At 44.7% G+C, this 71,065-nt stretch overlaps 1 protein-coding gene across 2 annotated transcripts; it reads left to right on the top strand.

Annotated features, from left to right (window-relative positions):
* Positions 1-31,840: 31,840 nt before the first annotated feature.
* CPEB4 (cytoplasmic polyadenylation element binding protein 4) lies at positions 31,841-68,412 on the top strand. 2 transcript variants are annotated; one of them, XM_038149827.1, is made up of 9 exons: positions 31,841-32,962; positions 41,708-41,789; positions 56,249-56,272; positions 58,135-58,308; positions 59,338-59,427; positions 59,927-60,045; positions 60,868-60,982; positions 61,169-61,350; positions 64,023-68,412. In XM_038149827.1, exons 1-9 carry the CDS (start codon positions 31,841-31,843, stop codon positions 64,248-64,250), a joined length of 2,136 nt encoding a protein of 711 aa, XP_038005755.1. In that variant the 3' UTR covers positions 64,251-68,412. The 2 variants fall into 2 exon arrangements, with proteins under 2 accessions (XP_038005755.1, XP_038005756.1); XM_038149828.1 differs by lacking the exon at positions 56,249-56,272 and having other exon boundaries at positions 64,023-64,250.
* Positions 68,413-71,065: the final 2,653 nt, after the last annotated feature.

Genomic DNA, 71,065 nt, shown 5'->3' with positions numbered 1-71,065 from the left:
GCTGAAATGCTGGTTTAATGCAGAGTTTCAAAACCAAGTGACAACCGTTGGAGTGAGGCAGGCTTTCACCCCAATTTGATTTCACTTAGGAGACGCAAGGGATGCTCATTTTTTAAGATTTTTTTTTTTAATTTTACAAATTATCTGCTTGTAGCAGAGTCCAAAAATGCCTCACAAGTGCGGTGAGCTCCTGACCTTATCAGGCTCCAGGCAATAATAACCATCATTACATGGTAATGCCAGGCTAATCGATGTCAGGAACTGTGGCTGGGCTTTATCTCTGCTTCCCCGGGCAGGGGACACAGGGCACTGGTGCAGTGTGTCACATGAAGCTGGATCAGGCATTTCCTCAGGAGTGTGGCTCTGTAACCGTGGCTCTGTCCCCTAGGATGTGACCTCGGGCACGTCAGTGTGCTTGGAGAGAAGAGACATTCATCCCTCTTTGTGAAGAGAAGAGCCTTGAGAGTCTCACAGCCATTATTGAAGAGGGGGTCCCTGTCCTGACCTCCTCGTCTGGTGCCGTCCCCACAGGCGCCAGGAGTGAAAAGCAGCCCTAGAGCCAAGCACTGAAAATCATCAGCCTGTCCTCTGTTCTTTACACTGCTGAAAACCTGAGCCTGCCCTGGGATCCCAGCTTTGTTGATTTGCTGGGATTCCGGGGCCAGCTCCATTTTACTGACTGCACAGAGCCTCTCCCCTCATTCACTCTCTCCCAGATTTTCAGATGGCATGATGAGGAAATGTCTGGTTATCCATTTCTTTGTCAGAGTCAGAAACCTCTTCCAAACACAGCATTAGCTGACCAGGCAGACGGGGAGCTAGACAAACACTGGGCTGTGTGTTGGGTTCGAGTAAATACCTGCATTTGATTCCAAAGGGCTCCATTGATGAGAGACAATCGTCACAATGGCACGCTGAGCCACCCAACGCTGCTCCACAAAAATGCTGCTGCACCCTTTCATGTTTGCTGCTGTTCTTATTATTGTTGAGATCTGGAAAATTACCCATCAATCACTCCTTAAGCTGCTCGTGGAAGTTTTGCTGAACGCGGGGTCTGGCTTTGCTGCTGAATTCGTTAATCCTTGCTCCTGAAAAAGAAATAAAAGCCATGGGAAGCACATTGCACTTCCATTAGGTTGCCTCAATAGCTGGTTTTTCCAGCCTGGCTTGCAAATGCACTGATACTGTCATGTGAGATAAGGCACACGATTTGGGATTATTTATTGTAACATTTCCTACAGATGTCATTTTTTTTTCAGCACTTTGGGTAGGGTTCCATGCTGTCCACGTTGGTTGGTTTTCCAGCTTTTTGTTGCTATGGCAGAGAGCAAAATCCTGAGAGCAGAGTGCAGTTTGGATCAGGCCGGGTGTTCACCCAGCCCAGTTTCTTCTCCTCAGCAGTGCTTCCAAAGTGGATGGAACATGCAGAGAAAAGTACATGAGTGGGCTGAACAGGCAGTGAGATCTCCTTAGTGTCTTCTTTTAGCCTCAAGCAAATTGTGGCTGAAGTATAAATCCCCTGCAGTTGGTTTTGGTCTATAAATTTGAAAAAAACAGAGTAAAGTGGAAAGACATCAATCCTTGGAGTAACAAGCTATTAAATCTTTTATTTATCCTGCAGCATGCATAGCTTATAACACAGAACTCAGCAGGAAAGGAGTCAGGGACCCTACCTGGCAAACAAAATGCCTTTGGGATAAGGTGGGTAACTTGGGGGATGGATCTGAGGCACTGGGGTGTTGATTTTTTAGGACTCAGTCTTGCAGTAGGTGGCAGGGAAGGTAATTATTGGGATTGACAGGTAATACCAGAGGAGGCTTCAGCCTCAGAGGGACTGGGACTGCAGTGCAGAACCCAGAGAGGGTTATCTATTTATTATCTCTTTGTCTATCTATCTATCCATCCATCCATCCATCCATCCATCCATCCATCCATCCATCCATCCATCCATCCATCCATCCATCCATCTCCTGTCTCTCACAGCCAGGGAAGGAGGGTTTGGCCACACAAGGACAGTCCTGCTCTGGAGTGGGTAAAGGAAAGCGCTCACAGAGCTGTGGGAAGCTGGCCTGAAGAAACTGGAAGGGAAAAGGGAGCGAGGAGAACGGGGCAGGAGAGCAGCAGACATTCTCCTCTTCCACCTCCAGCACTCCCAGCGAGCTGTGAGCTGCAGAAGGGATGAACTGGAGATGGAGAAAACCCTGCAGCTGTTGGAGTTGGGGTCAAAGGGAGACATTTTCTACAGAGTCTTGAGATGTGATTTTCTCACTCCAATCCCAAAGCAGAAGCTGCTTATTTCCTTGTCTGGATGTGGCCAAATCCTCGAGACAACAGCCACTTCTGCAAGGTTTCACAGACGACATTGTGGGACTCACAGGAGTGACTGGTGAGATTTCCATCGTTTTTTGGAAGGATCTCTCAGATCAACTCTTATGATAATAACAGCTCTGAAGATGAACTTGAATTTGAGGCTGGGTTTGGTTCCAGATCTTTCAGTCACTCTAAAATTAACTCCCCCTTTCAGCTCGCATGTTGGTACAGGGAGGAAAGCGGGGGAACACAAAGCCTTCCTGAAATGTTTGTTAATCAGGGAACGAAGCACCTGTGATCTCCCATGTATTATTTCTATTTTCAAAGGCGAATGCAAAGTCCACTGGGTGGAATTTAAACCGCTGTCACCGAGCTAACTGCAGGAACACGGCGTTACTATGGAAAATTCCTGATTAAAGTCTGCAAAGAATTTCCTATGCAGAGGCTGTTTATTAATAGGTACCTCAGCCTCGCATCTGACATTGACAATTCTGCCCTTTAAACGCATCATTTTGCAAGCAGCGTGATAAAATGCTGCGCTACTTTTTTCTTCTTTTTTTTCCCCTTTTTTTTTTTTTTTTTTGTAGGAAGAGGGAGCCTGTCCCAGCCCTCCCCCTCAGGCCTCTGACTGCTACAGTTTGCTTTGCTAAGCACAGGAACAAAAACTGCAACCATGAAATTATTTTAACAAGACCATGAATCAGAGGGGAAAAAAAATAAAAGAAAAAAGGACGGCGACAACAACAACAATTTGCCCAAGTGATGCTTGGAAAAAAAGTAAATTCCTCTCTCTAAACTAATTAAACTGTACTATGTGTCCTTGCGCAGTTCCTGGTGTTTTTCTGGTTCACTCAGTTTCAATAGATGCACAAGGAGCGGAGCCAGAGCTCCTGAGTGACTAGCTCAGAACAAAAGCAGCTCTCCTGAGTATTCCTGAGCAGCCAGCAAATTGAGGGAAAGTTATTTTGGGTTAATCAATGTACTTCAGTTGCAATCACATTTAGCTTCGTACAGAGGAGCCTGCAAACAAGGAATTACTGTTCTGGGCTCAGCTATGGATGGCACTGGAAAGTGTTCCTGGCTAGACTGTGCTCTTCTCAATGCCCCCCCTTTTTGGTTTGTTTTTTTTTTTTCCTTCCTCCTTTTTTCATTAGTGTCCTGAATTTGGTTTGGCAGTTTTATGTGTCCTCTCCATTTGCATGTCCCGTCCCCCCGTTTGTTTATTTATTTATTTATTTATTTTATTTTATTTATTTTATTGCTGGCACCAGGAGCCTGGGAAATTACTGGCACTTGCTTAAAAGTCCCTGCAGGGGAGAATTCTTGCCGTGCTCCAGTCAGGCCTGCTGTGTGGAGCTAGAGCAGTCGTGCTCAGCTTCCCAGCAGTGAATCCCTGATTCCTGCAGGTGGATGGGAATCCCTGAGGGCTGGGGAGGCAGTGGGAAGGTGCCTCCAGCATCCCCAGGGACAGGCAGGGTGGAGCAGGCTCCCAGGTGAGCCTAACAGCCCGTGCTGAGCTGTGCAATTGTGGGATGGCTTCAAACTGACAGAGAGCAGGCTTGATTGGATATGGGGAGAAAATCCTTCCCTGGGAGGGTGGGCAGGCCCTGGCACAGGGTGCCCAGAGCAGCTGTGGCTGCCCCTGGATCCCTGGCAGTGCCCAAGCCAGGCTGGATGGGCTTGGAGCCACCTGGGACAGTGGAAAGTGTCCCTGCCATGGCAGGGGGTGGCACGGGGTGATCTTCAAGTTCCCTTCCAACCCAAACCATGAAAAGTATTTCTTGTGACAATCACTTCTCCTCTGGAACATCCTGAATATTGGAAATTGTATTTCCCTTCCCCCAGGGCCTTTTGCTGATCTGAGGTGTAAAGAGCTCACAGGGGTGAGCTGGGTGAGGGTCCCTGATGTGACTCTGGGTGCTCAGCCTTGTCTGCCTCCTGCAGCCCTTTTGGGGCAGCTGCTGCTGCAGGGCCTGGCCCAGCCCCACCGAGGCTTTCTGGCCCCATGACCAGCAGTTTTGTAGGTATTTACAGCCCTGAAAGCCATCATGTGTTAAATGGGCTCCTAAACGATTGCTCCTGCTGCAGCGTTTCATTCATCCAGCCACTCCTTGTCACTCAGGGCTGTGCTGCTCCACACAGAAATGCCAGCTGTCAGGGCACTCAGGCTGGGCTGGAAGAACCAGTTCAATAGATCTGTATCTGCCAGTTCCTGCTCTCCCTGCAATCCCCAAATCCAGCTCCTCCATCCCCCAGGAATCCAGATTTTTCCTACCCCCAGCGAGGCTCCTGCCTGCTCACACCCCAGCCCTGATGTTTCATTCACCTGCTTGGGACTTGGCTGGTTACAAGGTTGAGATGCCCAGAGCTGACTGAATTCATGCAGGATTTTGGGGTTTCCAAATCACAGGTCTGCATGTTACCTAATCTCTTGCAATTAAATTATATGGAAAGATAAAAATCCAGGCAGATTCCCAGAGAAGTTTGGATGTTTGACATCCCATCTGCCCTCCCAGGAAGATACATAACACTGGTTTATATCACCTGTAAGTTTTCACTTCACAAGGTTGCTCTCCAGGTCAACAGAAGCATGTTGATGGGGAGCCTTTTTGAATGAAACACATGTTTTCATTCAAAAAGAGCCCCAGAGCAACATCATGGTGCAGCAGTGTTCAGAACCTGGCTGTGCCTCCCTCCCAAACTGGGCTGCACAGCAATGGCCCAGCTCTCTCAGTGGTTTAAAGTGTGATTTCAGCTCCAGACATCAATGAATATTGGCTCTAAACCCCTCCTTTGCAGCTTTATGTGCCAGGATGATTGAAGCTCAGCTGGCAGTGTCCCTCTGCCCCCGTCCTGGGCAGGGCAGGGCCCCCCCTTGGGTCCTACAGAACACCTTGACCTGACCCCCAGGCTGAAGGGACGCTGTGCCACAGGCAGCCTGAGGGACACTCTGTGCCACAGGCAGCCTGGCAGCGCTCAGCCCGGGTGTCCAACCCCACACTGTGTGCCGAGGCTCTGAGCCTCAGAGAGGCAGGGGAACACGAGCACATCCAGATCCACAAACGCTGCTTTTGTTGTCGCTCGTACTCCAAGGAAGGGTAAAACTTCTGTGGGTGAGACCTTCTGTTTCAGAGACTTACAGTCCATCTGCTCTGGAGTACATGTGAGCGTTTTCTAGTTCAGCTCCTTCTGTTAATTTTTGTTTAGAGGGGCTGTTTGAAAATGTCTTTATCTGGGTTTGCTTGTGCCATGCTTGTAGGATTCTTGGGTGGAAGCCACGTCTTGGAATCCCATAACTTTCTCAGGCATGTTTTTCACTGCTTACCATGCTCTGCTGCCATTATTTTCTTGGCTTTGAAATAAGTATTTTTATCCTTCTTTCCCATCCTTTAGCATCAAAAAGCAGCTTTCCTCTAGCTCCCTTGATGAAATGTAGAGTTGGACATTCTGATTTCTGGAGCTGCATCTGAACCAGGAGTGCAGACCTGAGTGCTGAGCAGCAGGCTGAGACAAAACTCTGCTTTGTCCTTGGCACTCACATTTTCTGAGACTGTTTTGTTGAGACCACATCAAAATGCAAAACAGAGATCTGGACCTGTAAGTGTGAAAACTTGCTTACTTAATTGCAGGTGGTTTTGAAGGGCTGTTTATAAACACTTGAAAACTGAGTGTTACAAGAGTCGCCGTGCCAAGGAACAGTTAAAACTTTGAAAAGTCTCAGTGATTGAGAGAAACGAAAGGTTTTGGCATGGAGACCAAGCTTTAGTACCTCTAGGCAATTGTATAAGACCAAATCAGTTTGGCCTCGAGTTCACCCCCTGGTTTTGGGGTTTTTTACTCTGAAATACTTGGCCTGCCAGGGCCGTGTCAAGGCTTAAACACTCCAAGCCCTTCACAGGGTGTTAACCACACCTTTAAGGCAGCAGGAAATGTGCACAACCAAGCCCAAAGACTACACAGCGAGCTGAAAGCAGGAAAAGTTGAGTTTAATTTGCACTGGGAGAGGAGAGGATTTGACTTCTGAGAGCTTGTGCTCCCACACTGCCCCCAAAGCCAGCAGGAGTCAGCTGGAGCAAAGAGGTGCCAGGTCAGGAGGGTTCTGCTCCAAGGGCTCCCCAGTGACCAAATGACCCCTTTGAGCTGCAGCTTCTCCATCCAAACTCTGCTGGCCTGAGCCTCGATCAATGCCAGCAGAGCTCTCCGTGGAGAATGCTCCCCAAGCCTGGGGTGCTCCTGCAGCTGCTGGGCCTGGCCCCAAAGCAGGAATAGCAAACAGAGATGTCTGTCCTGCCTCTGACCCTGCAGCTTCTCACTTGTGGGTCAGACCCCTCTTTCCCTCCCCTTCACCTTCCCCTCCCAGAGCTGCCTGCAGTCCCACTACAGCGAGCATCCATTTGACTCCAACCAGGAGCTCTAATTAAATTAAGCTGCTTCTATGACCAGCAGGTCAAATTTCTCAACTACAATTGACATTTCCATTCTTATTGTGTCTTCCTTATTGGATTAAGGCTTGATCAAGGAAGATCATTTACTGGGGCAGCATCCAGAGGGACGCAGCCACGTCCTGGAGCCTGCTCCCTGCTCGTGTGGTGTGAGAGGATCTCAGGCTGGGGGGTCACACAGGGCTGTTTTCCACAGCCCTTTGCTGGCCAGTGGTCAACTTCAATTTTTCTTGACTGAAAGCCGTTAGCATTCAGGTAGGTTTATTTATAGGCTTGTTTGTGCTGGCTGTGTCATGGATGTTTATGATTTTAGCTCCTCTGCTCTCTGCAAGAATGTCCCATTCTGCTGGCAGTGTTCACAAAGGCCAAGGGGAGACCGTGTCTTGACAATAAATTCTCTGTCAGGAGCCCTTGCAAGGTCAGACCTGAAATATCTGTTATGTAGATTGCATTATGTTTATTTTTGTGTGTGACACGTATATATGAATGTTGAAACACCAACACTTAGCTCTGCAGCCCCCAGCTTCTCCTGCAAAAAATGAAAACCTTCTGGTTAAAAAATGCCATGAGCTTTAGCTTCTCTCTTTCTCTTTTTTTTTTTTTTTTTTTAATTTTCCTTAATAGGGATGTTTGGGCTGAGTTTAAAAAAGAAAATTATTTAACTTCTGATTTATGAGGCTTAAGGGTCATGTTTTTAAGCTTTTCTTTGCAGTCATGATATCTAGGAAAAAATGAAAGCTAAGACTTTTAGTTAATGAGAAGAGTCCAGCAGTTTAGACTTCATGAAAAAGACCAAATTCCACGAGGCTTGCAGGAAAACTGCTGGGGGTGTGAGCCCAGCCATCCCCTGGGGAGGGCTGTGAGGAAACCCTGCCTGGGCTTCTACTCCTGTGAAGTGAGGGGGAACAAAGGGAAAGGGTTTGTACCTCCAGGGCAGTGGTGCTGCCCAAACCTTGGTGTAAGGGAGGATGAATTATTGATGCAGCCCATCCTAGCAGAGCTTCCCAGCTGCATCACAGGCTGGTAAATCCCCAGGCAAACCTTCAAGGCCAGGCTGGATGGGGCTTGGAGCAACCTGGGACAGTGTCCCTGCCCATGGCACGAGATGAGCTTTAAGGTCCCTCCCAACCCAAACCACTCCGTGACCCCAATTCATGGCACCACCTCCCCTCCTCCACCTGCAGCGAGTGATCCTGTGCTCCAAGGCAGGAATTCTCAGCTCTCAGCCCCGCTCTGCTCAGGTGTTCAGCTGTTGGTTTCCATCCTCCTCCATCCCCAGCACCTCAACCCTGTTTCCTGGACGGCCCCAGAGCCAATCTGCTCCCTCCCCAAGCTCCCAGGCCATTCCCAGAGCTCAGTGCCAGCTCCCCCAGGTGCCCCAGGGAGCAGCTGGAGCCCTGCACACCCCGAGGCCGCCCAGCCTGGCCAGAGCCCGGCTGAGGCAGGGATGCTGCTGTGACAAACGAGGGCTGTGCAGGCAGCTCCTCATTTCTATGGTAACGCTGCTCCTGCTCCTGATCCTCCCTGAGCACGCACAGCCCCATCCACCATCCCCAGTCCTTGTGATTGCACCACTCCCAGTCCTTCACCCCTCGGGCCAGGACTCAGAGATGTCCCTTCTTCTCAATCCGTGTAGCAAAGGGGAAACAGGAACGCTCAGGGTATGGGGTTTCTCTGCATTATTAATTATCAAAGGGTTTCTGGCCAGGAGTAAGGCAAGCAGAGCATGGCTTCTCCTTGGGACTTTGCAGGAGGAAAGAAGGTGATGGCTCTGCTGCACATGGACTGGTTTAGCCAGCTTTTGATTGTTTTGGATACACTCAGGGATGCTGCAATGACTCAGAGAAAATTGCTGCTTTGTCTGAGAGACACGTTTACTTCTCAGGGTAATGAGTTGATCTCCTCTCTGATTAGATTTCTCTGCAGTGCTCCTCACCAGTGGGTGTTGGCAGCCATGGGAGTGGTGGAAGGTTTAACTCAAAGGGGAGAGCAGAGAGGAGCCTGCTCTGCAAAGGGATATTAAAATAATAATAATTTTTAATTTTTTTTTAAAAGAGCTTTAATTGCAGAATAAGCTGATCATACATAACAGCCACCTCTTCCCACCTTGGTCAGCTTCTTCAGCTTGAAGCAGCCTGATCTCTGTCAGCTCTGAGGTGATTTACAGCCCTACCAACACTTCCCTCAGCTGGCAGACTCCTGGGTCCCACCAGGGCAGCTCAATTCCAACACGGAGGGTGCAGAGAGGCTCATCCCTGGCAAGGTGGGGTGGGAGCTGCCTCTGAGCAGGGAAGGAGCTCAGGAATGGCTCAAACCAAAGCACATCCAGCCCTGTGGAGCTCATCCCAAGCTCCAGCTGCTGGGGAATGTCACTGCTGAGTATTCATCTTCAATATTATGATTCATTCCAGAGCACGGGAGAACTTTGTTTCAGGCAAACATGACATAAGAGTACAGCTGGCTGAATAATAGCAGTGACATTTTCTACAGCAATTAATTAGAACTGAAATTCCAGTCGGATCTGCCCCTCTTCAAAGGCCTTCTCCAGGCATTCCCACACAGCCACGGAGTGCTTGCACAGGTGGAAACACTGAGCTCACGTAGGCAAGGCCTTGCAGAGGAACAAACTTGATTTGGGGAGTTTTCCCTCTGTGAAAGTTTTATTTCTCACGTTACAGAGCAGGAATGAATTCCAGCTGACACCTGAATATCAAATAATAATAATTAGAGGGTGAAAAGTAAATAGCCTGTGAAATGGTTTTGAATAATAGACAAAAGCATTGCTTATGTAGGGGTTGCTTCAAATGGAGGGAGAAAAGGGCTTCTCTTGCCCAGGTCTCACAGCCCATGTGTGAGAGGCCAGCAGGGTGCTTGTACTTTCAAGGCTTCCCTCTCCCTTTCTACATTCTTCCTCAAAATCCTCCTCAGCCCAGCAGTGGTTTGGCAGCTGCCATGTCACCTAGACAGCAAGGCTTGTTTCCATGTGATCTTCGCAGGGAGTGGGATAAGATGCTTTGCCTCCAGCCCAGTTGTTTCTTCTTGCAAGAAAATAAAATTTGGAAGGACGGGATTTTCCATAATACCATTTTGGCTTAATTTTGAAAAAGGCACAGAAATGTCCAGACCATTTCAATTGACATTTCAAACACTTTTTTTTTTTTTCATTTGTTTTTTAATCCTTGTTTTGATTCAAGCTGACTCTTCCTTTAAAAATGTTCTGGAGTTTGGTTATTACGAAGTCCAGCGGGAAACATTTTTTTTTGCCCAGTGCCAAGCTGCCTCTTTATAACTTCTAAAATATCAAACAAAATTACTCATTTGTGTTTACAGAATTGTCAGCCATCTCAAAACTCCCATGCTCCCCTGTCTGTACCCACTCCTCTCATCCATCCTGCCACATTTTGGCCACATTTTGGTTGGGCAGTGCTGATGCACCACAGCTCCTTCATTCCCAAGGCTCATTGGGCTCTGTTAATAATAATAATAAAAAAAAATAAAATTTGATCTACTTCCCTGGGAAGCCAGGAGATGTCCAGCATTGTGTCTCTTCCCAGTTCAAGCCACACCATTAAAGGACTGAGGAATTCTCCTTTTCCTGCAGTTTTGCCCCCTGTGCTGCCCAGTGCTCCTCAGCTGTTGCCCCAGAGCTGGGTCCTGGCTGGGCAGAGGCTCAGTGCCAGCCTGTCAGATGGAAATGCTTTCCAGTCATTCTCCAGAGGGTTTTTCTGGGAGCAGGCAGAAATTTCAGTCTTATTTCAGTCTCTATCTGGTACATTACAATCCCAAATCCTGTTACTGGCTCCTCTGCACCAGGAGAAATTGCCTCTTCAGCATTTCAGAACACAACTAGTGAGTTCTAGCTCTGAGGAAGAAAACAAGAAGTTTTATCAGGGTTTTGCTTTTATTTTATTTATCAGAGATGTCACGAAATACATCCAAGTCAGGATGTTCCCCCAAGCTCATCCTGCTGGGATGAGAACTGTGCCTTCAGCTGAGGGAATGTTCCTCGTGGTAGGAAAAATGTTTTCCTCCCTCTCCTCTTCTCTCTGCACATTCTCCCTGTGCACTGACAAACCCAACAGCAGCGAGCTGTGTGTGAGCACAGGGGATGTGTTTGCTCTCCTGCAGGGGAACAAATCAGAGATTAATCAGGCTTCTGCTTCTTTCATTGCCCAAGGAAACCTGCAAACCTTAAACAGCTTTTGTGGTCTTGTTCTCTACGTTCTGGAGGGGATTTTTACAAATTGCTGGGCGCTTTGCTTTGGTGGGCAGGTTAGCTCATGTTGCAGCATCGCTGGCTAGTGCTGGCAGGGCAAAGGATCAATAGCATTTTCCACTGGGAATGTGCCTCCCCTCCTTCTCCTCCAGGCCCCTCCAGCCTTTCTGACTTTGTGGATTCTGGCTTCAAGGCAAGCAGCTCCCTTTGCTTTGGGAAGCAGCATCTTCTCCCACATAAAACAATCAGTTTAGCTTGGGATTTTCAGTGCAGCCCAAGATGTGTAGGTGCCCAAACCCCCAAATTAGATTAATCTAAATCCCAAAGCAGCTCTGAAGCATCTCTGTCAAGGTTCCTTTTATCACTAAGGGTCTGAAAAGCAGAATAAGTTGATGATGACTCGGGGTGCCTGATTTAATGCCTAGAATATGTTAGTTCCTTGTTTTTTGTGTATTTCAGTGGGATGGATGGATGCCTCAGCAGCAAGTGGGTTCAGCACTTGCTCTGCAGGGCTCAGACCTTCTCCGGTGCTTGGGCAACAGTGTGAGAGTTTGGGGCCATTAAGGTGACGTGGAAAAGAAACAAAGCTGCTGGAGAGCAGGCCAAGTGGAGCTGCTTCTCTGTGGCATTGCCACGTCCACAGATGACACAGAGGGGTCAGAAGTGGGCACAGACCCGAGTGGGGCAGAGCCGGGTGCCCTGCCCAGAGGTGCAAAGCAGCAGGAGAGGTTTCAGGCGAGGACAAGGCATGAAAGCCACGTGGGCAGGGCCAGAGGCAGGTGGGGGAGAGCGCTGCTTTCCCTGCAGGAGTGTTTTGACAGCTGTGGGAGCTGGGAACTGGCAGAGCAGGGAGAGCTCAGGGTGTGCAGGAGCCGTGGTGCCTTGGCAGGGCTGAGGCAGCCCCTGCAGCCGGCAGGGCTGTGTTTCACTGCCCAAAGCTTCCTCTGCAACCCCCTCTCCTCACCCTGCACCTTCCACCTGCTTTTCCATCAGCACTGCATGCAAAATGCCTGGATGGGAGGGTGGCAGCAGTGGGAGGCTGTGGAGCAACAGGAGGAACGGGGGGGGGGTGGCTTTGAACAGGTAATTCTGGTGGAGTTGGGGCACAAAGGAGGGGTTGGCTGCAGGCAAGCCACCAGGCAGTTTGTGTTGGGGTTACTGCTGGCAGTGTGGGAATAGAGGAGAGGCTGAAATGGAACATGTGGCAGGAGAAATGACGTGGATTCCACGTAAGGGTGAGTCAAAGACTGAGACAAGGAGGAAGCTGAGGCTGAGGCTGGTAAAAAAAGGACATTAGTGCCTTCTGCAAAATAAAAACACACCAGGAGAGAACATGTGGGGGGAAGGATTGAGCACATCCTTAGTTCTTGGCCTCTGAGGACAGTTGTCCTGTGCTGTCACCCAGTGAAGTGAGCCCTGGCTATCTCAGGGTAGGAGTTACCTGTATTGAGGTGAGCAAAACCCACCTCTATCCTAATAAAAGACAGAGAGACAAACCCAGAACCTCCCCCCTGAGCATCTCCTAAGGCAGTCACTCGCAGAACACTTTGTGAAGAGCTCAGAAAGTTATTCCCAGAGGCAATATTGCTCATGGGACTGCCACAACACCCTCCCTCGTGAATTCTGTGCACGTAATACCAGGTGAGGAATGCACAGAATAAAGCTTTCTCTACAGACAGCTGAGAAAAGCTGAGTTGTTTCAATGTGGATCTGCAGCTTTTTCACTCAAATCAGCAAAGGCAACAACAGGGCCTGAATCAGGACCATCCTGTTTGGAAAGCAGGGCCCTGGGAATGGGAACAGGAACAGGTACATAAGCAAAGTGGAAATCATTACACTGCAGGCTTGCATGTGCATGGTTTAAAGAAGGCATTCAGGTCAGTCTCCACCCAGGAGGGATCCAAGCACACTCTGTACTGGGAAGGGAAAAGTCTGAGCCAACTATGTAATCATTCTCCACCTTATCATTGCCCCAACATGACTAATGAGCCAGGGACAGACTGCAGGGAACGAGGAACGTGGAAGCAGCAGCAAAAACAAAGTAGGTGTTTGCAACACCTCTTGCTCTGAACAAGTGCACTGAAATCATTGCCACGCAGCAATCCTTCCTGCAAAGCAGGGGAAACAACCCTAAATCAGGTATTTGGGTGGTTTTTTAACTTGCCCCCCAAACTAGCAGTTGGTTTTCATCCCACTGGGGGAGGGGGGTGTGAGGTGAGAATGAAGGAGCTGTTATTCTAAACTTAACTTTTATCTGATCATCTTGTCTCGAGCCTTCATTTCAAAGCAGCAGACCCCAGAAGTGGAAATGAGATCAGACTGACAACAGGAGCTGCTGGTTCTATGCACCAGGTGCTCAGCACATCCACGTGGCCCTGCTGCTCCTGGCTTTGGAGCCAGGTCTGAGGCAGGCAGGGCTGTGAGACCCTGCAGGGCTGGGCTGTGCTGTGCCTGCCACTGCTGCTCATCTTTCTTTTCAAGCGCTGGATCCCACAGGTCAGGGGGGAGATCCTCATCTCCAGTTATTTATAAAGTGTCTTTTGACAGAGCTGTGAGTGAGGGAGGACTTGGCTGTACTGTCAGTGACCAGAGGTATAAAAAAAGCCCTGGCTTTCAGGAACACTAAATTAACTGCGAAATAAATAAATAAAATGAAGAGCTCACTCTCGTTATTGTGCTGCAGGCATCATTTATTAGATGCTGCTGTGCTGTGGAGTCCTTATCTCTCCCTCCAGATAGCGTAAATCAGAACTCCTGTTGCTGACACCCCGAGAGCATTCTCATCTGTCAGAGATTTAGCTGCCCTTTCCTCGTGTGTTTTCCTGGAGAGTGATTTTTTATTTTCACTTTAACCCTCGGCGCTCTCATCATTCATGGCTTACACTCTCAGCAAATAAAGGGCTGGGGAGGGATGCTCCAAGGTCTTTTGTTGCTGTTGATGAACGTTTCTCTCTGTCCTCAGTGAGAGCATCTCTGTCACAGGCAGATGCTTCAGCCACACTAAAAATGTGCTGCTTTATGCAGGGTAACCCACAGGTTTCTCCCTCTCTTCCCCACAGGTTTCTCCCTCTCTTCCCAACCCAGCTGCAGCCATCGAGTTTTCCCCTCCCTGCACTGTGCCTTTCAATAGTATTCCTTTAATGGGCTTAATGATTTTTCCACTCCTGAAACATGAATCAAATATACAAATTACTCTTGAAGGTACTCGGGAAAAGCTGTGGTTTTATTGAACTCTCAGTGAGAATCAGCAGCACCTCAGCCAGAGACAGGAGGAGCAGATCCCACGTGAGGGGTGATCCATCTCAGCCAGGCAGCAGATTTGGTGATTCATCACTGTTTACCACGTTTAAACACATTTTCCATTCATCCTGATGATTTACTGTGGCAATGGGGCTAAAAAATCTACTTTAAATGAGTGGCTCTCAGACTTAGCTGGACTCTAGGGAAGATGTCAACTTCTCTTCACAGTGCTAAGGGACTTTGTGCAAAGTCACAGAGCCTGGGCTTCAAGTGATAACTCTGCTTTTGCTGATATTATTTAAACACTTGTGTGTGTGCATACTTTTATGGCCTTTCTCATTTCTCTCTTGCCAGTGGGTGTCTTGGCTTTATTGAAATGTATGTATTTCTCTAAAGTCAATCCAATCTTCCCTCCTTTTGCCATCACGCTCATAACGTTCATAACTCAGCTGTAAAAGCTGTCAATAAGGAAACAATTGAGTTTTAAGGGGGGAAAAGGACAGTGCCTTCTCTCCCATAAGACTGCAGAGAAACTATTTGGGTAAAAGCCCCCAGATTTGGACTGCAGCAAAGAAGTTTGGGCTTTCCTTTCAGCAAAGGTCCTGAACAAACCAATTTGCTGGATCTATTCTCACCCATTTTTAATCTGTCTGTGAAACAGAGATGTCCTCAGGTTCTACTGTCCAACCAGAAGGACAGAAAGGGACTTTCTGAGGAACTCAGTAAAAATTAGGGTAACGTGTTGACAAACAATCTGAGCTGCGATTGAGACATTCAAAAGTGCAAATTGAGATAATTTTGGTGTCCGGGGACTGTGGAAGATTAGGTTGTGCCTGGCTCTCTCTGGAGTGTTCTGACAGCTAAACCACACACCTGAATGCAAAACCAGGTGTGTTTGTATGCTCTGTAAATACATTTAGAGACACCTGTGGCTTTAATGAAGATGGAAGTGCATATTGTGTGTGTGCTCCATACATTCCGGACTGAGATGCTCAGCTCCAATCTTGGTGCTAACAAATAGTGCCAAACCCCCTGTTTTTCATGCTTGAATCTTTCAGAGATAGATTCAAATAGTTGTTTTGTGCCCAGAAAATACTACTCTCAGGAGATGGAGGGTCACCAAATCCAATTCCCTTTTATGGTGATTCTGATCCAGCTGTATGTAGCTCCCAAAATTGCTTAAAAATCCAAGCAAAGCAACCCATCATTGGAGGAGAACTTCAGAAAGCAGCTCTGAAGCCTCCCAGCAGCAACTGCTCCATGCTCTGCAGGTTGGAGCTCCTGTTTCCAGCACAGGGAACACAATCCCTCACCAATCCCAACACCCAGTGCTGCAATTCCCTGCCCAGTTGCTGGGGCTCAGAAGGGTTTGACTGTTGCGACACATTTTGCACAAAGAGCAAGAGTTTGGCTCAGAGATCCACAGAGCCTTGGATGGATTTCAGCCCACAGCCTGCAGTAGTAGGAGAAGCCTCAGGAAAGCTGCCAGAATGAAGTCAAGGTTGCACAAGAAGCGGGTTTTTGCTGGCCCAGCAGGTCAGATGTAACACCTCTACTGTCCTGAAGAACCATTTATTAGGATCCCAAACCCTCAGTTTGTTATTTTGGGTGCCAGCAGATGACCTGGGGACACTTGAATTACTTTGCTACAGATTTATTGGGTGAACTGTGTCCAAGTCGATTGGGTCAAGGTAGTAAAAGATGTTTAGAGGCTTGAATACAGTTGATATCCAGACAGATTAAATTCCCAGTTCCTGTTGAGGTGCTCACCTAATCTCCCTCCACTCCAGCTTGTCAGATGTGTCCTGCTTCATTTCCTTGCTTGTTTTTCATTGGGTGCCAGGGCTAAAAGACCAAGAGGCACCTGCTGCAGGGGTAAACAGCCATTTAGAAGATGTGTGTACTAAAGCAGGTCTGATAGATCAGAACTGATACAGCAGGAGATGATAAAACCACAGGGCAAATTGGGCTGGCCTGTATCAGATTGGGATGTGGCTACTTTTCCTTGCTAGTGTTGTACTGTAGAATACATTTGGGGTTTTTTCTTTTTTTCCCTTTCTTTTAAAGCTGATGCTTTTAATGCTGTGATTAAAAGATTATTGTCAAAATGAAAATTAATTACATGCAGTACACTTGACCCAGGTATGGTGAGAACTTGGAAAACATCTCAGAGACAGGCATTTGGAATAGAGAGTGTTCAAAAAGCACCAGGACACCAACCCAAGGATGATGCAAGTGCCCTTCAAGAGATGACCTGCCTCCAAAATATAAAATTGTGTTGACACGGAAGCTTAGCAAGGGTATTTGCAAACCTGTCAGCATGGTCTGGCTCGGAGAATGAACTGCCAGTCAGGGTGTCCTGCTGCCACCTCGTTAAATTTACTGTTAATTGTTGATTTCCCTGTGCTTTGGATATAGCTGTATTCTGAAAAGGTGGATAAAAGTGAGGAATGAATCAGATGCAGGAAGTCAGCAGAGTCAGCTGTGGGTAACATAACCTGGAAACATAATACAGCTCAGAAATGGCTCCAAGGATATAGATAGCAGCTTTTATCTCCCTCAGATATAGGCCAGAGCAGCAAAGTTCAGATCTAGTTTTGGATCACTGAACTAGTTCAATAACATCCAGCAGGAACCTGACCCCAGCAGATTCCCTGTCAGTCTTGGGAGGGTTTTGGATCTGCTTCCCTTGCACCTCCATCAGACCTCGTTTCACCCACAGCAAGTGTAAAACTGGGTCCAGATCTGCCATCCACAGGACAGGAAACCCACAGAGAACGTCTTCTGCCTTTTCAGGAGGTGGAGTTTGGTCTGCAGCAATGGGAAACTCAGTTCTGCTGCTCAAACATTCAATGATTGCATTTCTGCTTGTTGCTAGAGGCTTTTGGGACATCAATACGTTGTGGGTTATGTACAAACACAGGGGAAGGGACGTTCTGGAGAAAGCAGTGGGGAGAGAAGGGTTAGGATGAGCTGGCAGGTCCCCCAAGGTAGAGAAGCCACCACGGTGTGTAGGATGGTTTGTGTAAGGCAGCAATGCATAAAGCTGTGGCAGAGGACACTTGAAGTTCCAAACTAGGACTGCAGATATTGGACATTTCATGTTCCTGGTAGTTGGGGATTTTTGGTCCTCTCCTTTTGCATGGCTCACCTTCCATTTATTTTTCAGAATTTCAATTGTAAGCTTCTAATTTCCCCCCTCACCCTGCCTTTCTCTTATTTACATCCCAGAGATTCTGTGCTTCTCTGAGGGCTGACATGCCCTGGCTTAAACTGGAGCTGCCCTGAGGATGATTTTATATTTAGTAGCTCCTTATGAGCTGCTCTCATTTGAAGCAGCCCAGACTGCCTGATACAATATTTACTGCAGAAATCTCTCTTGCCTCTCCTGATTGCAGTTTAGTGATAAGGCTGAGCTTGAGAAGGGGCCAGGGCCTTACCCAAAGTGTGCCAGGGCAGCAGAGCCTTGCAGGGCACAGTTCCTACCCCCTTTCAGAGTAACCCAAAAGATCCATGGTAAGGGATGAAATTCTGTCCTACAAAAACTGCTGCCAGGAGAGCACAGGTCTCAGCTTCTACCATTCAGACTGTACATCTAGGAGAGGCCTAACCAAGTGCAACCTCTGATATTTTCCTCTGATGTGCTGATATTTTTCTGCATTTATTACAGGTTGGCCTTTTTTAGAGCGCTGTATGGATTTAAAGGGTTTAAGAGAAAGATGTCTTCTGCAGCAGGGGTACAAACACAAAGTCATCTGGCTTCTCCCATCCTTGGGGTGCCAGCTTTTAACAGGGAGCTTTCTGTGCCTCAGTTTTATACAAAGCTCCTGGCTGGAGTATCCAGGTGCTCTGATCTGACTCTCACCAAATCCTGGTGATAGTGATGGGGTGGAGCTCTGACCTGCAGCTCTCCTCTTTCCAAAGTCAGCACTGCAGGTTCACAGGGCAGTGCAAGACCCTCAGTTCTCCCTCCAAAGATCCCACTGGGATCCAGGCTGCTGCAGACAGACCAATCCCTTCTAAAATAATCCCAATTTTGAGCCTGTGATGCTTTTAAGCCTGTGAGCTGGTGGGGGGAGGTGATGCATCACATGGAGCACTGCCTCAGCTCTGACATCCTGAGCCTCTGGAATAAAGGAACAGCAGAGCATTGCCTCTGTGGAGAGCTCCCTTCCTGGAACAGCTGAGTGCAGCAGCGAGGTGCTAACACAGCCTGCTCTCTCCTGATTGTGTTCCTGGAAAAGCTGCTCCATTATCAATAAAGTTTGCACCGACAGCACCAAAAGCCAACAAGGCTCTTGCTGGCCTTTAGTAATTTCTTACTCAGCAGATGTTTCACTTCCAGCTCAGCAGAGTGGGCACTGCAGGCACATCAGCTGAAATACAATCTCTGTGCTGGAAGGACAGACTGCCAGGCTGTTCCATTTGCAGACTCGAGCTGGCACCCCAGGCACTCTGCCCTGCACAGCTCGAGCTGCCATCATGCTCTTGGCACTGCCAGCTTCTCTTTCCTGCTCAGAACGTTTGGTCCTTGTTCATTGTTCACAGCTGCTCTTGGGTTCCTCCTCCCCCACTCAGCACATCTGCTGGAAAGGAGGATTTCCCAATAAAGGTGAAGAGAAGGGACTGGTACTCACGTTCCAGATCTAAATCAATTGAGCCAGCACTGCTCCAGCTACGAAATCTGCTGCAGTTTTGTGCATGGTATAGAGCTGACAGACAATGCAGGGAGGAGCATTAACCCCCTCTGCCCCTTGCAGGAAGTTTACTATTCCAAAAGACCTTTTTTCATTAAGGAGAAAGCTTTAAGCCTAAAAGTCTCTTTGAGATCTCAGACTGTCCTGGGTTTGTCCCTGTGAATGTGCCCTACAGAATCAGTAGGAAGCAGAGTGAAGTTTTGGAGGACCCTCAATTTTGGGCCAGAAGTTGAACTGTCACCTGACATAAATGCATATGAAGAGTTTCTTTTTTAACCTGTATTGTTCACAGAGTGTCCTGGTGGCTGCCGTTCACCTAATTCATGGGATCACTGGCTGCCTGTGACATAAGGAGGCTAATGACTGAGGCTCATTAGAAAATGGGAGAGACTCTTGTATCAGCAGTTCTGAATGTCAGGCAGGGCTTCCCATCACTTTCAAGACGTGAGACCTGAAACTTCCCAGGAATTCCAGGGGGTGCTGCAAAATCCAAACAGCACACCAGGGTCACACCTGGGGAAAGACCCCCCTGGCCTTGGAGGACTTTCACTGCAGCATTTCCATTTTGTCTGAGGTCTCTGCAGCCTCGGGAGCTGCAGGCACTCAAACCCCCTGCGTGCTGGCTGGTCTCCTACTTGCCCTCAGGTGTGACAGCCAGGGGTCCCTGGGTGTTGAAGGAACCTGTTTGGGGTGCCCAGGTGACGTGCCAGGTTCCAGCTCCTCACTTGCTGCTCTGTTGGAGGTAGGTGCAAACATTGGGTTGCCAGCGCTGCTGCGTCACTGATACAAACAATTTTCATCAGGGCAAAAGCCCGGATGAAACCACCATGGCAACCAATTTTAAATAGAAACAATAGCCCAGCTCCCTCACTGAAATAAAGGCACAGGACCCGGGGATCTGGTTCCATATTCCTCCAGCAGACAACGCCATTTTTTGAGCATTCATATTTTCTGGGTTTTTATTGCGTCTTTCAGAGCATCTCAACGAGCTGTTTGCAAAGTATATGCAATAAATACTGATGGAATGAAGCCATCCCTGTGGGGCCAGCAGCAGTCAGAGAGCAGCATGGTGGATAAAGCAAGTTCTTGCCAACTCCTTTATCTTTCCAGTTCCAGGATCTCTAAGTCCCACGCAGAGAAGTCAGTCCAGTTTTTCCCTTGAAGATCTGCAAAAAACAAACAACAAATCATTAAAACTGAAAAGATGAAATGCTGAATCATGCCTTCCACTCTTTAGAACCCTGTGTTCCACTGAGTCTAATTATTTCACACTTGCTACCTAAATCTTTGAGCTGTCTCTCCCAAGAATATTCACTATGAGGGTTGGAAAAGAACAAGTTCTGATGAACAGTTGAACAGTCTAATAGTTCTGGTCAAACTCCCTGGAAATTAATGTTGGCTTATCGCATAAGAATGGGATTTTATTTGGCCCAAACAACCTCAAACAAACTTGAAATTGCACTGAGGGCAGTATAGTCAATGTGCAGCTGAATGAGCAAAGAGAATGCCAGGAAATGTCAAACATAATTTTAAGCATTTAAACCAGTGTCTTTTGAGTATCTGAAATGAGGTGAAAATACATAAAAATCCAACCAGATCCCTCTCTGTCCCTTGTTGCAGCCAAAACACCCTGAACAGAGCCAGTGGGTACAGAAATAAGAAACTACATTTTGCTTTTGCTTACGTAGTGGAGGCTTACTATTTAAAAAATCAAAATAAAAAATGCCTGACCTACAGCACATTCTGGAAGGGCACATATCGAATATCCTCAGCTCTTAATCTAAGAAGGAACTTCAGTGCTCTGGCATTGTTCTCCCCTGTGCCATTCTTATCTGACACGTAGTATCAGTTGCCAGAAACGCTGTGGGTTTATTCTGTACTTTGTATTCTAATATAAATGGAGCTGAATAGTTGTCATAGTCCTCTGGGCAGGGCTCCTTGCTGCTGCAGAGTTTAATATTGAGGTTGGCAGCACGAGGGTGGCTGATGTAATCCCTTCCATTACCGATATTTACGGCACACCACGTTACAATGCAAAGGTTTGCAGACTGGGAAGATGTGACAAGCCAAAAAGCCAAGCCATTCAAAACTGAGCCTGGCTCTGCAGGGGTCAGTTCCCCTCACTGGATGTTCACTGAAATGTTTTTTAATGCCTTCAGGAGCATTTGTGATGCAAAATTCAGGCATAGAGCACCGATGGCAAAGTCCCCATTGCACACCCCACATCTGACTGCAGGTCTGACTTTAGCATGAGCCAGTGACTCAGGATCACCAGCAAGTGTTGTCCAGAGTCACTCCTGGGTTTCACCACTCTCTGGCCAAGCATCACAAGCCTTGGTGTATTGTAACCCAGGGGGAAGGGGCAGCTCAGAGGAGGGTTTGTTCCTCTTTCCAGCAAACTCCTACTCCTGCAGCAGCCCAGGAGCTGATACAGTGATCTGTACGAGTCAGAAAATTACATGCTGCTTATTTGTGCTTTCAAAGTCCAGGACAATTCCTTCCATTTCTTATTTACCTCCAAGTTTCATCAAACCTGCAACTTGCTCCTGAGGGGCAGAGCAGGGGCAGCACTTATCTCTGCTCCCTGGGACAGGACCAGGGGAAGGGCTGGAGCTGTGCCAGGGGAAGGTTGGGGTGGATTTTGGGAAAGATTCTTCCTCAGAGGGTGCTGGCACTGCCCAGGCTCCCCAGGGATGGGCACAGCCCGAGGCTGCCAGAGCTCCAGGAGGGTCCGGACAGTGCTCCAGGGATGCCCAGGGTGGGATTGTTGGGGGGTCAGTGCAGGGACAGCAGATTCCTGGGATGATCCTTGTGAATCCCTTCCAGCTCAGGATATTCTGTGCTTCCACAAAACCTCCTCAAGCAGCTCTTTCAGGTTTGAGGGTGGGACCTGAGTGACTCTCCACACGTTTAAGAGCCCATTTCTGTCCTAGAGCTCTCCTGGAGGATTTGCAGCATCTCCTCTGCAGAATCAGCACTTTTGTTGGTCTTAATGGAGCCACTTCTTGTGGAAGACACTGGAAAGGCTTCGTGTGGAAATGAGTAATTTCTATTCCAGAGAATACAGCCCACCCTGCCTGGTGCTTGTGATCTGATGTGAAAATAACCCTGCTGGTGTGCTGTGAATGCAGCGCTGTGTTTCCCACACAGATGGGCCCAACCCAAGGGCTTTTTCCCCAAATTTCTTGAAGTTCAAAGGAGATTGGAACCAAAGCGCTTCCCTGAACAGTCTAATTTTGTGTTTTAGTTGCCATGGAAGTGGCAAAATTGACTTTATCAAACAAATGCTCTTTGCCATAGCATTCAATCAGTTTCTTGCCATTTGCAATGGCTTCCTTGTGCTGTTAGTAAAAATAATGCTGCTTTTCCAGTATGCCATGTAAAGTGATTTCAGCTGTGTTTTTTCCACTCCTGACCTCTTCAATGCTTGCATTTCAGGCAGTTTTATACATTTATTGATTACCTGAGGTACGGTTCTAATTTCTAGGAAGTAAGAACATAGCCCTTAAATCATCCAGACTCTGAAATGTTTTAATTTCCTCAAGTAAATAGAGCATATTTTGCCAGGAATCTTAAATGTATGATACATGGATTTGATTCCATTTTCACATAGGTCTTGTATAACTCTCTTCACTTCAGTGAAATTACTCCTGATTAGCATTGAGAAACAGGTCCAGAATATGGGGAGGGGAGTGGGTTAATGCCATTTTTTCTGACACTGAGTGCTCTAAAAGCACTCTGAGACTGTAAACCATTACCATTTCTCAGTAAGTACCCTCTGAGAGGACTGGGGAGGATCGAGGAGTTTTTAACCAGTAAGTCACCTCGGTTCTTTCACAAAAGAGTAGAGATTTAGCCTTGTCCACCTCACGGCTGCCTGCTGATCACGTGGAGTCGGAAAACTGGCGGTCTTGTCATCCGCTGTGACCACAACTGCTACCATTGGGTTAATTCCCTTCCTGGCAGCCTGGAAGCACAGGTCTGGTCCTCTTCCCAGGCTTTGCAAGTTTTCCTGTCAACCAGGAAGGGAAGAGTTTTACAGAAGAGCCCTACAGAGGTGTACGACGTGCCTGCCGGGCTCGTCATGCCTCAGCTCCTCGACACGAAGGCTGTTATTCTCCCAACAACGCCGTCAAACTCCCACACCTCGATGACTGCTCCAAGTTATGAGCACTCCCAAAATAGGGCTGGATTTTCACAGTGATAATTGAGAGCCATAACTTTCCATCAGAGAGGCTCTGTAGGTGGGAGCAGCAGCACAGACAGCAGTATCAACAGAGTTGAGGTTTTTATCAGGATGTTATCTCATTTTATTGCAGCATTTGTCTCATAATCCTATCAAGGTAGAGCCTTTCTTTAAGAGGTGTCTCCTGTGCACAGTTTTGGACCCATCTTTGGCCTATGTGAGAAAAACCCTATGGGGAGCTAAAAAAAAAAAAGACTTTATGATGGCCCTAAGCCTTGGTTCAGGAAAATGTTCATATTCAGGAAGGGGTTTAAGCTTTTTGAACATTGTTGAATAGTGCTGGCTCCAGTGAACTGATGACTAGAAAAAAACTTTCATGCAGGGTTTTGTTTTGCTTCAAAAGAACTTCCACTGCTCAGGAAACCCACTCATTAGCTCACTTCTGATGCAAATATCAGAATATTTAAATGCAAGTTAATAGCAGAGCGATATTCTCAGTCAGTGGAAAAAATAATTGTTCTTCTTTTGGAGCTGCATGGCCAGAAAGGATGAATCAAAGAACATTTATGGGTCGCATTCTTATCTGGTGCTCTGCCACCTCCATCAAATAACACCAGAGCAGCACTGCAGCAGCGGCTGTTGAGATCAGAACCTGCATATAGATCTCGTGTCTCTCAAGTCCTAAAAGTACTGTTACATTTGAAGTCAAAGAGAAAAGAGAGAACAAATAACACAATTTACTGCTGCAGATTATTTTTATGCCTGTGTGCTCCACTTAAGAGAATACTCTGTAAATGACTTATTATCAAGAAAAGTTATTTGTTTGCACTAATCAAGCCTTAAACTTGGAGGCATAATACGGAACTAATTATTTTTAACTAACTAATCAACATGTTTCATTCATAAGATGGGATTTATCAATATAGCACATGAAAGGAGAGAACATATTATTATTTCAATTTAGATAATATGCAAAAAGCAGTGTGTTTGTAATGACCTGCTTTCACTGAATATAATCAAGCTCCAAAGCTCTATTACAGGCTGGAAATAGCAGCAGCTTACTTTAATGAGATTTCTGGCTCTGGGCCCCAGCTGTTCTACGCAAGGCTCTCCCTTTGCTCTATGACCTACCAATATGTGCTGTCACCAGTAATGAGACAGGACCTATTTCCTAACATGGGGAAAAACTGGAAAGCACGAGTTCATTCTATTCTGAGGAAACACACCCTGTTCCCCCTGCAAGGCACGAGGAGGGCAACACTGAATATGCGACATGCCCCTCTTCCCTCGCCAGCAGAAATAGGACAGGAAACCCATCAGGTAAGGAACTCCAAGGGAAAACTGGAAGTCTCTCCTGAACTGCTTCCCTCAGCACACAGAAACCCAGTATTCATTAAACTCATCCAGAATATCTTTGTCCTCTTCAAGGACCCCAGCAAAGGACCTCCCATTACCTGCAAGGCACGGGAACGGGGAACAGTGGCAGCCACGGGCTCTGAGTCTTATGGATTTTGTGGAATTATGCTCATCTCAGGGCCGCGTTGGGAATGTGCCAGGAGCCAAAGAGCTGCACTTAATTTGCCTAAAATGGAGCAGATTACCACTGCTCTCCTGTTTAATAATGGAGATGCAGCCTGGAGACTACAAATTCCAGCAAGCAATGCTCCAAAAGGAGAAAGGAGATCCAGGGGCTGGAGGTATTCTGGCCCCCAGGTGGAAAACAAGGCCAACCTCATTTTGATCTCTCTGAATTGGACTCCTAATATTGTTCTTTTTGCTTTTTAAAAAATTATTATATCCAAGACTAGTCAGAAATTCTGTTCTAGAAAATGTTTGATTAGCTACCATTTGGGGGGAAGGGAGGGTTATGCTATTTTTATTCTTAAGCTGCCACTTGGGTTCATTAACACTTTGCACGTGAATCTGGGTTTTTTAGGACAAGAAGCCTGTGTTTTCTTCCCTGAATAACATTGTTAAGTATTTCAGGAATCTAAAATCCACAAACTATTTCTGTGCCCTGAATATAAACCTCTTTGGAAAAAGCCAACGAACATTTTAGTCAGAAAATTGGAAGGCGTGTGCTTAATGCACTTTGAAATTAAATGATTTGATGCTTTTCAATTTGTCTTTTTGCCCTTCCCAAATACCCAAAGGCACTAGCCCACTTTGTAAATGAGCAGGCTATGAAATCTTACTTTGAGAAATGAAGGTGTCACCGAGTTGCAGTAAAAATTGTACTCGGCACCAGCGTCCTTTGCAAGCCCTGACTAATCAGCCCCTGACACAGCCCCGCATTCCTCCTTTATTAAGAGGAATTAAATAAGCAGTTATTTATTTGAGAAGTGCAGGGAAAAAACTTCCAAACCCCAAGAGATTGAGAAGCTTAGTCTCCATGGGATAAACAGCTTCTTTCCCATGGAATTCACCGGATGGTCATCGCTCTCCAGGTGCCTCTGGTGGTGTCCCTGGACAGGCTCGTCCCCTGGGTGCCTCTTTCCTTCTACAATTTCAGAAATAAGATTACAAAGTCAGTTTTCAAATTTGAAACTCTGTGCCTGTGTGGATATTTTTTTTGTCCAGCTCAAGGAAGAATTCTTAAATGAGAGAAGAAAAGCACATTTGCAAAGGTCACATCGACGGATTTTGAAGTGCAGTGGTAAGAACACCACAGCCTTTGCAACACTACCTATTTCCTCTTCTCAATTATTTATGTATTTATTGTATTTTACATGAGCCATGGAAGCTAGAGGCATTTTTGCAGTGTCAGGTCATTCTAAAGTACATGCCATACAAAGAATAGGGCTAGAAAATAGTTGTATGTAATACTGTTCATTAATATTACATAATTACTGCACACAAAATAGTTCTCTGGGCAGTGATAAGGATTTTTTTTCATAAAAACTAAAGACTCCAAGGCAATGTATTCCATTAAAGGGTTGCTTAACATATGAGTGAGGGTATAGCAATATATAGTACCTTCACCCAGCTGCAGCAAAATGACGAAGCCAGCTTAGTCAAATGAAGCCATTAGCATGTATAATGTGCTTTACACAAGAGTTAAAAGGTTTATAAAATCATACTTTGATATTGCAATGACCAAGCTGAGATAGGATCTAGCAAACAGCAGTTGCAGCTGCATCAGCACAAAAATGAACTGTTGGGTTTTCTCCGCAGTCTAGAGTACATTTTCTGCAGTCTTTGGAAATTGCTCTGGAATTAAAAAGTTTTCTGTATGTGTAGGCTAATATTAGCTACTGACAGCTTGCCTGGGGTTTTTAGTTCAGCCTTCCTGGAGCAATTGTTTAGGATAAAATGTTGATGCAGCTTTTCAGGTCTGTTGGCTGCTTTTATTACCACTGAATGTGAGCAAGTCCTGTGTCTTCTATGATACACCAGACCTAAAGGAATGTGGAGAAACATCTGAGTGACTAACAACCCCATAAATGATCCCTTTGAATTTCAATATATCCCACTGCACCCTTCCTAAAATCCCTGTGCTGTAAGTATAGGGTTAATTTTGACTTTAAATTTGATTTACTGAACTGCGTTGATATGCTGTTGGGTGGACAAGTTTCAGCAACAATGTTTAGTATCAAACTGGAGATCTGAACATCCTAATGGGTCTTTTGACATTCAAGAAAACATCAGTTGCAGTTTTTGAGACATAAGAAACAGCTGATGATTTTGCCTTTAGAAAAGAGATTCTTATCCTCTTTCTGCTCCTTTTCTTCTAAGGCAGAAGATGACTTAAATGAGACTTGAATTCTGTGTTTCCCCACCAACAGCGTGAAATAGATGCAGCAATCTGATGTTTCTGCAGCGTGAGCAGTGTCAGTGTTTGATGTTCGGGTGTTGAGTCACCGAGGGCTCACCTTTCCCTCCGGATGACACTGTGACAGCTGCAACCAGCAGATGCCTGAGAGCTGGCAGTGCTTTGATTTAAAAAAGACAGGGTTGCTGGCAAGGCATTTTCACAAGGAGTTCCTTCTCAGCTCCGCAAGTCCTTTCACTTCTTCGCTCAATGGGACCTTGATTTGATAACATTGGGAGCGTATCACAAACGGCACATCTGCTCTGCCAGGATGAGCCGTGTGACTGAGCTGGAAAGCTGCTTCCTGGGGAACCCACTTGCTTTCAGGTTCAGTTTATCTGTGAGCTTATCCTACTAAATTATCATTAGCAATTCCACCTCTTGCAAGGCACGTGGCCTTTTGAGGACACCTGACAAAACTGAAGATGTTCCCCTTTGCTGTGTTTCACTGGCTGTGGGGCGCTGAAAGGCTGAGCAAACCACAGACCTCAGGGTGACCTCACCACTCTCTGCAGCTCCTGAAAGGTGCCTGTGCTCAGCTGGGGCTGGGCTCTGTCTCCAGGCAGCACTGACACAACCAGAGCACACAGCCTCCAGCTGCACCAAGGGAAATACAGGCTGGATAGCAGGAAAAAGTTTTTTACAGAAAGGGAGATAAAGTTCTGGAATGGCTGCCCGGGGAGGTGGTGGAGTCACCATCCCTGGGTGTGTTTAACAAAGCCTGGATGTGGCTCTGGGTGCCAGGGTTCAGTTGAGGTGTTGGAGCTGGGTTGGACTGGATGATCCTGAAGGTCTCTTCCAACCCAGTGATTCTGTGATTCTGTGATTGTTTCTGACTGAGCAAAAGCAAGCACACGGATTTCTCTACACCAGCTCAGCCACGCTCAGTTTTTTTCTTGTGACCTGAGTCACAGTCAAGCATTTATTATGTGACATTCACAGCAAGAGTGGCAGAATAAAAACAGGCTAAGAAATCTAATCCTCAGAGGAGAGCAATATGTTCTTACTTGGGGTTTAGTCTCGCAGTGAAGAGGTTGTTAAGGGGTTTGTGATCCTGGAGATTGATGCTGGGGGGAGCCTGGGTAGAGCACAGGGCCTTTGGCAGTCGTCAGCTGAAGCTGCCTCACGATGGCAGCTGGAGTGGCCAGAGGAATCCTCTCCTCCAAGGAACCCAGAAGAGTTAAAGTGCTTCCAGAAATGAATCCATTAGATGCTGATGGTGATTAGCAAAAGGTACTGTGATGATTTAAAGTACTTCAAGTGTCATTCAGACTGAAACCTCTTGCAGGTGAAAAGTGTTGGATACATCTGGACTGAGCCCCAGGGACCCATTTGGGGGATGTGGCAGCAAATCTGGGCATGAATCTCACCAATGTGTGTGAGCAAATGTTACTGAGGGAACTCTCCCCTTTCCTTCCCATTTCAAAAGTCTTGAATATTTACTGTTGTGGTGAAGGTTTTCTAATTATTTGAATCTTATGTTTCAAATTTTGTCCAAAAGTTAGGTCATGGCATAAGCTACAGCAGAATCAGTGTGATAAAGGAGTTAATTTGACTCTACAGAGATTTGAGCTTACAGCTTGAGTGATTAAAAAAACTGGAGCAACCTGGTCTACTGGAAGGTGTCCCTGCCTTGGCAGGGGTTGGAACTGGATGATCTTTAAGGTCTCTTCCAACACAAACCATCCATGATTCTGTGACACTGTCATCCTCTATATTCTTTAAGACTCTCTTTACATCATCCAGCCACTAAAGTGAAAGTTTCCTCACAGGTGGTTAAATCCACTTATTTATAGACAACTCTGACTTTTTTTCAGTAATTTATTCTTCTTGGTAAATAATGCCTGCAATCCCTGCATATTGGTCAGGCATTCTTTGTCAAAGAGGCTGAATAAACAGCCACGAATCCTGCTGGGCAGCTGAACCATCCCAGCACCGGCCCCTGAGGAACCTCCCATGGTTCCAGCAAACGATGTTTGCCAGGCAAAGTGATTAAAGTCAGATTTTAGAAATTCTGCTCGTATCACTCCAGTCCATCTGCATCTACCCTAATGCACTGCAAGGGTGTGCCTGAAATTAAATTAAGGCCATAGACTCAGTCTTTTCCAAACTATTCATGGAGCAGCAATCTGCTGCTGGAGCCAGGTCCGTGGCGTCCGGACAGAAGTGCCTGTTAACCCTGAGCCATGAGATGATGATAACAACATTATGACTAGAAAAATGCAGAGGAAAATAATGCCCAGTATCAGATGAGCTCACAGAAGTTGCAAACAGTAAACAAAAGGGGAGATTATAACCCGGTCATTACATTTTCACAATGATGTTTTCACCGTATGTAAACAAGGCCGCTTTCCCACATAGAAACAAGGTGTCTGTGATTGCAAAGAAATGGTTTATTTAATAAAATTGTTGGGAAATACTTGGTTTGGTAAAAGTATCATCGAAATTACAGTCATGGGTCTGAGAAGGAGTCTTGGAGCAAGTAGAGAACAGGCCTCTACTAAGAGGAAACTAAGGGAGAGGAAATTTCTCTGCACGTTTCCTTTTAAACTTGATTTTCCTAATGGTGACCCTACATATAGTTACTTTAATGCCACTGTATTTTTATATTACATATTAGACTGTATTTTCATTTGCATGCTGTAATCAGTCAGTGCGCAAAACCAGCGCCCATCCCCAAAACGAAGTAGTGTATAAACCAGATCTGTAGTAGACAGACTTTTTGATGCTCGCCCTTGGACTACTTAGGTTGCATGTACGGAAGAAACTGCTCCCTGTGAGGGTGGGCAGGCCCTGGCACAGGCTGCCCAGAGAAGCTGTGCCGGCCCCATCCCTGGAGGCGCCCAAGGCCGGGCTGGACGGGGCTCGGAGCAACCTGGGATAGTGGAAGGTGTCCCTGCCATGGCAGGGGCTGCAATGAGAAGCTCTTTGCGGTCGCTGCCGAGCGCGGCCGCTGTGTGTGACACCGGGCTCTGACAGTGACAGGTGACGCCCTGCCCTGCACAAACATGGCGGGCGCCGCGCTCCTCACTCCAAGATGGCGGCGCCGCCGGCATCCGCCTGACCTCCCGCCCACACCTAAGATGGCGGCGGCGCCGCGGGCGGTGCGCGCCCGGCCCCGGGGCGGCCGCCCCGGCCGGGGAGTCCCTGCCCGCACCAAAGATGGCGGCGCGGCGCCGGGCGGAGCCGGAGCCGGTGCCGGGGGCGGGCCGGGGGCGCGGCCGCCACCGCCCCGGAAGCGCCGCGCGGCCCCCGCCAGCTGGTTGTCATTTGGTGCGGCCGCTCGGTCCGGGCGGCACGGGCTGGGCAGCGGCCGCGCGGGGACCAGCGAGGCACCGGCTGCGGCGGCCGCCGGGGGGGTGGGGGGCGGGGAAGGCGGCAGAGAAAACACACGGGAAAAGACGCAAAACGAGGCGGCGGCAGCGGGGGCTGCGCGCCGGGGACACGTCGCCGGCTACCGAAAGCTGTCGATCGCTTCGTCCTTCCAGCTCCCCGCAGCATCGAGCCCGCGGAGACCCCCCCGGTGCGGCCGGTACATGAGGGGCACGGCCCGGCCGCAGCCCAGCCGAGCCGCCGCAGGGCAGGGAGCGCCCCGAGCCGCCGCCGCCGGAGCCCCGAGCGCTGCGCCCCGAGACAGAGCCTGCCCCGACCCCGCCGGGCGACCCGGGAGAGCCGCCTAAACACCTTCCATGGGGGAGAGAGGAGCCCGGCCGGCCGCGCCTTCCCCTCCCTGCCGGAGGCTGCTGCGCTGCTGAGGTAAAACCCCTCCTGCCTTGCCCGGCTCGAGCGAGGGCGGGGGACGCGCGGGGCACCCACAGCCCGGCCCCGCTGGATGCCGAGCGCCTGAGGAGGGAGCGCGTTCCGGGGGCTCGCTGGGCTGCGGGAGCCGCGATTCCCGGGGAAGGAGGCGAGCCCCGCACCACAAAACACCCTCCCGGCAGCAGAGAGCGAGAAAAAAACCTCCTTCCCCTTCCTCCTGCACAACTCGCTGTCCCCTCCCTTCCCTTTCCCGAACGGTGAACGCTGATTTCTGAGATGAAAACCTTCCTCCTCGGACAGTCAGGACTCATATGAAGGACACGCAAATATTGGATCATAAATAAGAAGCGAGTCTGGCGAGCTCAGAAACCCAGCCCAGAAGGAGCAGCATCAAGAATCCACCCTTCTCCTGCACAACTCACTCCCCACCCAACACACAGAGAATACTGATTTCCTGAGATAAGATCTTACCCCTTTAAACAACCACACACGCACACACACGGTGTATATTATTGCTAAATATAATAGGTTAAACCCAGCAGCACGGGATAAAGCCTCTTTGCAACTCACTCCCCCATTTCACCCTTCTGAATGCTGAGATCCTGAGGTAAATTTTTCCCTTGTTCACAGCAAAGACTCTTTTTGAACAGGACACAAATATATATTAGATTATAGAGATGTATTAAATTATTCCAGATTTAAATCTATTTTTTGCTGCCAAGGGGTTGAGGGACCAGACGTCATTGTATTTTTTTTTTCTTCCCTCTTAACTCATTTATGGGCGAGTCAAGGCTGCTGAGGAGGAAAAAAACAGGATAGTTAGAATCTCTTTATCCTCATTTCCCAGAAGCTTATTCTCTCATTGCTGTGCATTTCCTTTAGAAAAAGGAAACCTCTTATTTTGTGAACCAAAGATTTATTTTTCCCTTCCTCCTGGCCAAAGGAAGGAAACGGACACAAATTGACACATTGAAATAGTTGAAGAGATCTATCTTTTGCAAAAAGAAAAAAAAAATAGCAAACATCTTTATCCAAATCTGAAATAAATAGCGTGGAGGGAGACACTGGAATATCTAGCGAAAACCAGGATACTTGCTAATCTTGCCTCACGAGAGGACAAGCTAAACACTAAACATCAACTTGTTCTTACGGGGAGGATTCAAACCCTAAATATAATAAATGGGGGATTACGGGTTTGGAGTGTTAGTGCAAAACAACACTGGAAATAAGTCAGCTTTTCCAGTCAGATTTCATCCACATCTGCAGCCTCCACACCATCATCAAAATGCAACCCCCAGCCCTGCTGCTTTTATAAATAATAACACAGCTGCCAATGGCAGTAGTGCTGGGTCAGCTTGGCTCTTTCCTGCTCCAGCTGCCCATAATATTCAGGATGAGATTCTGGGGTCAGAAAAATCTAAAACTCAGCAACAGGAAAAGCAAGAGTCCCTAGAAAAACAGCAGCTTTCCCCTGGTCAAAGTCAGGAAGCAGGCATGCTCTCTGAACCCGAGAAAGCCAAAACTGAAGAAAACCAGGGCGATAATTCTTCAGAGAATGGCAATGGAAAGGAGAAAATAAGAATAGAATCGCCGGTTTTAACAGGATTTGATTACCAAGAGGCTTCGGGGCTCGGTACTTCGACACAGCCCTTGACATCCACCGCATCTTCTCTGACTGGTTTTAGTAACTGGTCTGCAGCTATTGCTCCTTCTTCTTCTACAATAATCAATGAAGATGCAAGTTTTTTCCACCAGGGAGGGGTCCCTACTGCCTCAGCTAATAATGGTGCTCTGCTGTTTCAGAATTTCCCACATCACGTCAGCCCCGGCTTTGGTGGTAGCTTTTCCCCCCAGATCGGACCCCTCTCTCAGCACCACCCTCATCACCCCCATTTCCAGCATCATCACAATCAACATCAGCAACAGAGGAGGTCTCCTGCAAGTCCTCACCCACCTCCATTCACACACAGAAATGCTGCTTTTAATCAGTTGCCTCATTTGGCCAATAATCTTAACAAGCCACCTTCTCCGTGGAGCAGCTACCAAAGCCCATCGCCCACCCCGTCCTCCTGGAGCCCCGGCGGCGGCGGATACGGCGGCTGGGGAGGGTCCCAGGGCCGAGACCACCGCCGGGGACTGAACGGAGGGATCACCCCCTTGAACTCCATCTCGCCCTTAAAGAAGAATTTTGCAAGTAATCATATCCAGCTGCAGAAGTATGCACGACCCAGCTCGGCCTTCGCTCCCAAGTCCTGGATGGATGACAGCTTGAACAGAGCTGACAACATTTTTCCTTTTCAGGTGAGCGCACTCTGTTGTATCCATAAGAAAAAAAAAAAAAAAAGCAAAGCAAACCTCCCCAAAGAGCATTAAAATGCCCTGGTTGTGGGATTTCTGTGCTTGCAGCTGAAAAAAAACACATGGCTAACTCAAAATGTCATAGTGGGAATGATCCTCCAAGCTGTGATTCATGGGGTTTTTTTTTTTAACAGTGATGGTCATAAATATCTATTGCACACCAGCCATCTGTATTGGCCACTTTGCTTCAGCTTAATGCTTACACACAGCCAGAAATAGCCAATGGAGAAATTCACTGACAAGCATTTCAACAAAGAGGAAAAAGGAAAAAAAAAAGTGCCCAGTGGAGTATGAGAGATCTGAGGCCTCTGAAAGCATTCAGCAATGTACCACATCTGAGAAAAAGTATGGAGTGATTTTATTTGGTTTTACTGTATCACATGGGCTTGCAGTGCAACATAATTTTTGTAGCATTTGTGGGGGAAACTTTGCTTTCTACAAATAATGGTAATCAGTGCAGTTTGCTCTCCTCAGGAATGGCAGCAAATTTGGGTTACAGGCCATTAAATCAGCACTAAAAATAGATGTGGATGAGATCAGTTGGTGGTCTCCTATATTTTGCTGTGGCCTTCTCCTGGCAGGAGGCAGGTTGTCTGGCAGCTCAGCCTCTCCTTCTGGGCTGACTCGTTATGAATTTGAAAAGAACTGTATAATGTTGAACCTAATTTGCAGCAGGAATTAAACCAGAAGTCCCCTTCTTTTCATCTGACCACCAGTCAAACCCAGCTTTTATGTGTGTGTGTGCCTTTTGTAAACTCCTTTAGGGTGAATTAAAAGACCCAAGAGTTCTTTTACATTTCCAGGGTTGTTTTTCAAGCTCTTCAAATGAGGGCAAAAGTAAAATTCTCAACGTGATTGCAGTATTTCTTGCCATGCTGCAAGAACCGGGGTGACCTACTTAAATACAATTTCAAAGATACAAACTGTGCAATGTGTCTCACGATGGAAAGAAACAGAAATACATTTAACAGTGACTCCGTGGATGTGGGGATAGTTGGGTTCTTTGCACACTGCAGGTTTTTGGTGCTGTGCAGGCCCTGCTGACAGCACAGCAGCTGCTGGCAATAACTTTCCTTCAGAGCCTTTTTTTTCCACTGCAGTGCTACTGACCGGTTCACAATCAGGTAGAGCCCTTCCAAATTTAGAAAGCGGAGTAATAATTGATTTTAATGTCAGGATTTATAATAAATATAATGAAGCTGTGTCCAGCATACTCAGTTTATCCAGTGAAACCATTAGGAAAAGGGACCCAGCTGGAGCGGGTCTTTTTTCAGCCTCGCTGCAGCGAGCCTTGGCTCACGGTTTGATTCACTCTGTACCCTGACACGTAGCTGATGTTGAGAGTGACAGAATGAGATCAAGTGTGTCCTTGCTGCTGTGTGTAAGCCCCAAATATATAAACAGGCAGAGCAATGTGCTTGGATTGGCATCAAGGAAATTTCAGGAAACTGGCAAAGTCAACCTTGACTTCTGGATGGTGTTCCAGACACAGAATAGCAGACACACGTAGTTTGATCATGGTAGAGAAATCATTTTGGTGTAGCATGTTGGTGTCTGTTTACATAAACACTCTGATGAAGCTGTACATGTCAAGACCAAGTCTGACACTCCTTCATGCCAAGAAAAGGAAAGTGTGGAGGGAAGTGCTCTCCAGTCTGTTACCATCACTTCTGTGAGGAAGAGGGCAGGGCAGCAGAGCAGGACTTCAGCACTGCAGCCCTAGAAAGATGCTGATTAATTTTGAAGCCATCTTGGACAACTTTTTTTTTTCTTTTGAATAAAATCTTCAGCTCTTTTGGTCACTTTAGCTGAGTGTTGAAAGCACAGTGAATTTTTGAATCACTGGAAACAAATGATGTAAAATTTGACCTTTGATGTCTTTTTATTTTTTTTTTCTTGACTATGCTGATTCTATTCCTGACTCAAAGCAGAATTTTGCTTATTGCATATTTGTGTTTTATGTATCTCTCTCTCTGCCCCTGAAGTATCCTTGCTGATGCAATCATGTACTGGACAAGGCTATTTTGTTACTGGAATCTTCTTAGATTCCTGTTTAGGAAATAATTGAAAGCTGTCTTTGCTGCAGCAACATAATGGAGTAATTTGATACAACAATCCCTTTCATTTAATATTTATGTTTTGCTGCTTAAATCATTAACAAGTGGTGCTGCAATCTAGTGAAAATGAGGTTCTTTAGAAGGCAAAATGTAAACCAGCAATTGCAAATATTTGGGGATTGCTTTCTTTTTTCTTTTCCTCAGAGGTTGTGTCTATTCCAGAGCCTGGTGGCACACAGGATTCTGGCTGTGTTTTGGTGGAAATCTGGGGGTGACCAGGACTAAGAGCTCTTCTCCTCTTTGGAGAGGATGGCGTCACATAATTTCCCTGTGAGCCACTGACGTGAACTCCTGCTCCCTTCAAACGTCCCTGCCCATCCCATGGGATGAAACGGGTGCTCCAAATGGTGCAGATGAAAGGAAAATACTGTGGTGATCAGTTTGATAACCTTGCAATTTGATGAAGCCTTGCCTTGGCACTGAGAGCTGCATGCAAACCCTGTGCTCTCTGCTCTAAGTGTTTTGCATTTGGAATCCTGTCTCCTGCAATTCCCAAACGACGCTGTCTGTAGGAACCTCTTGCAGGGATGGAACTGGCAGCAAGGTCAGAGAAGACTTAACCAGATCTGTTAATGAAATTAAGTTTTGATGTTGTGCTTTAGCCACTGGGCAGGCTCCCCCCTTCAAAGATCTTTTGAAAAGAGAAAAGCCATTGTTCTTTGTGTGTTCGTTTGAAAAGGAAATGGTCTCCAAATGAAAAAATGGTTCCTGAATTCAAATTAAAAAGCAAAAAAACTGAGTCTTTTGGCTCTCACAGCCTTCCATGAGAATTAATATATGAAAATGCTTTGACTGTGACCGTGGCACCTTACCAAGTGAGTGATTTTTAGGAATAATTCCTTGTCCTTCTCTCCCAGCAGCACTGACAAACTTGGTGCTCAGTAATTGCGTTTCACGGCAGCGCTGCCTTCAAGATTGTTTTGGCTTTCCTTTGGCTGTGTACTTGCACTTCCTCATGAGTGGAACATCCTGCCTGTTATGCAATGCATAAATCTTGCTTTGATAGGCATTTCCAGCTTTCCAGATCTCATCTTCAGTGTGTGATGATGTTTTTTAAATGGCTCTCTGAAGGCACAGGCGAGTGAAGCAATAGTGCTCAGCTTTCTGTAAAAATGCTTTAAAAGAATTTGTGTTTCTTCCCGGAATCAGGCTCGAAAATAACTGCCCATTTCAAAGAATTTTGTACATGAGAGCAGTTCATTGTATCCACTTGTTCAAAATGTTTTTTCCTTTCTTCCCCAGTGGCTGGTTTCCAGGTATATAACCCCTTCCAAATCCAGCCAGGGCCTGTGCCAGGGAGACTTGCTCTTCCCCCAGGCAGATATGGAATGTTTGAGAAAACACATTCGTGATTACAAAACGTGTTTGAATTCCGACCTCTACGTCAGCATTTGTTTGCCCATAGAAATGGCCTGATTTAATAAGTGCATTAAACAAATTCACAGGGAGCTGGAATTAAAAAAATCGCCTCTTGAGTACTTTTGCCAAACTTTCCTCTTGAAGGGATCTTGCAAATAAATTTCTTTACCGTTCCTCTTTGTTTTAATATTTGGGTTTGAGGAACCTTTTTGTAACTCACGATGGCTGGCTGCACAAAAAGAGCTTATTTGTTTTGCAGAATTTAATTTTTTTTTATTTTATTCTAGCAACAGCATTTATTCCCAATAATTTCAAGGTATCCTTTGAAAACAGAGCAAATCCTTGAAGCTGGGTTTTTAAACCTGTTCCCCCCTTTTTGTGTAACTCCATCAGCTGTGCAGTAATTAGTGTTTTGTGTGCTGTTCCCCACAGCTACTGATCTGTGGGATTAGCAGCACTCTAATGTGGTATGACATGCACAAGTTAAGTGCTGTGGAAGTTAACACTGTTCTTGTTTTATAAACTTACTACTGACGTTCATACTTGGGCTTTGGCCCTCCTGTGTGGTTTTGACCTCAGCGTTTCTGTTTAAAGAGAGCTTTTGTTAAGAAGCTATTTGAATTATGTTTGTCTTTTTCCTAAGATTAAAAGGAGTATTCCTATTATGCATTTTGCTTTGAAAGTTGCAGCCCAGCAAAGAGTGAGGATGCAAGATACTATGGAAAATCATTGTGGAAGATGCATGATAAACTTAATGTGCAGCTAAAATAGAATCACACATGTTGCAAACATTTCCAGTAAAGGTTTGTCATTTCTAACACTTAAAAACTTCAAGTTGGACTAAACTTTGTGTTTTGTGCCCCTTCATTTTTCCAGCTCTTTCTTATTGTTCCCTGGTGAAGCTATAAAAGATGATCTGGGCAGAATACAGCAACATCCTTTCAGGAAAAACCTGTTTATTCAAAGCCTTTAATTCACTGGATACTGGACTGGGAGCTGGAATACAGCATTTGCAGGGTGCTGGGAAGGAGGAGAAGCTTCCCCAGAAGCAAAACCCAGTCCAAATTTGTGTTGCAATTGAAAGAGAAATGTGGAACTTGTATTTATGATGATAAATATGGTGATACTGGCTCTCCTGTGCCTGAGACACAGGGCTTTGGAGCCTTGGGAAATGGGAACAGGGTTTCAGAAAGTTTCAGGCTTCTCCTGCTGTAATTAAGGTACAAATGTAGCTGTGAGGTTTTTGATTTGCACGAATGTTCTGGTTGGGCAAAGATGTAAATGTCTAAAACAAGCCCCACTTTTACAGCTACACCTACTCCATAACTGCTGAGCAGTAAATTGCTGAATGCAATGACATCTTTTGCATTATTATTGATGCCTTGGACTTCAGATCAACCTTATTTTAAGAGATCAGGCCCAGCCTTAGCTACCAGCAAGTGTTCAAACCTTGATTTTTTGGTGCAGTTTGGGATTTACCACTGGGAGGCCCATCCTGGGAAGTGCTCTCAGGTTCTGGCATCTCAATTATTCAGGTGATGGAAATGCTGGGGGTGCAGCCTAAATATAGTGACTCTAGAAAGAGTTAATAGTTAAATTAAATGTGCATTTTTCTGATGTGCAGGAGAATTAATGTATGGGATTTTTAAATTCAGAGTGTGGTCTTCCTGTGCAGGAAAAATTCCTGTGGAATTTCTTTTGCATGGGAGGATGGCCCAGTGTATATCAGACACGTGACTTTCTTTTAGGGATGAAATATAAATAGAGATGAAAAATAAAGTTGGAATAGGGATTAGAATTTAACTGTTTTGTGGGCAGAGATGGCCAGGGTAGATCCAGAAATGGTTTGTTGGTTATTGTTGACATTTACAGGCTCAAGAACTCATTTTTCACCAGATCTGCAGGCTGTCAGCTCCTGTACATTGTGCAAACAGCTCTGCTTATTCCAAATTGTGTTTAATGAATCTCTTCTGAGAGGTTGGCTGAAATTTTCAACATAGTCATGTATTAAGACTGCAGGTTGATTTCTTTCTTTTGGGTTGTTTGGTGGCTTTAGTTTGTTTAATTTGCTTTGTTTGTTTGGGTTTTCTTTTTTAAATTTTTTATTGTGGCCTGGTGTTCACCTGATGTCTGTGTGTTTCAGTTGTGTTTCCCAAGGCAGAAGTGTGTACCCTTTGAGCCCTCTGATAAAGCAACATTTTAGACACCCTAAACAAACTTGTGCAAAGCCAAGTTCTTTTGGAACCCAGGTGAACAATATCAGGCTGTGGTTGCCACATTTTGTTCCTGAATTGTACATATTCTGCTTTAGCCCAGGGTAGTCATTACCCCTGTGTATTTTCTTCATCAATAAATAAGTGTAAAGTAACAATCCAGCTCCAAAGCACTGGAACTTTGTGAATTGTTTCATTAACACCATCACCAGATTGTTATTAATTCTCTCTACATTAAATCTTTTAAAGAAAACATTTTTTTCTAAGTTCAGTGTGGTTTATTTGATTTATAAGTAATATGTATCTGAGGAAAGCTCACATTTAGCTGCTGGTTTATGTTCAATATCTTGATTATTAGAGCTATTTTTGGATGAATTATTAGAGCTATTAGATGGATTGGCTATTATTTAGATGGTTTATTAGAGCTATTTTTGGATTAGAGCTTTTGGGATGAAATGCAGTTATAAATTTCTTCACAGATTTGGCCACTCCCACTAAGCTTCACTAGCCTTTATTTTCTCTTCAGGTGCATAATAAATAGATAAATAAATATTTCAGATGTGGTTCTGGTAAAATATCTTACAAGATAAGACTGATGAAATCTGTGCTGCTGTTTTCAAAGGAGTTTCGCTATAAAAAGGACTTTAATTTGTAAAAAAATTCTCAAAACTACCAGTGAGAACTTTCTCTACTAATGTTCAACCTGTCAGTGCAAAGAATCAAAAAAATTAATGGATTTTTTAAAAATAATAAGCATTGTGCAAACCTATGACCCAGCTGAATTTGGCACCTTGGCTGGTCTTTATTTAGGCCTGACATCTTCTCACTGGGTGGACGTAGAGAGTCGTCCTTATCTATCCCAAGTTTTAGGCATCCTCCTTTTTCTGGGAGGGAAACATCACCAGTTCATCTTTGGTATCACTGTGCAGGGTTGTGTTTAAAGGGTTTGCAGTGTGATTTGCAGCTGATGGACCTCACCCTGAAAAAGGGACAGCTTGTGGTTCACTTGAAAAGGAAAATAAATTCCTCAGCACCAAAAGCTTCCATTGGAGAACGCACTTCTTGTGGGCCAGCCAGTGCAGTTCCACTTTTGCCTTCAAATGCTTAAATTCTCTGTTCTCAATATTAAAAATGAGCATTGCAGCAAGCCCTTTGTTACCCCAGCTCGGCCAACATAACACAGATATTTTAGAGAGGAGAGTTGCTCCAGGCTCAGGTGCTCAGCTCAATAAACTGGGAATTACTTGGCCTGGGTCACTTCCTTTGTGTCTCTGACACAACTGAAATGTGAAGTGCCACAATTCCACAAAGATTTGGAATTACTGAGGTTCTGCACTTGGTGAAATTTGAGTTTCGGAGCTGTTCATGGGGTGGGCTTGAGGTTAACACAAGAATTCAGGAAGGAGAAGCTGCTGAGGGACATCAGGTTTTCAGTAAATGCTCCCACCTGTGTTTTAGGCTATTTTTGTCATTTTGTGAGGACTTCTGGAAATGCAAAGGTTGCCTTTTAATATCCATTCCTGAGTTACTCAGCTGTTGGATCCTAATGGATCCAAAACTTGTACTCACTCCTGCTAAGGGATTTTAATGTAAATAGAATTTGAAATAGGTAAGGAGTAGCAATGTTTAAACCAAACCAATAAATTAAATCTGCTAGGACAGGCAGAAAACTGTAGGAAATCTGTGAAAGAAAAGCACAGAATTTAAGGATTTGAATGTTGCTGATATTTTCTCTAAGGTGCCTCAATTATCTTGTAGTAGAAATGACCATGGAAATCAATCCTGGGGGGAGACAGGGCAGTGCTGTGCTTTTTATGGCAAATTTGATATTTGCTAGACTTAATAAAGGAACTGGTTCCAAACTCTGGCCTTTTTAATGCTATTTGAGACACAGCACATCCGGGTTGGAAGACGTGGCCTGTTCTGTCTCAGTCATAAACTGTTCTGAAGAGAGGAAAAAATACCAGGAAATTCGATTGAAAAATGGTATTTTTTAGTGATCAGAATGTAATTTACAACTTGGAAATGGATCAGGAGCTGGTGAGTTCCTGCTCTTGGAATAGTTTGAGGTATTTAAAGTCCAGAATGAGGGATCGGTGAAATCAGGAATCTTGCAACACACAATCACTGCTGCTTCAGCACTGAAATAAAGCACTTTATAACTCACCACTGCCTTTAAAAATATTCCAAGCTGGATGTGTGTGCTTTGGAGAAATTTCAGCTTCACAGCCAGTGTTAGGGACAAAAAACACACTCAGCACTGGAATAACAAGAGTTGTGGAGAAGGAGTCAAGAGCAAAAATGTCCAAAATTTCTCTTTTTTGTTTGAACAGAGACTTCCCAATGCTTGAGCTCAGTTCAGAGGGGATTCCTTAGAACAGGAATGAAATAAAATCTTTAAAGCTGATGGTAGAGAGCTTCTTGGACAGAAAAAAATTAAAATCAGGGTGGATTGGTGTAATTGTATAAAATTCTACCCAAGTCCAAATGTATAAATACACAGAAAACGTGGATGTGTGAATAATATTGGGAATTAGAGTGATTTTTGCCCTCCTTTGGGACCTTTTATGATACTGCAAAGATTTCAGAGATTACAAGAAATTTCAGTTATTCTCAATTTGCCAATTAGATTAAAGCAGTGCCAGGGTATTTTACGGTGTGTTTTGCTTCTATCTCATCAGATTTATACAATATGAAATTGATTGTTTGGCTGAGAAAGTCTGACCTGGGCATGTGTAAAATGGTGGCTTTGGTTAATAGGAAGGAGAAATTGTTGGTGTTAGACTTCATTGGTTGTGATTAGATTATTACAGATCAGATTCATATTTAATAATATTGTAATTTTTGATATTCCTGAATCAGAGGAAATTTGTAATATTCCTCCATCCTTTGGTATAGGGTTTTTATTTAATTCTGCTGTGGTTATGTAGAAGAAATTGGAAGTGTTTGTGTTTTGGGTGCTCGTGCTTAACCCTGGCTCTGTTTGTGTTTGCTTGCAGGATCGCACGAGGACTTTTGACATGCACTCACTGGAGAACTCCCTAATTGACATAATGAGGGCTGAAAATGATTCACTGAAAGGTAAATTTAGACAGAGACTATTTCCTGCAGCAAATAACTGGGGAGAGGGCCTTACTGAAAATAAGAGACTGCAGTTGTGGGTAGAAAAAGCGAATTTCCCTGGAGCAGCTGATGGGTTTTTTTGGTTGTGTGAACAAAGCTGTTTCAGCACAGGAGCACTGAGGGAGTCTGTGCTTGTCCTGAGCAGTGCAGAGCACAAACACAGGCTGACCTGTTGTGTTACTGGCCAGGGGTTTTGGTCAACTTCAGGAATCCTGTGCAGCTCAGCAAGAAGTAACTTTTTGCCTAACAGGGTTTTCTTGATGAAGTCACAGTTTTTTCTGTCTTGGGAAAGAATAAGGTTTATCCCTGTCATTTTGTGAAAAACAGAGTATTTTGTCTTTTTTTTACCTTTTTGGAACCATTGGGAAAGGAAAAGGGAGGTTGAACTGATTTGGGATTTATCTCTTTTTTTTTCCTTTTGTTTTTTTGGCAAAGGCAGCCGTGCTTTGGAAATACCTCACCTTACAAAGGATTGTCTGCACATAATTTTGTCTGAATAAAAACTGCTTATGGTCAACAATTCAGAGCTGTAGTTTCATGTCCTGCAGGATGAGTAATCCATTGCAGTTCAGTGGTTACACGTATGAGTGGAGTAGTCAAATTCTCACACACGCTTCTTATCTAACCACTCACTTTTGTTACCAGTCATGAGACCACTAAAAAAAAACAAACCTGCACTTGTGGTTTCTGCAAATAAATTCCTTTTGATATCGAGGCTTGTGGTGGTAATGAAATCTGACTTGTTTTAATAGCGATTCTTGCTCAGAAGACCAACCTTTGATAAACGGGCAAGAACTTGTGTTTGTTGCCTTCTCTGTGGTCTGGAAATGCAACTTGAGTTTCCCGTCCCCAGAGCTGTGCAGAAATTCAGTGTGGGGAGAAACACCACGAAATGCTTTCCTGTTGAAATGACAGGGAGAGCCTGATGTGGATAAAAGTGATGCCAGATGAATTAAAACCCCAAAATACCTTCCCTCCTTATGCAGTGGGGACCAGGTTTTTATTAGTGACAAGTATTAACAGCCTTTATTTGATTTATGTTCTGTCTGGTAACATCCTACATCTCCAGAATGGCATAGAGAACCAGGAGTGAGGTGTTCTTCCTGGGATTTGCCCCAGAAATTTTCTGTCCAACTGCCTGGCACTCCCAAACCAGGTTACAGCTCTGAAATCTGGCCCAAGGTGACGTGGCCATGGGACAAATAAAATCCCCCTTTAAATCTGAATTTAACAAAGTCAGCTTCATACGTATTTATGGTCAGCTGCTTAGCAAGGGTACTTCTGAAAGTAGCTTGATGTTTAGTTTAAATGCTTTGAAAAGGTTCTTTGCAGTTGAAACATTTCTTTTTGAGTGCTTAGCATGTTTTAAGAGTGATGGAATAAGTATGTCAGCAAGGAATACAAATAGTTCTGACACGCATTAATTCCTGCTTTAGCCTGAGTGTTAATCCCCTCTACAAAGTCATCTGTGGCTTCTCCAAAGTTCTGTGTGCCTTGTCTCACGCTGATTGACACACAGGGATAGCAGTCAGGTCCTGGGCTGGCAATTATTGCTTAGACTCCTTGTGAATTACTCTGTTTCACAGTTAACAGTTGTATAACTGTCCAGAAAAAAGCCTCAAAGCCCAGATGAGACATTTAAGTGACTCTCTGTGAGATATTTTGTTGTGAAGCCTCATTTTTCAAGGATCTCCTCCGCAAGAACATGAACTTTGCTTCCAGAGAAGCGTGCAGTGCCTGAATTTGGCTGTGCTGCTCTGGCACAGCACTCAGTGACTTAATTCCTGTCGGGTATTTAAGGAATGGATCTTTATTCAACCCAGCATCCGCCGGGCCGTGGTAACTGCAGAGATCATCCCTGCCTAGGGTGGGGTCTGCAAGGAGAGGAAATACCTTCAGTTCAACCAACTGATACAGCTGGAAAAAAACTGTAAACTGCTGGGACAAAACATTCCACATCAGGCCTGGAGTGGGGCTGGTGATCACGAGCCCTTTGTGTTTATTTTCCATCTGCTCCCACAGATCCTGTCTCATGTTTTCTCTTTTCTTGCCCCATCTTTATTTAAACCTCGGATACAGAAATCTTTAAATAGGACAAATTATGGCTGTCAGCTCAAGTCTTGTTTGCCGTTTCAAACACCTGCATTTAAATCAGCAGCAGCTCCATAAGAAGTTTTCTCAGTTTGCATTTTAAATGGGTTAATCAGCGCATGCAGTGCTTTGAACTAAAGTTGGATACTCTCAGAAAGGAAAAGCTTCTGGGTTTGAGGCTTTAAAAATAGCCTGGGCAAGGCAGTAATAAAACATACTGTGGAGAGCAAGCTCAGAATGGCATGGAAATAATTCAGATGATCTAATAGGTCTCACTGCTATCTTGTGAGAGGTTTAATCCTGCCTCAGCATGAGTTTAGTGTGTAACACTTACAGCACCCCCTTCATATTGTCACGGACTGCCAGAGAAAGAGGAACTGTGTCAAATACCCCTTCAAAACAACTGGGAGAATGGGCATGGTAACAGACATCAGTCACAGTTTGGAACCTGCTGTCTCTGGGACATCATTTCCATCTTTAAATGATATGTTCAGAGCAGCAGGCTGGGAATTCTGTACTAAAATCAGAAGTAGGAATTCTTCCAAATGTAACAAAATCCATCCACAGTGTGCTCTTTGTGACGAGGTGATTAAGCTGTGCCAGCTTTGGGTTTGTTTAGGTCAGTAATTATTACATTCTTAGGTTATCTTGCTGTAGGAAATAAATAATATTTTCTGCATGAGGTTAAAAGGTGAATCTTACACTGATTCAGTACACTCAGCATTACCTTTTAATGCTTTGAGTAGGCATTTTACCATTTTCTCCCCTTCTTTTAAGGTATATTTTTATCCCTGCTCAAATCCTCTTCCTTTGCTGAGCAGCTGCCATTTCAATATGTTATTTTTATCCAGCCCAGTGAGTGTGCTGCGTGCTGCACAGCCAATGTCAGCCTGCAGAAGCCTTTCCCTGGAGACTTAATTGCATCTTCTTTACAATGAACTTGGCCTCCCTGAGCCGAGCCTGGGATCCAGAGCCTGATTTTTGAATCTGGGTCTTCCAGATGGCAATTTGAGCATTACTGTAATAGTAGTAGATTGACTAAATATTTCCTTGTTAAGTGACACTGAAATGTCTTTAAATGCTTTATGACTGGCTTGCCACTGAAATATCCAATATTTCAGTTCAGAAGATCAGGTTATTGCCTGGAAATGATGCAAGGTGGCATGGATGGAAGCAGCAGGCCAGGACATCTGCTTCCAGCACTGCAAAGCACTCCTGTAAAATCTGGGTGTGAACAGCTCAGTGTCTGCAGGAATCCTGTGACTGTGACACACTCTGAAAACTAAACACACTTCTGCACCAAAGGGAAGGGTTTAGGAGTGGAGTAAAGTTGAACAGCAGCCCTAAATTTTAATTTTGAAAAGCCAGATTGCTGCAAAGTTGCACCATTCAGGATTTCTCTGAACAAGCAGAGAGACCAAGCTGTATTTTTAAATCATCAGCCCCTTGATAGTAACCTGAAAAACCATGGCAAAATTGAAGAAAACCTGTAAACCTTATAAAATGTTCTTTGGTGAAAGGGATCCAAATAGTTTCGAGAGCTTTTTTGAATATTGGGTAAGAATCTGAACTGGATTTTTTTTCAAGCTGTATGGATGATGCAGCATATTTATATTAATGGAGTAGAATGGGACATTTAGGTTTCTGTGTGATCCAGAATATTAATGAGAACCTGCTGAGAGTCAGTCCCAGTTCCCTTCAGGGAAGTTTAGGGTCCTTTATAAATGCACAGGACAAAATCTGACCTCTTTTAAAATGCAAAATAATAGATTTTGAGGTTTTTTTACAGCTGCTGTGCTGGTTGCACCTCAGACTTTGGGGTTGATCTCCTTGGCCAGATCCTAAGGGTTACTCATTTGCAATTTTTTAATGTATCCAGCTTCCATGAAATAAAATGAACAAACCCTTCCTTTCAGGCTCTTCAGGTTTGCCTTCATTTTTTTTGGAAACTGTTGATGAGTTACTGTGTGAATGTTTCATTCTCAGGATCTTCCTGAATTTTACCTCCTATTCCAGGAAGGGCTGATGGCATTTGCAGACCTGAGTGCCTGTTAATTCAGAGGAAAATCAATTGTTTTACTATGTCAATATATTGCAGAACTGGGTCTAATAGCACTGAACTCCAGCCCGTGCTGAGGGAGCTGGGATGGGGGAAACTGTGAGAGTTTTATTTGAAATAAGCTGTTCCCATACCTGCTGCAATCCACTGATTTCAGGTGGGTTAAAGCAGAAGTATTACAACTTTTGCTCTTCTATATTCTGAAATATTAACAAGCAAGGGCCCACTTTCTTTCCTAATGCAGCTAATATTCAAAATTTGGGTGCAGTACTCAATATTTTAATTTTTTAATTGAAGTTTGTTGAGCTATCCCTGCCTTTCCAATATTTGGGATTTATCACAGCTTTTGTTTAGAAACAGCCAACAGTCTTTTAAGAGAATGAAATCACCTGGGCAACAGAAAGGGACTAAAATCTTCTCTTAATAAACACTGAGATCAGATTCACAGATTGGATTTGAACCTGGCACAGAAGTAATGGATACAAACCATACATAATGATGATTTTACACTCAATATTTCCTAAACTTCCAGTCATTTAAATGGACATTTGGGTTTGAGGCTTCAACAAAATTGTTCAGAAGAGATGCTGGATTTGGTGAGGATTAGAAAGGTAAAAGTGGATTGGGAAGAATAAAATCATGTCTGAAACTTGCCAAAAAAAAAGGGAAAAAAGGAAAAAAGGGGAATTGGGCTTAGGTAGTACACAGGGAGGAAAGATCTCCAGTGAGGAGACACTCCAGGAGCTGGGCCTGGTCAGTCTGGAGAGGGAAGACTGAGAGGGGATCCCATTAATCCCCATAAATATCTCCAGGGGGTGTCAGGGGATGGGGCAAGACAAGAATTCCTGAGCAGCTGAACCTTTCTGCTAAGAGCTGTCTGTTATAGAAACGCTGGTTTTGACAAGGCACATATCAAACACTCATCAAACAACTCTGCTTTTACCTCACCCCTGCAGGATTTTGAGGTGGGAAACGTTGATTTATGTTCTGTCCAGAACGGAGCCATTTAGCACTGAGCCACAGGGCACTGATGGAACCACCCTTTGAGACCAGGAAATTCCTTTTTCTGCCACCTCAGAGCAGTGCAACAATCCCAGGGTTTTCTGATCTTAATCCAATTTGGGCATCAGTGTGAGGATTCCTGTGCAATTCACTGGAGCAGACCTGTGTTTTTGTGTCCAGTCGTTTCTCCCAGGCCCCTTGCCATGCTGTCCCATCTCCAGAGCCTGCCTGGAAAATCAAATGCCTCTCATACTTCTCAGACAAGATATTTCCTTGGAATCTACGTGCTGTAAATGATGTGGCAGGCAGAGCTCTTTAAAACACAGCAAAACATTGAAATAGTGCTGAATATTTTCACGTCTACCTCGGTGATTTGATCTTCAGAAGTGGTACAGCCAACAAAATCGTTCTGAATGCCGTGACAGCAGCCTTGCTAATCTGATTAAAACCTTTCTAAGGTTTTCTTGCTTTCTTTTTTTTGTATTTGTGGCCTTCTGAAATTAATTCCATCCTTTTTTTTTTTTTTAAAGTGTGTTTAATCTTCTGCTTTGTTTAATGTCACTGTCCACCAAGTAGGTTTTGTTTTGGGTTTGGATTTTTTTTTTTTTTCTTTCCTGAATTCTTGCTTTGATAATCTCTGACCATTCTGGATCATCTTCAAAGCTGCCTTTAATTTGGAGCTGTATTTCATGAGTGGTGTCTGTTCCTTGTTTTAGAAGACACTGAACTCTCCTGCCTCCCTGCCCAAACTGCTCAAGCTACCTGTCTTTTTGCTTTTTGCTGACTTTGTTCACTTTTTGCCTTGATGTTGAATCGTTTGAGTCTTTTGTTAGCCACGTTTTGCATGATCTCTGCTGTCATGTTTGTGAGCATGAAAGAAGCAGGAAGAAAAGCCTGAAGTGCTTTTCTTAAAAGTGGAGTTGAAGAAGAAATGAGTGTAATGAGAAAGGGGATGAGTTTTGAGCAAAAATAAGGAGGTGAGTGCTGAGGTGTGAGTGTAAAAGGGAAACATTTGGTCCTAAGAATGTCATAACTTCTTTAGTTGTGGGCAGTCATTGCTTATAGCCAAGAGTGACTAACATCTGAATTTTGCATCAATTATTTAAGATACTTCAAGAAAGAATCATGATGCATCTAGAATGTTTTTACTGAGTACCCATTTATTTTAATCCAGCATTAGCTAGAATGATAACAGCTATTGCTGAGGTGAATTTGAGAACACAGAGTAGATTTATCCATCCTTGGCTTGATGCTCTGGGTGTTGGAATGCAGACTGGTCAGCTGTGAGGGCAGGTTTTTTCCACTGCAGTGTTGATGGTGGGGCTGTCAGGTGAGTGCAGCAGTGACGTGCTGCCTCCACATAGGCACAAGTCAAATGAGGTGCAGGGAGTGGTATTTCAGCTTTACTCAGAAATCCCATTAGCAGGAATCCCAGCTCAGCACTCCGATAGGGTGTGAGAAAAGGATAAATGTTGTGCATGGAATGTGAGGATACTTATATAAATATGTACTTAAATAAATCCTGCTGGTGCCTGGTTCTGTGCAGCACTTCTGAATCCAGGCAGGGGAAATGGGGATTCTTTTAAAATAATGTTTTCATTTTCTCTTCCCATTTGGATTGGGTGTGGGGAAGTGTGCAGTACAGTTTTGTCACGCTACTGGAAAATTAGTTCCTACCTGTGCTCTTTACTGGAAAAATGAAAAATGGGGAAATGTTCCAGTGCAGACACTTGAGTGTGCTTCATCCCAGAACCATGGAATGGGTTGGGTTGGGAAGGACCCTAAAGCCCATCCAGTGCCACCCTGACATGGCAGGGACACCTTCCACTGTCCCAGGCTGCTCCAGCCCCATCCATCCTGGCCTTGGGCACTGCCAGGGATCCAGGGACAGCCACAGCTGCTCTGGGCACCCTGTGCCAGGGCCTGCCACCTCCCAGGGAACAATTCCTTCCCAAAATCCCATCCAGCCCTGCCCCTTGGCAGTGGGAAAACATTCCCCATTGTCCTGGAGCTCCATCCCTTGGAAATTGTCCCTCTCCTTGTTTCTTGTTGGCACCTTCAGGCACTGTTAGGTCACCCCAAATCCTTCTCTTCTCCAGGCTGAACAATCCCACTTTCCTCAGCCTTTCCTCATGGGTTGCTGTTGACTTGCTTGTGTTCCTGTTCCCTTCTCGTTTGGGAGTGAATTAAGAGGATGGTTAAAAAAGGAACCAAGGCCTCGTGTTGCATTCCAGGCTGTCTTGTGATCATTCCTTCCACAGACAAAAATAAGTTGCTTTGAACCTATTATTGTACTTAAGGAACTGCAGGTTTAGATCTTGCAGTGTAAATCCAGTTCTTGCAAGTCACAGGCAGGTGATGCAGGAAAAAGCCTGGACAGAATTCCTGCTGCAGGAATTGCTGATGGGGTGGACAGATAGCAGAGCTCCTGGGGGGGAAATGCTGCAGATAAAGAGGCCAGGAGCACAGTGACAAAGCATGACAGCAGAGATTTGGGAAGGTTTTACACCTTCTCATAAGTTGTTCAATAAATTCTCTACTAGGTTCAATAAATTGTTCTTGTCACTTATACAAGATAAATTTTATCGAGCAATTTTTAGCATATGACATCCCCTTCCTCCCTTCCCTCCTGTCAGAAGTTGTCATTAATGAAGTTACCACGTTTGAAGTAGTTTTGTGGCTGAGAAGCTGACTCCTGTAATGCTTTTCCTTCTCCCAGCTGCAAACCCTGCCTTTCATTTCTTATTTTTCAAGCGAATACAGGAATACTTGAAGTGTTCAAAAGATAAATGCTGCCAATTATTCCATATCATAAACTGGAAGATGTATTGAGGCAAAAGATGGGATGTTTTTATAACTTGGTGTCTTTTCTCCAGCAGCCATACATGAATATGAAATAAAGCTCAGTGCCATGAGCAGCAGGGTGCCTGCTTTCCTGGAATACAGTATAATTCCAGCTAACATCCAGTCTCCAGCTGCTGGTTGTGCTCCATGATTTGCTCCTCTGCCTTTGGTTTCTTATCTCACACCCTGTGGGGGATCCTGGAGAAGAGTTGTAATCAAATACATACAATATTTAAAGCTCCCACTTCAATTGATTTGCAGTATCCCACTGGAATATCATTGGAATTAAGGAACAAATATTGATCCCTGGTAGACAAAGCTGGAGCTGTGTCCAGGATTTGTAGCAGGTTGGTTTAGATTTCTCTGTGTTCTGCTGTTTGGTAACAAAGAAACTTCAAAGTTACCTTTGAAGCTTTCTGTAGTTTTGAGATGAAGGAGACTGAATTGGGTTTGTCACATTTCAGGAGTAGTTAAGTGCTTGTGGAAATGGAGGAAAATCCTGGCTGGAGGTTCCCTCAGTCCAGAGGTGTGACACAGCAGCACAGCAGTGACACTGCTGCTGGCTTTAAAGCCCTCAGGCAAACTGAGCTCGGGCTTTCCAGAGTTAATCTTTTTTATCCCATTTCCCCTTCGCCCTTAGGCTTGAACTGTGGAGTGCCCATCCCTGGAGGTGCCCAAGGAAGGCCTGGACGTGGCACTCAGTGCTCTGGGCTGGGTGACAAAATTGGGATCGGTCACAGCTTGGAGGCCTTTTCCAACCCAAATTCAGTAATTTCTGGAAGCACGTCCAGGACTTTTTGGCTCAGTTGCCCAGTCCAGGAGTTACCTCGAGCTCCTGGCAGAGGTGGGTTTGGAGCTGGGGTGGCAGAGTTGGAAGCTGGGTGTCCCCTCCTGTCCCTGCCTGCCCCTGCAGCCTGGCAATCAGGGGATGCCAGGGGCTGGAAGGGACCTCTGGAGATCATCCCCCCCAACCCCTGCCCAGGCAGGCTCACCTGGAGCAGGTGACACAGGGACACGTCTCGGTGGCTTTGGAAAGTCTCCAGAGAGGGAGAAGAGTGTGGGGCCTTCTTCCCAAGGGTATTCCTGGCTGTGACTGCCCCATCTCTCAGTGGGGCAGATTTTCTTCAGGCACATTAAAGCCCTAAAAACTTGCAGCTCATTCCACAGGCCTTGGGAACAGTCACTTTCCTCTCAGTGTTCCCAGCCTCTCTCCAGCCCTCCTTATTTGATGTAGAAAGTTGTCAGCACTCCTGTTTGCAGCTATTCTGCTGAGAATCTGCTTTCTGCCACTCACTCGGGTTCTACCTTTCTGCTGTGTGAACCCAATTAATTCAACATAATCACAGGTAAAACAGTGTTACTTACCAAAGGATTTTGCAGGATGATTCTCCACGGGGTTTCTGAAGGAAAGAACCCTGTTTACTTTTTGTCTGTCAGTTGTTTTGTGACAGTGACCTGGAATTGAAAATTAAAGATTCTAGTCAGACCTGTACTTGAGTGCCATGGAATAACAGAAACTTCATTTTGTTCCTGTTCTTGACAGAAGGAATGGTAAATACTTGTCTTCAGGCATCTGGCTTTACTTGAAATAAAGCATAATATTTGCATCTACAATAGCACTCCTGTTTTTCAGCATTTGTTTGGACATTTTGGACATAAGGTAGAGCTGTATTTAACAACATGTTTTATAAAATCTCTTTTTACATTGTGTTTCTTTAAAAGTAAATTAGGAGGAAAAGTACAAGTTTTGGCAACTCTGCTGCTTCATTTTGCAGAATCAGTAATTCCAAAGGTGCTAATCCTTGGTTTTACTGGGCAGCAAAATTTAGGCTTCTTTGCTGGTTTCATGCTGACTTTGACATTGCTGAAAGTGTGTCAAATATACATTCTTCAGATGTACATACAGAGCTGCTTCATTTTTGTAGGACTGTTTTAAGATTAATAAAATATCATTGGAATAGTTTTCACTCTTTGAAGTTTGGTAGTGTTTGAAATCCACAAAAAAAGGGAATGTCTCATATTCCCTTTTAGTGCCTTGGTTTGGAAAAACCATTTTTAGGACGGGGATCTCATCTGACAGTGTCAGAGATGGCTGGGACTGTAAATGCAGAGTTCTGACATGGAGTACATTCACTGTCAGTGCAGATTTGTTAGCTTTTTGTTCAGTTTATTCTGCATTGAGAGCATTTCTCCTGGATCAGGTGTCCCGGGCTGGTGCCATGCATGGGCTGCTGTTCCACAGTCAGCGTGCAGTAATTCCCCATCATGTGCTTGGAATAATTTGCCTGGAATGAGATTAAGTGCCTGAACTGGGCAATGTTTCTGCACGCATGCAAATGTCTCAGTTAGCACTCCTGGAAGTGGTGACTGATCCTTTTGTGTTGTAGAACTCAAATCAAGGAATGCATTAAAAAAAGAACTTTTTTTTTGCCTGCCTTAGAACCTCAGAGTTCACAGAGTGGTTTGGGGCGGAAGGGACTTTAAAGATAATTTAGTTTCACCCCCCTGCCATGGCAGGGACACTTTCCACCATCCCAGGGTGCTCCAACCCTGTCCAACCTGGCCTTGCACCCTTCCAGGGATGGGGCAGCTTCAGCTTCTCTGTGCCAGGGCCTCCCCACCCTCAGAGGGAAGAATTTCTTCCCAAAATCTAATCCAAACCTTCTCTCTGTCAGTTTGAGGCCATTCCCCCTTGTCCCATCACTCCAGTTGAGGACAAACACAGCTTTTCATGACATTATCTGCTTTTATGCTGAAAATGTCATCTAAGAATTAAATTGTAAGGCTCTATTAAATGGAAAGAAATATTTATGTGTGTAGTACATGCAGGTAGATGAGATTTTCTATGTTCTGATTTCACAAAGTGTATATAGCTCTCTGCAAAATCCCTGCTTGGGTCTCTACATTTAATAGAGCTAATTTAACCAAATATGCATTAAATAGAGATGTTCTTTAGAGTTTTCTTAACTTTTCCTCCCTTGGTTTGGTTAAGGAGGTGTTTCATTTGTTCCCTGGTGAAACAGGCCTTGAGGTGACCTTACAGAACCTCTTGTGCAATGTCCTCTTACCTGTGGCAATCATGTGATCCACGAAAGGCATTGAGAAATGCAAAGTGATGATAAAATCTCACTCCGGAGTGAGAACCAGCCCTGCCTGCCCTCAGAGAGTACTGGGGGGGAAAGGCAGTAAAATAGGAGAGTTCATGTTTGTAATGGCCTCGTGCACAGCATTGGCAATCTTGACATAATTGCAAAGTACAGTTGAGTGTAAAAAATGTAGGAAAAAAAGCTCTGCTGGTGTAATGGCTAAAGCAGATTGTGCTGCAGTTGCTTTTCTGTAATTTAAAAGTAAAATTCAGGCAAGTCAAAATGTTTTCTCTGGTAGATTCAAGGATATCCAGCTCAGTTTTAGAAATAATCCCGTGGAACTTTGATACTTCTGTTTCTGTAAGTCCTAAGGGAAACAAAAGACAGCCTGAAACTCTCTGATATTGGTCATATTTACTTTCCAACATAAACAACTGCTCACCAATGTTAGTAACTATAATAGAGAAAACCTTATTATACCCCTTGAAAAAAAAAAATCTGCCCTCTGGCACTTTTCTCCATTTATGTAATATTTAACAAACAGCTGCTGATGGTAGAAATACAAAATACACCTGGGATCAGCAAGAACCAGGTGCCAACCTGGGCAGACTTTGTGCAGCACAAACTTGGAGCAGGTTTGGGCTTTGAGTGATTCAGGATCCCTGCAGCATTTTGCAGGGTTTTTCAGCAGAATGTGTTTGGGGGGTTATACCCAATGTGCTGACAGGTTTTGTGATGCTTCTTCCTCTAGAGGGAAGAGAGCTCAGCACATTTAATTGGAGATATAGACACAAATATATATGAATTTTAAAAAAAGCAAGGAGAAAGGGAAGGGGCCAGGAGCCCATTAAGAGTCTCAAGTGAGGAGAGGACAAATAAAATCTAAGTGGGTGGCTTATTCCTGATGTTCCTTAAAATGAAAGTAAAAGCAGCAGATTTTTGCAAAAGATCATTGACTTTCTCTATGGCTTTATTTCCAGCACAGAAATAAAAGGAGGGCTGAAGGGACAAAATAATTGAAGCAGCTGCTAATAGCATTTTAAATTTCAGGCTGATTTTAGTGGCAAAATATCTCTGCATTGGTTATTAATGAGTAGTTGAACCAGTTGCATGAACACTCTGTATTTTTAGGTTTTGTAGCAAAATTCTTGCTCAGATATCTCACGAGATAAATTAATCTTTGGCCCTTCATGCAATTATCTGAACCACTGAAGAAATGGGGAAGGGAAAAGCAGCTTGGAGGAATCCAAACCAAGGTTGCAGTTGTCTCATTTCTCAGCAAAGGATGAGCGAGTGTTGTGATCTACAAATTAAAGCTTTTCCTGTGCTTGGTGGCAGTTTAAGGCTTCATTTGTGCAGCAGCTTAGCTGGGTACTTGTGTGGCAAAGCCTTCTCTTAATCTGAATTTCTGAAAGCCAGAAGGGGGGACTCAGCTGCCTTCCTGGCCTGCCAAGAGAGCATTCCTTGCCTCAATGCTGTTTGTATTTCACAGAGTTTCACATTGTGTGAAATTAATGGCGTGTGATGAACCCTGCATGCAGGGAGCAGAGAAAGTTTGTATCTGTGCTGTGCTGGGCCAGTTTATAAACTGTGGCTCCTGAGAAATGTTTTGAAATGTCAGATGTTGGTATTTTGCGGCTTAGATGTGAAGCAAACGCTGAAAACAAGGGGCAAATTAAGAAGAGGAAGAGGGGAAAAAAATCATAGTATTTGGTTCTCCAAACCTAGTATTTGGCACTGGAAATAATTCCTAGCTGGTGGCTGAGCTTTTTTGGGGTGTTTTTTGTCCTGGTAAAGGAGAAAAGTGCTCTTGTCTGGAGTGCCTGAGGTGGGGAAGCTGTGAGGAGTCCCCTGGCCTGAGCTGTGGTCTCACATCCACGCTGCAGTCGTGGCTGGGTGCTGTTGCCAGCAGTGAGTGTACAGAGAGAAGGAGGCCGTGTGGTTTTGTCAGTAATTCAGAAACCACAAGCAGGATTTTTCTGGCTTTATAGGCAGAGCTGGCTTTGAGAGGGCTCGATGTGCTCCAGAACGTGCAAAGGCTGCTGGGCTCAGGCAGGGACACAGCAAGATTGCTGATGCTCTGTCATTTCCTTCCATTTCTCCTTTGAGGACTGTATCAGCCTCCTGCATTTCAAAATTCAAAATTACCATGGAAAAATTGTACTTCTAAAGGCCCTCAGCCCTTAAGAGTCTCCCATCAAACCTTTGCCTCAAGAATATGCTCCAGTCTGAAGACCAGGGTTTTGTTATTTCGTGTTCTTGGTGTTAATTGTGAGCCTCTACCGGAGGAGTGAAATGATCTTATGGATGTTAAATAATCATGAAGTAAATTGGATTGATACAATTTTTATTTGGAAAGAGGAAATGACTCCTGTATTGTTGTGGTTTACAAATATTTAAATGCTTAAACTAATTGCCGGCCTCAATTTTGAATGGGGAAGCAAAATCAAACACATGATGTGCTCAGAGTTTCTCACAGCACTTGCCAGGAAGAATCCAAGTTTTGAAAACAGTTGGCCTGCTTTCAGAAAGAGATTTTAATGAGATTAAAAGAGAAAGAATGTGCAAGTTTGATTAGAAAGTTTGGCCGTGCTCTGACAATGGGTTCTTGCAAGCCAGCCCAGCAAATGCTGTTGTTTGTAGGGGCAGAATTGATTTGTTCTGAAACATGAAAAGTAGGAATGAGTGGGTAACAAATTATCCCAGCACAGTGTCCTGGGTTAGTGTGAGAGAGTCCATCCTGTTGGACACACTGCTGAGTCTAGAAGGCAAGTTCAGTGGCCCAGTTTTCTCCTTGAATTTTCAGGTTTTCAGCTGGTTATTTGCCAGTCAGAATTGAACCAAGGATTCTGTGGGTTGTGCGAAGCAAGCTGATTTCAAAACAGAAAGCATCACACCAATCTTTCCCTTCCCTTGTGTCAGGGCTTCTCCTCCAGCTCGGGTGGAGAGCAGCGTTGGAATATTCTGGAGCTTGGCAAGGCAGGGAGAGCCTGGAGCATCAGGAAAGATCCATTTGCTTATAGGCACACCCCCAGGAATAGCTCAAATAAATAAATAAATGCGCAAATTCGGGGCTAAAATTGCTTCCAAAAGTCTCTTGGATTATCCACATGCACTTGGTCAGGCTCCTGTCACCGTGGTTTATCAGTAAGTAACAGAGCTGGGCTGAGGAGGCCATGGGGGGTGGGAGGGGCAGCTCGTGAACACTTATTTTAAATAACCTGGATCTGCAAAGGCTTGAGAATCACTGAGTCAGTGTAAAGGCAATAAAACGAGGTCTTTTGGTCCTTATAACAATGATTGAAAGGCTGTTTTCTTTCTCATTTAACATGCAGCAAGGACATATGGGAGAAGGCGAGGTAACAATATTCCTCTTTAATTTTCTAATGTTGACAATGTCTCACGGGAGAAATAACATTCAGTTTTTACTAGAGGGCAAAGTCCAAACTTAAAGCTTCTAAGGGAGCAGTTTCACATACATTTGCATAGTCTGCATGCCATAAATCAGCATTTCAAGTGGATTAGGGAGTACCTGAGGCTGAAATGACCACAGTGGACATCACCGGGATGGTTTGTGACCCTGGGGGGCTGTGTTGCTGTGTTGTGTGTGTCTGTGTGGGTGTGTTATGAATGCCAATGCTGGAGGAGTTTATTTTGGGAATCTTGGGTGGTGATGGAGCATAAATACAGTGAGTGTCTGACCTGCTGGGTTCAGGGTGCGTGGAGTTCTCCAGCAGCAGCCGAGGAGCCTGGAAAGGGGAGTTAGGTTTGGGAATTGCTCCCTCCCAACAATACCTGCAGGATTGGGGTCTTAAGAGATGAAACAAATCACACGTGCAGCAGTTCCTTAGGGAAAAACAAGGCTGAAGTCAATATTACAATATTTTTATCACAGTTGGAATGAGGTTTGCCCAGCTACAGAGAGAGGCCTGATCATACTTGACTGTTATTTTTATTAAAGGTGTGTAAAAGATTCTTGAAATTTCAAATAAGGCAACCTGACCGAGCCTTCCATTTTTTATTCATAGAAATTCTATGGACTGTGGATTTTACTCCTTTTTTTTTTGCCTTTCAGCTTCTTAGCTGTTTGATTTTTGTCACAGAAAATGTCTGTATCAGGTTTTCTTTTTTCAAGATGTTTTCCTTTTAAAAACCAATTTCTTTCAAGCGGAGGAAGCAAAACCAGGATAAATTAACCTCACCAGTACATTTCTGTGGTAGATTGGGATGAATCCTGAAAAAACAGACACAGTGTATCACATCATAGACAAGAGAATATGTATCCTAGATCTTGCAGCATGCCTCATTACTTACTCTCCCTATATATATATTTATTCCTAAAATGCTCCTTAAATGAATAGAAGTCTCAGTTTGCTGTGTAGCTGTTGAATATTAGAATTAAAGGGGGAATTCATGGCAGAGAACAGCTCCTGTGCTCTATTTATGATATTCTACAGTGGCATTTATAACGAAGAACCTTATTTAAAAGAAACATTATTAAGGAACTCTATGATAAAGGATTGTCATGGAAAGATGCTGGACCGCAAGGGGAACATTTCTCATTTTACAACATTTTCTCTTAGAGTGAGGCCATTAACAAAACTCTCTTGTAACACCGAAGTAAAGCTGTAGGGGGTACAAAATTTTCAGTCTTTGCAGTAAATGACAGTGTAATGTTTTCCTCAGGTTATTTTTGTTATTTACTACTGGGTGGTTTATGACATGTTTTGATCTCAGGCAATTTAAATGTGTGATATATTTAACTGGTAGAATTCTTGTTTTCCCATTTTCACCTTGAAATTTTATCTATTCCCTGCAAGAAGCTGTTCACTGGAAAATGGAATAGATGGCTTGATATTGTGAGAGCCCCAGAAACCAAATTGGCTGTTCCCTTCCCTTTTAATGCTTATTCAAAGAAACCTCATTGGAAACACAAAATATTATGGAAAGCAGTCAGCTCGAGCACCCGTTAGAAATCCTGGTTTGTTACGAGGAGGAACCTTTCCTCTGAAACGAAGCATTTGAGCTGCTGGATGATGCTGGAAACCGAAAGGGTGCAATGAAATCGAGAACATAACTGCTCATTCAGAGGGCAAATCACTCCCAGTTCTGCTGATGCAGCAACTGGTGCATTTTCCCCAATTATTCCAACAGTGTGCGCTTTGTTCTGTTAGTATGGTTTTTTTCCCCTGTTTTTCTTTTTTTCCAACCCCCTCTTCAGGTCAGTCCTCGCTGTTCCCGATGGAGGATGGCTTCCTGGACGACGGCCGTGGGGAGCAGAGCCTGCACAGCGGCTTGGGGTCTCCCCACTGCTTCTCCCACCAGAACGGGGAGCGCGTGGAACGCTACTCCCGCAAGGTCTTTGTGGGAGGGCTGCCTCCAGACATCGACGAAGGTAACAACCCCACCCAGGGCAGAGCCTTCTGTCTGCCAGCTCAGGGATGGGTGTTCTCCAAGCTTTGATATGGAAATGGATCTTTCCATGAGTTTAGGCCGCGGTGTTGTTCTGCCACCGAAGAACAAAATCACGTTGTCGTGATTAAACTGACTCCAGCAGGATAAAAAATACAAAAGTGCAAAATTAAACAAGCCAGTATCACCTGTGGAAGCTCATGAATCCATTGCAATCATTGTACGGGCCCCAGAAGTCAGCAGCAGGAAAAGCTGCTCATAGTTTCATAAGGTCTGTGTGGGGTAGCAAGTCCTAGCTCTGTGTTTGGTTGCTCCTGTGTAGTTGAGGTTGTTTCCAGCAATGATTTTTGTCCTGTGCTGGCTCCTGACCTGTGCACGGTGAGAACCCAGACAGGAATGAATCTCTGCAGGGCATCCTGAGGCACCAGAGGTTCGTAGTGGTCCATCACACAAATACAGGTGGCAGAATACTGCAGTTGTTATTAAAATAAAATTAAAAAGTCAGGTACAGGTGTTGAGAAGCTTCTTTTCACCAGAGCTCTGTGTTCTGTGTGTATGAGCCTGCTGGGACAGTGGTTAAAAGAAATGCAACAATAAAGCTGAAAAGTTTTTGTCTTAATCACAGAATTGTTTTAATCCCCATTTTTTGTGTGTCACAGCTTGTAATGCACTGCTGTGACATAGTAACCTGAATTTCATGTCACCCATGAGAGCAATTGATTATTATACCAGTGTAGATGCAGTGGCTCAGTTCCTGAGTGGGTTATGAGCTTTTATTTATAATTATCAGCAGAAAGAACAGTTTGAGCTTTGGCCTGTCTTGTTTTATAAGGAGTGTTCTGCCTTGTCACAAAGATCCCCCATCAGCTACTGAGCACTGCAGTGAGCTGCTGAACCTGGAGGGTCACAGAATGTTTGTTTATAGGGTGAAGCTACCTGAAATCAGGGTCTTTCAAATGCCTTAAGTTCAGTTTATTTTAAGCCATGCCTTTTCCCTTCTCTCCTGTTCCAGATGAGATCACTGCAAGTTTTCGGCGCTTTGGACCTTTGATTGTAGACTGGCCACACAAGGCAGAGAGCAAATCTTATTTTCCTCCTAAAGGTAAATAATGCAAAAATCTTATTTACCTCCTAAAGGTAAATAATTGGTAAAACCAATAAGAGGAGCATTTTAGAATCATTTTTTTGATGAAGCACAAGATTGGTCTGACAGTGACACAATGTTTAGGGGGGAAAAAAGAATTTAATCCTTGGGATTGGTCTAAACTGGTGAAGTTTCAAATACGGCTTTGCAGTTATTATTCTCTAAAAGAATTCTTCCTTAACTTCCTGGTTTTACTTTATTCCATCTTCCCTCTTTCTCCCTGTTGTTGTACATTTAGTAACAGCTTTTTAAAGGCACTCAAAGCCTTCCCCAGCAGCTGGGAAGGATTTGTCCCTTAGATGATCAACCACTTGTGGGTTGGAAATGTGTGCTGAGAGCACCTTAAATCTTTTCCCTTCCTGTGTGGCAGCGTGATGTCAAACGTAATTCTGAGTTAAATTCTGATCCTGTAGACAAACAGACAGCAGCAGTGATGTTTGTGTTTTCCCCTGGCCAGGATATGCATTTTTGCTGTTCCAAGATGAAAGCTCTGTGCAGGCACTGATTGATGCATGCATTGAAGAAGATGGAAAGCTCTATCTCTGTGTTTCCAGCCCCACTATCAAAGACAAACCGGTAGGTGGAATTGTCAGGGCCTGCACAATGCCTGGGTGATAATCACAAACTGAGCTCTTCACATGCAGCTTCTTCTGTCTTCAGAACGTTAATGTTAAAATTTCTTTAAGGTGTCAAATTAAGAAGAGAAAAGACCAACTCACTGCTTTTGAACTAGACTTAAGAAAGTTTTTTAGTCTAGTTACAATGCTTATTTTTATTAGAAAAAGATGTCTTTCCAGACAGGTGATTTTATGCTTGCTAATGATGAACGTGTAGAATTCATATTGTCTGAGTGTTGTATGTAACAGATAAATCCTAAAAAACATACCATGGCATTGAACTGTAAATTATTAATATAGGAATGGTTGGGGGGCTGACCCAAGTCTGTCAATAGCTGGGGAGAATTCTGCTCTAGTCCTGTGCTTCAAACTTTGGCTAGCTGTAACCAAATACAAAGCAGCACAGTAACTAAACGGGCATCTCTGGAGCCTGCTGCACTGAGATAAGGCTGGGACAGCAGGAGCAGTGCAGATCTGTGTGACCAGGGGGGTTGTACAGCACAGCTCAGTCACGATTAAGTAAATGTGTGAGCAGAGGGTGAGGGTTTTTTCCCCCAGAAATTTGGGTAACAAGGAAGTGATGAAATTTAGCATCCTCAAATGGTCTGTCTTAAAGAGAGCTCGTTACCATTTCATTTTGAGAAATGATTGCTGAACAAGTAGAGTTTAGAAAGTACAGCTGTTTAAGAAGTTCTCTTCTCTGTAGGACACTGTTGTAATTTATATTACTGAGACACTTTGAATTGTGAATGGTTAAAAAAACCAGGCTTTTTGTCCGTAGGTTCAGATCCGGCCTTGGAACCTTAGTGATAGTGATTTTGTTATGGATGGTTCCCAGCCTCTTGACCCAAGAAAAACCATTTTTGTTGGTGGTGTTCCTCGGCCTTTACGAGCAGGTACACACTGCAGCACTGGGCATGTTGGATGTGCAGCCTGGTTTGGGGAGCACTGGGGGAAGCGAGCCTGGCAGCGAGGGAATACTGAGTGTGGTGACACAGTGGGGGACACGAGCCATCCTGAGGCGCTGCCTTGAGAGAAACAAGCGAGCCTAGAGCCCTGTTTGGTTTTGCTTTGTGCTGCAGTGGAGCTGGCGATGATCATGGACCGGCTCTACGGAGGGGTTTGCTACGCCGGCATCGACACCGACCCCGAGCTGAAGTACCCCAAGGGAGCTGGGCGGGTGGCATTTTCCAACCAGCAGAGCTACATTGCTGCTATCAGCGCCCGCTTCGTCCAGCTGCAGCACGGAGAGATTGATAAACGGGTAAGGCCTGCTCCCCCCTGCTCCTCTGCAAACGCCCTCCCTGCCTCCGAGGTGTGCTTGGGGCCTTGCACCAGGTTCATCCCATTTTTAGTGCCTCTTAGAGGCAGCACGGGATGGAAGCGCGGTGGTAGGGAGCTGGTGGTGCTGGCACGTGGGAGGTGACTGTGAAAAAGACTTTTCTCGAGTTGCTGAGCGTAGTGGGAAGTGTGGCAGCTGCCTTGGCCTTTTCTAAGAATACTGCACTCCTCAGATGCTCCCACTGCAAGGATTTGTGGTGTTTGTGAGATGCAGGGAGGGAGGCGCCTGCCAGGGATGGGGCAGCTCTCACTCCTGCTCTGCATCCTTTGGGAGAAGAGGCAGAACCACCCCAATGTGTGCCGGGTGTCCAAGAGCATCCTGGTAATGCCTTGGAAGCTTGTTACTGTGCCCTGCAGCCTGGCAGTCACCCTGCACAGCCTGTGCAAAGGCTGTGCTTGCTTCTTTCCTTTATCATTGTATTTCTTATTATTTTAAATTAGAGCAATATGCCAAATGCATCAGCACTTTGCTTTCTGCCCTCTTCATCTCTCTAAAATGTAACTGCCAGTTACAGTGATCTTCAGACCACAGTTTTGGGAAACTCAGATGCTCACATCTCCTCTTGTAATTCATCCTTTGTCTCTGGATTTTTCCTACATGACTGTCACTGCTGATCTTAATTTTAAAGTTAATACAGTGGAAAACCTCCAAACTTGGCTGATTAGCCCATTATCTTTTCACTTCTGCTTTGGCTATAAAGCAGAAGAATTGTAACAACAATTTGACTGTGGGCCTGTGAATTGGAATGTCTTTGTTCTAATCTTGGCTCTGAAAATAAGTTCTGTACAGCTTTGAACAAATAATTTGGGCTGCCCTTGTGCAACTTGTGCTTGCATAAGCAGACACTTGGGTGAATAGGTCCATTGAAGCTGATGGGACTACAAATTTAAGTAAGTACTTGTAAACTCTGAAAAAAAATTTTGCAATCTATTTCCCCTTCCTTCTCTCCCCCCACTCCCTATTTCCTCATTTTTTGTGTAGTTTTTGTGTGGGGAGATAATGCTCCGAGAGGATTCATTATGAGAGAAATCCGGGTGCATGAGGGAGGTAAAAATACAGCAACACTAGTTTTTATTAGGGTTCTATTTATTAGTAGTTTTCCAATACTGTTATTTCTGTAAAAATAAAAATAAAATTAGGAAAAAAAAAAAAACCTAAAAAACCAGTAACAAGAAAGGATTTCCTGTAAAATTAGGCAAGGAGGTGCTGCTGAAGGGTGTGCCCTGAGATAATGCACAGGAAGGGTTCAGTGGCTGGGGCTCCCACCCTGAGTGGGGCTGATGGAGCTGCTGTAACTGAGGCTTTCCCTGGAGCTGGGAAATCCTCTGTGCCCAGCTCAGGGAGCAGTTCCAGCCCTGTCACACTCAGAATTAATGTGACAGGGACACCTGAGCTGCAGCACCTCTGAAGGTGGCTGAGCAGAGGGAACGGGGCAGAATCAGCACAGCAAGGAGGCCTGTGTGGCATCTTTGTCCTTTCAGCATTTGGAGAAGGCAGCACTCCTCCAAAAATCCCCAACCTCCTCCCACTGCAGAGCAGATTATGGGATGGGGAATGTGGCATTAGGAATATTTGCCTGCTTCTGCTCTTGTACAAATTGACTGAGTTGGCAGGGCAGGGTTTTGGGAAATGCAACTCCAGCACTGAAAGAGGAGAAAAACAGGTCATTAAAAAGGCTGCTGTGCTCTTCTGAGCAGTTTATGTGTCCTGTAAGCAAAAATGGCATCAAACTACTGCAGTGCCATCTGGACTGTGATAAAATTGGGTGGGTTTAAAAACCCATCAACTTGTGCATGTCCTTATTTGCCTGAGGTGTGTCCGAGGCCTGTGAGGTGCAGAGGGGAGCAGCCCCAGGCCAGATGCAGAGATAACAGCAGAGATACCAGTCACAGCCTGGGTGTTAGAAAATGTTGGTGAAAACATCACATTCAATGAGCTTCAGAGAAGGTTCACAAACCCTTCTAGAGCAGGAACTTGTACCTATATTTATTTCTGCTGTTCTGAATTCCTGCCCATCACCTGGCCCTTAATGCCAGCAGCGTAGGAGGGCATCAGTCCCGCGGTAAGCCTCTGATTTGATCCCAACAAGATCAGGTGGATTTCCTTTTGCTGAGAGGACTAAGCCATGGAAAAAATACAGAAATTAAGTGTTTATTTAGAGAATAAATGAATTGTCTTAACGCTGGAAATTCAGACACATGTGCATTGTTTAATCAGCAGTTACAGTGTTGTATAAACAGTTTCCATTCCTGCCTGAAAGGGACAGAGCTTAATTGGGCATCAAAAATAACTCCCATAATTATCCAAGGTTTTGGTGTCAGGCAATACATTGTCTGAGCCTTTCTGTAGATCAGCGACAGCAGATGCGAGACTGCACTGATTTCTGGGGGTTTTCTGAAGGATCAAAGAGGGAGTAGAGGGGTTGAAGTGCCTGGAATTTGGGATGTTCAACAGCCACGTTCAGGTGTCATGAGGGGGAAATCTTGCTTCTAGCATTCCCTACTGCATAACTGCTGGCTGCCCTGCTAAAACACAGGTGTGGAGGTAAGGATTTGCACTGGAGAATGACCAACTGTCTCGTTTTGTGGCTGCAGGTGGAAGTTAAGCCATATGTCTTGGACGATCAGCTGTGTGACGAGTGTCAGGGCGCCCGCTGCGGCGGGAAGTTCGCCCCGTTCTTCTGTGCTAACGTGACGTGTCTGCAGTATTACTGTGAATATTGCTGGGCTGCTATCCATTCCCGTGCCGGCAGGGAATTCCACAAGCCCCTGGTGAAGGAGGGAGGGGACCGCCCGAGACATATTTCATTCCGCTGGAACTAAAGGATCGCTCATTTGCAGGCCTCCAATTAAGTGCACTCTTCTGTTCCTCCCCACCCCGCCCCTCACTCACAGCATGTCCTTTTGTAGTAGTCTGTAATTTAACAATAGTCTAATGAAAGAATGACCTATAATGGGTATTTTATAGAATCTTGTCATTGAAAACTGTATTGGGAACTCCTTTTCGTATCGATAACATGTTGCAAGTGAGTTGCATTCTCTTGTCTTTACTACCGAGAGAACACTTAATTTCCTGCAACGTTTTCTTAGAGGAGAGAAAAAAATATTAAGAGAAGAGAATTGAAACAATAGAGTATTTTGGTTTTTTAATTAAATTATTGTTAATAAAGAACATAATAATACTTTTATTAAATAACCGTGTAACAATAACACTATCAGTCTGTTCTGACACTTTTCCCCCAGGGAAGCCTGTTTTTGCCTCTCTTTTTTATTTTTTTTTTGGTTTGTTTTTGGATTTTTCCAGCAACAGATGAAGTTAGCATTTACCTACCAACAGGAAAGAGCATGTTTAAAGCAACAGAAATGCATGAGCAAAGTTGAAGCAGCACTATAATAATGATCTTTTTTGTTTGGTTTTTTTTCTTTTAAACTCTTTTAAGGGTTTTGAGGCTGAAATTTTAGCTCAGTGTGTATCTGACCGTGCCTCTGGCTACCACCCACATCCAAATTACTAACGAGATAGGCAGAGCTTACTATATTTTCATCAAAATGATTACATTTTAAGAATTCCTGAATGTAAAAGTTGAGTAAAGTTACTACTGAGGGGGGAGTGCACTTTTTTTTTTTCTTTAAGAGAACTCAATTGTCTGGTTACAGCCCTAGATATCCTACCAAAGCTAGAGTAATGACAACTAGTGAACTGGCATTTCCTCTCCTGAAGGATAAATATATAGATTTTATTTTTGATGGCTATATATAACTCTATATCCTAATATACTAACATTCATCAGGGGCCAGCCTTTGCTCTCCATTTTGACGTGAAAAAGTAGAAAACCTAAAGATACCTCAAGGATATCACTGATTTTTACTGGAGTTTTGCTATTCCATTGTGGCACACAAACTCAAATTGGCTGCTTATTGGTTTCCCATCTTGGCTGTAAAGTCAGTTTTTTTATCCCCTCAAATTTAGCTGTAACAGAAGGCATGAACCCAAGGAGTTTCCAAATCCCGCTCCGCACCGCCGGCCGAATTTTGTGCACGGAACGGTGCGGGTGTGCAGATGCCTTTCTTACTCTTCCTGTAGAAAGAATCCCAGCTCAGATCCCAGCTCTTCAGAACTAACTGTGGGGAGATAAAGACGCGCAGGCAGAAGTGCCAACATCGCTAATTAACGCCGGCTTTATTGGAACTCAGTCCTGCCTTGAGAAGCATCAGCCCGGGACGCGCGAAGCGAACGCTGACCAGTGGGTGCAGAGGGTTTAGTTTGAAACAGATGAATGAAGGAGTAGTTCTGAAAATTTATTTTTAGTCCTTTTGAACTAAATTCCCCGGCCAACTTCTCCACCAAGGATGTAGCAGTGTGCAAACAAAGTGATTCTGTGGCAATCTCTGCCCGGCCCCAGGGGCCTGGGACCACCCGAGAGTCTCCCAAACCAAAGATTTGCCCTGGCACTGCTTGGAAAACATCTGCTCCCTTCAAAGCCCCCCTCATCCCTTTCCCCCAGCCCCCATTATCTTTATGAGAAGCAGTTTTTCTGTTCAATACAGGCTTTAATGAACTGATACCTTACCAAGTTCCAAAGGTCAAAATGGAGACATTTGCTGTCTATTAGTCAAGTATAGCAAGGGAGCTGCTTTTACTGAAATCCCTGAAAATATTGACAACAGTAATGCAAATGCAGAGTGCTCTTGTGTAGATTGTCAGGGACTTTTTTTTCTCTGAAGTACATAATTCTAGTCGGAATGTTCCTTTCGTTTTTTTTTAATGCTTGTAGGTGGCTTGGGGTGTGCTATTGTGCCGATCCTACCCAGCAAACAGGTGAGGTGGGTTTCCATTACAAGAAAATAACACTGTTTGAGAACTAGCTTTGAATAATAATTTTTTCCCTTTGTACATGACCTGCTGAATTTCGGTACAGTGTTTTTGTAGCTAACTTATTTTGTCATGCACATAATGTATATTTGTTATGCACTACTTTTGTATATCTTGTTTTTCCAACAGTGAGCATTTTTAGGCACACTTTTCACTGACGGGATATCTCTTTATGCAATACCTCAATTTTTCATATTGCAAAGAGTAGCTTTTTGTACTTTTATTACTGAGAGATCTTCATATACTTCATTTTTTAATATAAATAATTTTAATAAATTTTATTTTCTTATATTCTGCTTTTTATACATTTCAGTGCTCTGCATACATTTTGAATTATGGATGTTGTGCACTGGCAATGCTATTTTAGAATCTGCAGAGAAAAGAAAGCATGTTGCTTAAACATCTTAGCCCAGCACCAGGTATTTGGTGTACATATAATTTAAGAAATAGTATATGTAAAGTTGAGAATTAAAGAAGAAAAAGCATGAAAGTGACAAATGACACTTGTCTTTAGACCCATGAAATTTAAATGCATAAATATAGTGTAGAAATTTAAAAGTCAAGAACCATCGAAATTGTCTACCGCTTCTTACTGAGTTTTTAAAAATTACACACAAATGCAGACGTTTTTGGTGAATGTTTAGCCATTTTTATTATTAATAAAGAATCGATGTTAGGTGTTTGACGCAGAACCGTGTCTGCTCTTTTAAATTATATTTAAAGAATAAAAGAGAGCCTGCTAGGTGGCAGGCATGTAATGTTAGTATGCATGACTAATGTAAGAAATCGTTATTCTACTAATATTCACTTGTGATTGTGTGACAAGCGTGTTTACAGATCCTTTGGTTACACTTCGATTTACAGGGCATAAACAATTCTCTCCATTACTCTGTGCTTCAACAGTGCTGGCCAAGGCTCCCGATGGCACGGGGCTCTCTGGGGTTACCGTGTAGCCCCAGGCTCATTAACGTGTAATTAGCTGCCGGTGGGGGGGTGTCATTAATGAGCAGCGGCGTTCCCGGGGGGAGTGACAGAGTAATTCCATGGTTATTTTTGCAATGTAAAATAAAGTGTTTCTGATTATTTTATATGTAAAGGAACCCCACTGCCCCGTGCTTTTTTGGTATAGTCTCTACTTCTCCATACACAGACCTCTGCAGAATGCAAATTTCAACCTTGCAGTGACTGAATTTAGCGTTTTATAAGGATGCTGTTGGAAAGACTTGATAATTCACCCCTTGTGTTTTTGAAGAGCTCAAACCTTCTGTTCAAAGGTGATTTAAAACTTGAATGTGATGGATTGTGGCAAGTTAACTTCAAGTTATGTGCAATACCTATTTCAGACTTCTGGAAGATCTTTGCAGTGTAATTCTTTGTTTTTAATTGCAGACATTTAAAAATGTCATTTTCTACTGTTCTAGTAAATCCTCTTTCTTGCTGGTGTTTCTAAAGAAAAGAATCAGAAATCAATCTTTCTACTAATGTAAATTTGAGATTATTTTTAAAAAAAAATGGAATAAAACGTTTTGGTCATTTGCTTTATTTTATTATCTTATTTTAAAGCTACTGTGATAGCATTGTAAGAATTGGGACAATATTGTATTCAACTGTTTTATTTTTTATATTTTTAAATTTTAAAGTATAATTAGTTTTTATAATTTTCATCAGATTTTTTTGTTATATTTTTTGGAAGTGAAACTTTTAGCAAGTGGGTGTCTAGTTTTTACTAATCCCTAATATGTTTTTCCCCCAATGTATTGCTCATATTATCAGAAGGAAAAGTTATTTAAGTATGTCAGTTAATTGTACTACTTGGCTGAATTTCCATATAGTTTTTACTGTGTATGGGGAGGTTGTAGTATTTATTATAGCATTTTAAATAAGGGTAATTCATTTTTTATTAAAGTCATTTTCACGTTTAAGTTCATATTTTTGTATGTTCTACTCTAAGTTATATAACACAAGTTACTTTTTTTAAAGAGTTCATTTGTTGAAGTGCTAGTGAAAATTAATGTTATTAAATAGTTTGCAAATGACTATTTATACCAGTATGCATATAATTTTTAAATATTTGTAATGTGAGATGTTGAATGAATAAAACTTTTAACTCAATGTTTCACCTTAACCTTTTTCTTTTGAGCTTCCTGTAGGAACTCGTTCCTTTGTGGCTGAAGCTCGTGGGGCTTGGGGAGGGGATTTTGTTGGGCTGTGTGGGGTGAAAAGGGCTTTAGGGGAAGTTCTGCTGCCCTGTTCTGGTCACAAATGCAGCAAAGGCTCCTTGGGGAGGTGAAGATGCAGCAGGTGAGGAGAGAACCACCGAGGCACAGGTAACCCCACCATGGTTTGAGCTGGAAGGGACCTTAAAGCCCATCCAGTGCCACCCCTGTCATGGCAGGGACACCTTCCACTGTCCCACCTGGCTCCAGGCCCTGTCCAGCCTGGCCTTGGACACTGCCAGGGACACAGGGGCAGCCCCAGCTGCTCTGGGCACCTGTGCCAGGGCCTGCCCACCCTGACAGGGAAGGGTTTCTTCCCAATGTCCCATCTAACCCTGCTCTGTCACTGCAAAGCCATTCCCTGTGTCCTGTCCCTCCACCCCTTGTAAAGAACCTTCCTTCATGTTTCCTTCAGCTACTGGAAGGCCACAGTTGGGCCAACCAAATCCTTCTCTTTTCCAGGCTGAACAATCCCAGCTCCTTCAGCCAGAGAGAGACCCGAGACCACCGTGCAGTGGGACAGAGAGAGAAGCAGAGCGGGGCCAGGGCAGAGCCCAGCAAGGCAGGGACAGGCAGGGAATCCTCTTTCATTGTCTCCTGCTTGTGATCTGACAGTAACAGAGGGAAGGCATCTGACATTTTAGAGAACTTGCTCGTTTCAGCCTTTAATTTAAAATATCTAAACTTGAAATATCTGGAAAGTCGTGTGAAGCGTTTCTACCTTACAGATCTGCTCTTCAGGGCTGTTCAAGAGGTGCTTAAGGAATCCCAGAGCTGTGCTGCTAATCTCAAGTGACATCACTGAAGGAATTGTGGTGCAAACACTCAGTGGATGGTGAGTCCTTCCTTTGTGTGGCTGCTCTGGGAAAGCAGGTCCTGCAGCTCTGATGGGATTCGTTCTGCCAGTGCTGGTTCCTTCCCTTGGTGCACGGGGAGCAGCTCCTGCCTTTGGAAGCTGGTTTTTAGCAGCAATGGGAAGCTTTGCTGGTGGTTCCACGCAGATATTCCCAATTCCCTTGCCACGACTGAACAGAAAGCTTGGATGCTGGGATCAGGAGTGGCTGCAGGTGTGTTGCCTGCCCAGTGAGTCAGGAATTGCTCGGTGCCAGCCAGGCAGCACCAGACACCCTTTGACCAGCTCCAGCTGTGACTTGGCTGGGAAACTTTATCCCTCTGTTCCCTGCACTGGGCTTGTTGGGAAACAGCCACAGTTCTTGACATTGTTTTCAAGTGTAAATGGTCTTTTAGACAACATGTGCCTATTCATGTGTTCATGTTTTTTCACAAGTGTGACAGACTTGAAATCTGGTCCTGGAGGATGGAAGGTTTGAGGCTTTGGATGCTGTGGTGGTGGAACCAGCAGTGTCCTTTACAAACAGGGCACTCCCTGCCTGACCCCAAAGTCCTCAGCATCCAACATCTGATTTACAGCTGGGGATTACAGTGTATACTCATTCTAGAATTCTCCTGTTCTGAAGATTGCAGAATCCTTGGTGAATGTTTAAGTTTTCTTACTAGGCAAAGTCTAAAACATTGAAATCAATAAGGGGAAAGGTCTGGGTCATTCAAAACTGCAGATAACCACTGTTGGGAGTGACGGGCTGATTCTATATTGCTGGCAAGTTTCGTGGGCATTGACACAACAAATCCATTTTGGGTTTCACCTTGCACTGAAGCTGTAAGTAAATGCTACAGGCAGACTCCAGAAGATGGAGGTTAAGCCCTGCTGGGTGGAATTCCAGAATTCCCAGTGTGTGAATCCCAGTTTTTTCCTTCCAGCAGGAACTGCCCCCATCACAGTCCTCAGGAGCTCTCTCGGGTGCCACTTGCACTGAAGGAGCTGCCACATTCTGGGCCGGTGCAGGAGGTGGATGGACCCAGTCTCCCCCTGGTTTAGAGGCTGAGCTGATCTCCAGGACGGGCTCCGAGCTGTCAGGTTGTTGTGGGACGCTTCCTGCTCAGCCCTGATCCTCCAGCTGCCGCTCCCAAAACGCTCAGTGCGGCTCCAGGGAATCTGGGACGAGCCATGGCCTCGGAAAGGGGAGATGAGGAGAAAAGCTGCCATCCCTTCCTCTGTGTGAAATAAGCTGATTCAGTTTGTCAGAGTGAAAAACAGCCTGTGGGATAAGAATATCCTCACAGCTGTCTGTGCACTCAGAGGAACTGAAGGGGGTGAATCAGTGCTCTGAATACATCTCTGAAAGTCTTCCTGCATCCCCATGCTCTGATTGATGCCATCACATATCACCTGTTTTCATGGCACAGGAACTATAATTTCCTGATTTCTTGTAGGGCTTGTCAGAGAGACAATTTGATATTAAATGCTGGTTTATTTGAATGCATCTCTCCCTAAGGGAAGCTGCCTCAGTCACTTTGTTTATGGAGCGTGGGAGACCGTGTTCTGTTAAGGTTCCTCCACGAAATTTCCTGGTCCAAACTTCTCAGTCCTCCTTGGTATATATAAAATATAGAGATGTATTAAGCCAGTGCTTGATTGCATTTTTCCTCCTGAAATTTAATTTGGTGAGTCATGAAAGCTGAGATTAAAT

The sequence above is a fragment of the Motacilla alba genome, chromosome 13, assembly GCF_015832195.1.
Source record: "Motacilla alba alba isolate MOTALB_02 chromosome 13, Motacilla_alba_V1.0_pri, whole genome shotgun sequence".
NCBI classification, from domain to species: Eukaryota; Metazoa; Chordata; class Aves; order Passeriformes; family Motacillidae; genus Motacilla; species Motacilla alba.
This window is presented reverse-complemented; position numbering and strand designations above follow the sequence as displayed.

What these genes read in the sequence shown, in the direction of transcription:
- CPEB4 (XM_038149827.1), top strand. Translation starts at nt 31,841, where the DNA reads ATGGGGGATTACGGGTTTGGAGTGTTAGTGCAAAACAACACTGGAAAT. An exon ending in TGAAAATGATTCACTGAAAG is followed by an intron (nt 41,790 to 56,248) that starts GTAAATTTAGAC and finishes TTTAACATGCAG; the next exon opens with CAAGGACATATGGGAGAAGG. An exon ending in GACATATGGGAGAAGGCGAG is followed by an intron (nt 56,273 to 58,134) that starts GTAACAATATTC and finishes CCCCCTCTTCAG; the next exon opens with GTCAGTCCTCGCTGTTCCCG.